Source organism: Dicentrarchus labrax, unplaced genomic scaffold (assembly GCF_905237075.1).
Source record: "Dicentrarchus labrax unplaced genomic scaffold, dlabrax2021, whole genome shotgun sequence".
Classification (NCBI taxonomy): Eukaryota; Metazoa; Chordata; class Actinopteri; family Moronidae; genus Dicentrarchus; species Dicentrarchus labrax.
Window position 1 is genome coordinate 3,599,337 of NW_026136706.1, and position 72,089 is coordinate 3,671,425.

Below are 72,089 nucleotides of genomic sequence, written 5' to 3' on the forward strand. Positions count from 1 at the left end.
ATAAACAAATTCTCCAATATCAACAATTTTAACATTTAAGAAAGGAGAAGAGTAATGATAATGCACGCTTAAACTGGAACTGGAAACGAAGGCCTTGCTTGTCTTCAAACATTTGTGAATGCTTAAGATCTCCGAGCAAGCTAGTGAGAAATCATAAATAATATGTTCTTAAACGTGGTTGAACTCACCCAGGCTAACGTGCTGTTATCAGGATAAAATAATCTTGTTAAATCTCGTCCAGCTAATTGGGCTCTTTGATCTCAAACTACATTTGGATTGGTTCTTCTTTAGTGTACAAACTTTTATTTTGTTGCATCATGTACAGGTAACTCTCCATAATGACAATGTAGGAAGAATTGGTATGATTGCATTGAAGGATCATAATGATTTTTCAATAACCTGCATGTTATTTTCTACAATCAAAATTGTACAAAGATTACTTCATTATACCTATAAGACGTGGACCCTCTGTGTGTGAGTCATTGATGAATCCTGTAACTCTGATAGCAAACTGTCAATGAGCTGCACGTTTGCTGGTTTGGGCTTTAGGACTTGCGGTCTTGTCAACAGTTCCAGATGGATTTTAAGCATCTTGAAATAACCAAAACCTCTAGACTCATGTCAAATCATAAACATTTTAATCTGGATTATTTGGTAATCCACATACGAAGAAACGAAAAATGATGAGACACTACGTACATTGGTTTAGCATATTAGCACATATTTCAGGCTATCTCATAATTACGACTCACTACTTCTCAGTTTTTTGCTATAAATAAAATAGTTTTGACTTAAGTTTTATCATTTCATTCCCCATTTTATTAATGTTGAGTCAAAATTGTGACTTCATTGTTTCAGAATTTCCTCTCATCATGAGTATATTTGACTATATATAAGTATTATTTTGTCACTCATAATATTTCATCTATTGTTTCTTTTCCTGGCAGACTTCCCACACTTATGTGATATTTTGTGAAACAGGATACAACAACAAATCAAGACAAAAACGTGGGTGACTACAGGCAGCAGACTTTTTCCTTTTGCAGCCCTAGTTTAGTTCATAGTTTATGTTTTTTACAAAAAAAATCCTGCTACAGCTTTAAGAAGAAAAATACGAACAGCCACCACATAAAGGAGATGTGTGCCAACACACGACAACAAAGAACTGCCATGAAACACTTCAGCAAAATCAGAAGTATGAAAGAGCTTCTTTTCCATCAGTTCTGATGTGTGCTCTAAGTGACATGGTGTCTTTGATGATGGAGACCCTCTTAAGGAGTCCAATCAGTCAATTAGCGTTCCTCTGATGTGGCGTCCTTTACAGGCTGAGCCTCTTCACTGAGACCTCCAAAATAACCAGCTGTGTAATCTCATCTAGCAGCACCTGGGCCACGGCAGGACCCAAATGAAGTCATTATCGGAGCCTGTTCACAGCCGTGGATGAATGCAAATGGAGATAAATCAACAACACCAGAAAAATTGAGTTTCAGGTAGAGCTGCCTCATTCATCCAGGTAACTGTATATGTATTTGTACAGTTGATGATAATTAAGTAATAATGTCCAATGTCATATATCAAGCATGTATTATGTATTTTTTATGTTTGTTGGGATAGGACACAGAGTAGAAGAATCAAATTTTAGTCTTTTTTTTTTTTTGAGCCAGAAACAGACAAACTACTGTTTGCAGATGTACTAAACTACTACTAACTGCAGCTGGGTGGACAATAAATAATATACAGTATATTTGTGATGCTACTGGATGAGTTAGTACAGACTTTCACTTAAACATCGACATATCCTCACAATAAAACTACAAAACATTCACAGCCCATGCAATTGAGAGGTAATCAACGGAGGACTTAGTTCCCCTTTGAATATTTCATGTGCCTTGTAGAGCATGAACAAAGCCTATGTTTCACTAACGTCATAAAAATCCTGCACATCGGCTGCCACAGTCAGCACCATACTGTACTGTTGTCTGCTGGGGCGAAATTAGTGCTTAGACTCCTGTCAGCGCTATTCATCCCGATGGCTCATCCGTCACTGGAAGCTAACGCTAACAGCCGGCAGGTCACTGTGCCGATCGTCCTCTAAAGAACAGAGAAGGCTGCACTCGGCCATTAAAGTGATAGATTTGCTCTCTCCACCTATTTCTGCTTTATTTCTCTTTTTTTTTACACCCTCATCTGTCAATCTGTTGCACTCACGCGCAGACTGACAGATTCCTTCTCCTCTTTTCTATTTCTATTTCCTCACTGTCTTCCACAGCCGGCCACCCCCCTTCCCCCCACCTTTGCTTTTTTTCCCCCTCCTTGCCTTCCTCTCACTCCATCACTGTTGGTCTCTTGTTTATGAGCTGGACTCGCAGACAGCCAGTGGCATCCCGTCCTAATTATCTATCAGCTGGATGAAGGCATTTATCATATGTATAATTAAAGCAAACAGAGGAACAGGTCTTATCTGCGTCCCCCTGGGAGCCAAAGGTGACATCATTAGCCCACGTTCAGAGGCCCGGGCCCGGGCAGAGAGGTAGAGGCGGAGGAGAGGGGCGGCGAGGGGTGTCTCTGAGTGGACAGAGTCATTAAACTGGGCCTTCATTCATTATGAATGAGCTGTAAGGCCGTCTGTTCGAGCCTGTAATTCCAGCCTCTCTTTGAAGTGAAAGAAAGGAGAGAGAGTGAGAACGGAGACAGAGAGACAACTGAGAAAAAGAGAAAGAGAGGAAGGAAATGAGGTATGAGCTAGAGAAAGAAACACTTTCTTCTCCTACACTCTCCGTATATACCGCCACTGTCTGTCTTCCTGAGTCTCCTTTGTTAAGCCTGTTGTTTTGGTCCCTTGTTCTTTCCATCTGCTTCTTTTTCTCCTTTGCATTTGTTAGCCAAGCTAGCACAGGACTCTGGATGGCAATGTAACAAAAAAAAGGATATTTTGGGGGATATTCTTGGTTGCCAAAGGATGAATCCTAATGATTTTATTGATTAATCCATTAACATCTGACTTTTGTCTTCAATGGAAAACAGTACAATATAAAATGAATTCCCAGGTCAAATTGATCTGCAGTAGTCAGGTACTTATCAGCATTGATGGAAACATGACAACTGTGTGTACATGCATGCATGATTATACACTGACGAAAACATAGTAATGCTTATTATATTCCATTTCTGCCAATAGATCCTCCTAAATGTTACACACTGGACCTTTCAGTCTGGACCAAAGAATAGCATTCTGACATTTAGCTCAAAGCAACCCTTATATTCAGCAAAGTACAGCCTCTAAAAGCCTTTTTTGCATGTCATTTAAAGCATATCTAACTACATATTTTTCCTGCGACAGGTTCAGACAGTCAAGAAACGTAACACATGGCAAAAGCAACATGGCAGCCTATAAGAACAACAATGGCCTGGTCTGTCCTGTAGCTATAAAAACACAATGAAGATAGCACTTGGACACAGTAAAATGAGTTCTTAAACATAGATCCTTGCAAAAGGTGCACATGTGATGGCACAGGTATACATGCAGTCCAGGAAGTGGTTCAGTATTTACATGAGTAAAGGGTTTGCCACAGCCTCGGCCTCTGTGGGTTTTATTGCAGTAGATTCATCCCAGAGGGCCATATTTGCCATAATAACACAACTCATATCAGAGGGCTTTTAAACGGGGCGTAACATCTCCAGTATGTATTCAAAGTGGTTTAACATCATCTGTTGTGGTGAGAAATGTATTATTAGTTTGTTGAAATAACTGGTGGACTGTTTAAAATCATGTCATGGTAAATGTACTCTGAACACCTTTGATGTGTCAACTTCGCTAGCACATTTTTCCACACTTTTGTGGCATTTGTTTATTCCGTTCTTTTATACTTCTCTCTTCTCTCCCACTGGCTTCTTTTCCTTCTCTTTCTCTCCCTCTTTGACTGTCCTCTGTTCCATCATCTCTCATCACGTGAGACGAAGGGAAGGCACTGTGAGAGAATATCCCAGGTCTTTGAAAGCAGCACTAGCTGTGAATTATGGGGACATTTACTCACTTTAGGACTGTTTAGTGGTGAGAATGAATAAGGCTGATGTACAGTAAATAAGACAAATGGAACAATCACAGGCATTGCACCAGCTTGGGGAGAAAATGCCTAAAAGTAAGTTTGCCTCTCATAAAACCTCCCACAGTGCTCGCTCGCAAAGCCTCGCAAGTGTCTTTGTGTTTCTGTTATTGTAGGTGTGCGTGTGTGTGTGTGTGTGTACTAGCTTCAGCAAGGGACATTATTTCTATCATTGTATTGTGTTCCAGTGCACACACTGACAGTTTATCCTCTTCAATTACTTTAGCTGTGGCGCGGAGACACAAGCTCTCGTAACAAACCGATTCTCTCCACCAACAGGGACATTACACACAAACAATAAAGCAGTGATAATCAATTGTTTGTGTTGCACATTTGTCATTTTAATGAGCAGCCGAGATGGTAGAAGTCGTCAAAGACAAGGGCGACATTACCCTTCATGGGTACACAACACACACATGCATAACACACACTCACACCAAAAATAAAGCGATGTACCTCATTAGGGAAATACCTTTTGACCTAATGTGCATTTCAGCCCTTTTCATCTTAATGAAACGTGTTGCCAGGAAACAGTAAAAATGAGGTTCATTGCATGAATCATATGAAATAAATAAAAAAAGGTTTTGCTTTTGCTCTAAGGCAGAAAATTAGTTAATAAAACCAGAAAATGTGATCACATTTTTACTGGGACTTTAAATTGGGGATGCAATTTAACCAATGCTAATGTTAACATCATAATCCGAGGATAAAAATAGATGAGGTTTATGTACCACGGCTCTTCTCAGCTCACTTAACATAACTAATGTTAACCCTCAAAAAACAGGCTCTTTCTTTCCTCCCTTCATGGTCTGGTTTCTGCTGAGGCAAGCAGAAAAAACCAACAGTCCACATGCCCGATGAGAGAAACCGAGTAAAAGAGGTAATCCCCATTAGAAGATGACAGCGTTTAAAGCCAAACAGACACCGGCGCACCCGAATCTATCTGCCTTAATGAACCAACGCAGCACTTTTGGCCTGAGCCTGCAATTTCTCTCACTTTCCTCGCACTTTCCTTATATTTGCCTTTACTTCGCATCACATACGGCGGTTTTCTCCCCATCTGCCTATTAGTTAGCGTAGCCTCCGACCTCGTCTTCCAGCACTGTGTTGACAAAACATGATTTATGCATTGTGGCGTGCAGTTCAGAATGTTTACAATCGGGAGGCCAATTATTGCAAATATAAAACGTGGTGTTACGGATGATGCTGGCAGGTGCTCATATCTGACACTCTGAATTGTTTAGCGAACCTTCGTTATAAAATTTCAGCCTCGCTGTGATAAACTGATCGAGGTTATCATAGCTTCCTTCGATTTTTGGCATGCCTTCCTGCCGCAGCGGGCTGTAGGTGGGTTGTCTTACCTTTCTTCCTTTGATGCGGGGTCTATTTTCACATTCAATGTAATGAAAACGCACACACAAGCTCACACGCTGACCTTGGGAATGACTCATACTTAAACCAAATGCAGAGTAAAAAAACACATTCCTTTTATAAATTGGCCCTGACTGACCTTACCTGCCCAGCTTCAGAGCGATGTTGCACATTTGGGATTAGCTTTCATTCTTACTGGACATAATATTACAGTATGTTCCTACACATATTTCATGGGCTGTATTTGGAGCATGGGATGTGTGTTTTCCTATCTTTGTAAGAACCAGATTGTGTTTGGTTACGTGTGAGGATGTTTTACTTCATACGGTGGTGGACCAGGGTTAGGAGTTGGGATTTTGTTATGGTTCATTAGGTTGTTTTTACATATTTTAGCCCATTTTTTCTAATAATCATCAAAATGTATGAACGCGTTGTGTGAAATGCAGCTACAAACAGGGACTGCTGTGCAGCTGTCTTTCGTGTTCAAGGATCTTGATATCAAAGATTTTGAAAGTTGAATGCTGAGCAACAACCTTGTAGAAAAAGGCTATTCTATACTTTTCTTACTGTCCACAAATCACATGAAAAGATCAGAACTAACCAGACTAAAAGTATTGTGTGTATCAAAGCCTGATTCCTCTGTGCCCCAGAGCTCCATTGTTGTCTAAAGAACTATTAAAAACACATCAAAGAGCCACACTGTTGCACTGGGTGACAAGTTCCTTCATTGCCATGAACACACATACTAGTTTATTTTAACTCAATCCCACATAAACCGTCCTGCTGCCCCAAATACTCACTAGAGCACCGAATGTGGATTAATCCCATTTGAGTAACATTTGCTAAAATCTACAGCTGTTTTAGGAGATTACTGAGCCATCTGTAAAAAATCTGCTCTGAACATCTTTAGTGGGAACCAAGAAGGTTAGAGCTGACTGCCCCAGACAAGGTAAGGACGTCAGAATGTATTAAGACACAGACACAAAAATTGTTGGTTTTGGAATTTTAATGGGATTCATGTAACGACAGCCTGATCCTTCAAAATGTGTGTATGTGACCACTGGAGTGTTTTTTTCAGTCCATGTTTATTAGCCCTAAACAGCTGAGGTACTGCCTGTACAGCTGTTGGCTGCCAGACAGCAAAGTACACAGTGACTTTGTCTTTGCTGTATTTTTGTTGAGCTCACATCTTGTGTACATAGGCTGCTTAGTAAAAGCAGTACATCAGCAGAAGCAGCAGCTTCAGTCTTCCATCAGTGTCTACGCAGGATGCGTGCAGGCAAAGTACTTTTTTAAACTTTTATATCTTAAGGGAAGGTTCACTGAGAGGAAGCCTCTCTTTTGCAGGAATGACCTGATCACATTCACACTTCCACTTCCACAATTGGAAGCTCACCAGTACAACCACAGTCTGACCTGCTGGCCACTAAGCAGCTCCACTGGACCAGTTGGGATTGAGGGCCTTGCTCAAGGGCACCTTAGGGGTAGTAATCACTTTCACTTTCCCCACCCGGATTAATTCTGCTGCTCCGGGGATTGAAGCAACAACCTCACACAATTCTTTATCCTTCGGGCCTCGACCAAAGATGCATTACAATGGGCAGTAATCCAGAGACTAGATACTTCATAGATTAGCGACGTTTTGGCATCACTCAGAGCCAAAAACACAATAAGTGTAGCTCAGCTCATAAAAAGGAGTAAAATAAACTTGTAGAGTGACACTCTGAGTCACGATTATGCGTGTAAAAGACTACGAACCAGTACCATTTCTGTCCATTCTCTGCTTTCTTCTCAGTTCAGTCTCTACTCATTTACCCTGGGATTACAATCACATTTTTCACAATCATTTCTGCTTCATTTTTTTGTTTGATAAGACCTTTATAAAGCAAAAAAGCAAACTAATCTAAAATTCAAGCAGCATTTAAGATTTGAACCACTGTCTATTACACAAATGTTTATGACAGTATGTGCGTATACAGTAGATGCAATCTGTTTGTCTGGGTGAAGTCATCTGTGTCTGTTTTTCTGTGTCTCTGTCCCTGCATGCGAACAATGTGTATGTTAGCGTGTTTGTCTGCAAAAGTACAGCAGTCAGGATGCTTTAGCCTTATGCTTCATCTGATGTTGTAAATGAATCCCACACACAACATCCGGCTAGCGGATCGAACCGTTCCCAAGGTATGGTTAACTCATTCGCATTGAAAGGGATAGTGTTTCCTGTGATCGTGCTCAGAGATCTCCAAACCCGTCTTTGAAAGGTTCCCCTCCGACAGATCTCTTTCCATCAGATTTACAGATTACCCGTATCCTGGTTCGGCCTCATCCTGGCACCATCAACAAGTGCCACTAAGGAACAGCTGTGCAGGACTAGATCAATGACATCTGCCTGTTTATCATGATAGTGTGGCTTTCATTTACTGCATGGTCTTCCATTGTTGCTTTCTTAAATATTGTTGGTCACGCATCCTTACTGACAAAATGCATTGTGAGAGTGTTCAGGGCCTCTTCTTTATGCTTAAAAGTGTCTCGTTTCAGAATGTTATAGTCAATATATGTCCAGTGTGTTACATTTTAAGAGACTATACTCAAATGAAAACATAGCTATGTATATTATGTTCTATTTCTGCCAATATAATCACCTGAATGTAGGAATCATTAGGTTTTTGTAAACCTTAGAATGACCTCTTATCTACAGATGCTGCAGGTCACCTTTCAAGGAGGCCGCCATGTTTCTACAGTAGCCCAGAATGGACAAACCAGAAGCTCTTTCCAGATAGGGGCATTTGCGTTTTTCACGCATTTTGCAGCCACTGTAGTGTCTCCTTTGAGATAGGAAGGGGAGAGTGAAGCGATCTGCAACTACACCGCTGGATGCCACTAAATCAGACACACTGGACCTTTAAATTAAATTATTATTATGATTAAAAACAACAAAAATCAAAATCGGCAGCATCTTTTGCATAAAATATGCCATATCATATTAGAAAGGCCCTCCACATGACATTACTCATAAACTTTTTTTTTTGTCCTGGGGAGTATAACTACAATGGCCTTGAGGGTCAAAACACAACAACATTTCAGAAAGCACAACAACATGAAAATATTTTATTTATTAGATTATAATTGTTATTATTTATGTATCTGGCTACGACTATGGCTATAGATGAGCTCAAGTCGGAGAAAATAACCCTGCAGGGCAGTAACATGCTGAGCTCATGACTCAAAGTTCCCCCATGCAGCGCACCCCCAATTACTGTACATTTTTAATTATTTCCAATCTTTATATTTTATTTATAAGTTCATCTGTTCAGTTACCTTTTTTTGGAGATCTAACCTCAGTACACATTAAATACCAACCAAAATGTATCCATAGCATCACAAAACGTATTGACATTGCCAGATTCATCAATTACAGGCTGACCTCAGACTTATTCAAAGATTTAAGGCTAAGCCCCGGATCTTCAGTGATCCCACAACCACCACTGGCATGTGGCATTATCTGCAGGGGAACACATATGCCTTTTCTCTCTCACACACGGACGATAGATTTATTCTTTCCGTCTCTGAAGTGAACGTGTAATTGGAAGGGCACAGAGGTGGTGATGCTCAATTAGTCTGGTTCGTGTGTGTGTCAGAGAGAATTGAGTGACGAGTCATGGTGACCAAATCTCACCAGCCGAGAGAGGAGTCATACAGCATCAGTGACAGCGAGGCCCGACCCCCCTCCCCTACCACCGCCACCTGTCTCCCCACCACATTACTGAGCTCTAATCAGACACGCATTCCCATGGGCTTCTGTCTGTGTGGGTTACACAAGAACAGACCAAATTTGAATTAAAGCTGCAGTTTAATCAAATTAGCAGAATAAAGGTCCAGTGTGTAACATTAAGGAGGATCTATTGGCAGAAATAGAATATAATATTCATAGGTATGTTTTCATTAGTGGATAATCATCTGCAAATAAGACTTGCTGCGTCTTCATTGTCGTAAAATTTGTATCTACAGAGGGAGCGGCTCCTCTTAGCCCAGAACAGACAAACTTAAGCTTTTTTCTGCAAGTTTTGCAGCCACCCGGCTTCCTACACACTTGGAAGGTGAGCAATATTATTTTGTTGTAATTTGCAACTTCATGGATAGATGCCACTACATCCTACACACTGGATGTTTAAACATGAACAGTTTGTGTTGGAGAGACTGTGCACGTGACTAAAGCCATCTATGCAACTGTTTTTTCAAAAAGATATACTGTATACTTGCTGTGTGAACATATGTAAATAACATATTTACATAGCACCTTTTCGAGGCAAAAGGGCTTAAAAAAAGTAGGAAATCAAAGGTAAAAAAAATAACATGATTGTTTTCTTTGGTCATCTTAGAATGAGACTAAGATGCTGCAGGTCACCTTCCATGGAGTCCGCCATGTTGAGTAGCCCAGAAGGGACAAACCAAACACTGGCTGTAGATATGACATTTCACGTTGTTTGTGAGTTTCATGGTCACCATAGTTTCTCCTACACACTTCACAGCCAATTCTCATTCGCAGGTCACCAACTACTCTGCAACTTCACCGCTAATGCCACTAATTCCCACACACTGATCCTTTCAATAAAAATTCAGGTATTTTTCAAAAGCCTCAACCTCTCGACAAGCCTACAGATGAGCCAGAGATGACTTGTTGAATTAAGTTGGGAGAAATAATAAGAAAAAATCAAATGGAGTTTGTATTCCACCAGAGTACAGTGGGTTGTCAAGAGTACAGTGGGTTGTCAAGAGTCAAGGTCTGGTCAAATATAACATTTAGGATTTCTAAGATTGTACTTAGCAGAAGATGAAACAGACCCGACACATTTCGCCTTCATCTGAAACATGTTGTCATGGGCACAACAAAGCACCTCAGTTAAATCTCCATAGAGCTGCAGGAAATTAGTGGCCAGCCAGTCCTTGATTAAACCTAAGTGATCATTATAAGCCCTTAATGAAAAGCATAATTGAATATTGTTCACATAGCAACAATCTGGTCAAGGGAAGTAAAATACAAGGCGAAAAGGAGGACCCAGAACAGAACCCTGAGGAACCCCACGTGACCGCTGCCGATGCCACAATGTAATGGCCAACAGTTATTTAAATGTGCTGTTCTGAGAGGTACATGGAAAACAAGAGATATCCAACCACAAGTCTCTCAATTCATATATTCACTTTAATTATTATTCATAAAATCAAAAGCTCCACTCAGATTCATTAGTACCAAGGAGTACTTCACTTGTAATGTAGGGGGAGCACCACCATGCATCACGATGTCATCTGAAACTCTGAGAATGGCTTTTTCTGAAGTAATTTCAGCAAAAAACAGACTCAAACTTTTTGAAGTTGTTGTTTGCATTTAAAACAGCTGCTTTATCATCACTTTCCCCAAAACCTTAGAGATAAAATACAGTTTAGAAAACAGGCCTGTAGTTTTTAAGCAGTACATTTATTAGACATTCACATTTAGTTTTTTTGCTTTTTTAAAACACGTTGGGATAAGGCCAGATCACAGTGAGCTATTAATGACAGAAGCCAAGCCAGGACTAGTAGACCCAAGGACATTTTTAAATATAGATGCCGGTAAAATGTCAAGGGGACTTGAGGACAGTTTTATACTCGCCAACAAATGTGAGCAGCATTGTGAAGTGCAACAAACTTTTAATACATCAATGAAAAGTAGCAGTAAAAAGGACCTTAAGATTAAGAAAAAAATATTAAAGACAGTGAACATCAGTACAGATATTTTGCCATTTCATTTTATTTTAGTGTGGCTGTGTAGAGTATTCGTGCTCTTCGCTTGCTCAAGGTAGTCTGACCTCCCATCAGTTCTTTGAAAACATGGAACTAGCACACAATGTGACATTTATTAGCCCCCTCTTCTTAATTACCAGCTACCTGTGTAGTGTAGATTGAACAGTCCTGTGTGTTCTGTAATGAGTCTGCACCATGTTGAGAATGGCTGCAAGTAAAGCCTGTAGTTAGTTGGTTAAAAACATGCTTATTGCCAATTAGCACCTACAGTGTCATGGGCTCAAACACACACACGTGCAATACTTGCAAAAGCACATATTAACAGGTTTTCCCTTTCATGAGCCATTTGAGGCCTTTAGAGTCCACCGATGGTCACATATTCCACACATGGCTTTCCCATAAGTTCCACCCTCCCTCTCCTTCTCTTCCTCCGATTTTCCAACACTGGGGGCCAAGGATGAAGCCCTCTACTGGCCCATCTGCTGGGTATGGCATGACTGGTAGATGGGGTGTTGACTGGTATCTGTCTCCAGGGATTCTGTTTCCGTTAAAATGTAGGAAGGGAGACGTGAAGGAGAAAGGAGAACTGGGAGGGTATCTAGGTAGCATCCACATGCCCCACCTACACCCCCTACATCTGGAATACTGTTGCTGCCACAGCCATCCACACATGGTCAGAGTTAGGTCTCAATATGTCTGGCGGCTGACTCTAAATGGATGGTGTACGAGACTGTGTCATAAAGGATTACAGTGAAGTAGAGGAGTGATGCGGCGAGGCTATGAGACTCCAGGTGAAATTGTACGGGCCAAAGGGGTTGAGGAGGTCGCTTTAAAAATGTAATTTGTCACAGACTACCTGGTTAAAACTCTGTAATCTGCAATATGATACAGTACAATGGGATGCGGCTTTACTTGTCCCCTCAGGTTCATTTATTTGAGGGAAAATTCACTGCAGCACACAATATTGCACGGTTATTGGTAAAGCACCATCTGTCTCAAGTTTCAAGAGTAAGAAACCCTCACTTTGGCGGCCATAGATGTAAATTATATGATGACTCGTGAATAATAAAATGAATGATGGCTGAGTTTGTTTTAACTGCTTCAGTTTCAGGGTCGAGGTATTCTTCATGCTGGCTCACTGTCACACTGTTGTGGCTTAATTGGACACTTGAATAGAACAGAGTCACCGATAATGTTATTAGTTACACCTGTGATTTCCCTACTATGAAAAGTAAAAATGTCTGCTGGAAAAAAGGACTATGAGCGGTGTGAGCTTAGGGATTGATAGCATTTATATTAAATCTAAATCCAGTACTGAATCTACTATGTGGATCTGAATCCTGTCCAACCCGTCAGGGAATCTGATTAGGTGTAGTTTGTAACATATGAGAGTAACAAAAGTTATAACTAACAATTAACTAATGACTTAAAGTCCTAAAATCAAATTTTCTTGGCTGGGAGGGCAGAAACACCAGTGCTGAGTGGCAGCCTAATTAACGTTCATCACTTTTAGCTTCAACCTGAAAATTAGATGAATTGCAGAAATTAAGACATATTGCTTAAACTTAAAAAAATATAGTCACTTTAAAACTGTGCAGGATTTAGTGGCATCTAACAGTGAAGTTGCAGATTGCAACCAACTGAAACCGCTTGACTCAATCAAGTGTGAATGAGAAACTACGGTAGCCGTAAAAAACATAAAAGGCCCTATCTAGAACAAGAGTTTGGTTTGTCAGTTCTGGGCTACTGTAGGAACTTGCTGGTACAACATACACAGATAAAAATAGCTCAAAGTAAGGTAATTAAAACATACCTGCCAATAGATTCTCCTCAATGTTACACAATGGAGCTTTAATTATATGTGTCACACTGAAATAACAGGTATAGCCTACTGACTTTATACCTTATTTCCATGAGCTATGCTTCCTCTAAATGCTGGAGGTCCTGCTTTAGAATTATTAACTAAAGATTCCTAAAATATTTATGTGATAGTCATTAAAGTTTTACTGGGAGATTCTCTAGAAATTTAGGTACAGTCTAACTCACTTTGTATGCTGCATGCCTCACAATTTTAGAAAAATGACTAAAGAGCCCCCTGATATTTTAGTGTGTTATGAAAAATGTCCATTTAGCCATTGGAAAGACTATTAAATGTGTTAAAGGTCCAGTGTGTAACATTTAAAAAGATCTATTGGGGGAAATTGAATAAAAATGTTATCGGTTTGTTTTAATTAGTGCATAATAATCTGTAAATAAAAATTGTTGTGTTTTCGTTAGAACCGTTTTAGAGCCGTCTTTATCTACAGAGGGAGCAGGTCCTCTATATGGAGGCCGCCATGTTGTACCGCCACATTTCTACAGTAGATCAGAACGGCAAACCGAACTCTGGCTCAAGTTTCACAGCCACCAGTTTCTCCTACATGCTTAGAAGGCGAGCAATATTCAGGTAGTTCCAATCTGCAAGTTCACCGCTAGATGCCACTAAATCCTAAACACCGGTCCTTTAAGAGGTACTCTTGATGAGTTTATGAAAGAACTGTTCCCCGATAACAATATACCTGAAATAGTAATGGTTAAGAGTAGTAAGTATGGGGTTACTAATATAAGAATAAGTACTGGCTGGGACTTTGTCTTGAATAATTATTAAAATAATAATTAAAAAAAACTTTTCTGAACACGTGTATTGACGGCTGTCCATTGGAGGTTCGCACCGTGGTACTACATCCTAAATTTTCTTTTGCCTCACAAACAATGATTGGTTGAGTACAGACACCAGCGTTCAGACACACAAGCACATTAACCAAACAACAGCCTTTAAAGTTGAATTTTAATCATTTTTAAGTCATTTTAATTAGCAACAGCTTATATGACCTGCTGCAGGTGCTGTGAGGCTCAGTGCCAGCTAAAAATGAGAAGTCTGTCTTTACTAATGAACAGAGTGGGAAGAGATAAAAGGTTCGATAGGAGCTTCGGAGGTTAACAAATCTGGATATTCTGCCAACTGGGAACCACATCCAAAATGGAGCCAGCTTTGCTTGTGACAAGAATGCCTAATAGGATGCTCCTTCACTTAAAGACGAGGACAGCCAAAGCAGGAAAAGCTTGGTAACAGGGCTGAATCACATGACAGTAATTCTCCATTTCTAATTGACTTGATTGAAGTTCAGGTGAGGATGTGGCCACCCAAATAAAAGAGTCTGACAGAGACAGGCTAATAGCTCTCTGATTAATATTCATTTCTTTCTCTTCTCTTATGTTCTTTCTCATGTTCTCACCCACAGTGACACAGAAACACACACACACACACACTTAATGCAAGAGCAGAAAGCATGCAGTTCCCCCCTTGTATATTTGCAGGTATTTTATGGTATCAACATGATTCAGACGTATTTCTACCATCGCACAACATTACATATGTATGAGGATGGGGTTTTCCAATCACTTTTCTGTCTTTTTAAATTACTTCTCTGTTATCACTGCAGATTACAACCCTGCCCCTTTTACTACAGTGTGGAATAAATTCAATTTTCCCATGCTCAAGACATTACCTGCCTATTGTAAGCTGATGTCAGTGTGCCTGGGGTTCTCTCTGATTTACTGTACGTGCATTGTCGCGCTTCAAGCACAGCATCTTGCTGAGCTGCTGAATAAGATGAAATGCAAATTTTGCAAGATAACTCAGGCACACATGTACACCTGTGGAGTGCTTTCATGTCATAGATGATATAAGCCTAGTTCCAGCAAGCACAAGCAGTGAAAGAACATTAACAGCATTAAGTCTATTTTTATACAATATTCACATGCCATATACTGTATAAAGTAAAATGTTAGTGTCAGGGGTCAGGGATCTAATAAACATTACAAGAGTGTTCTGAATAACTGTAAGTTATGTGTTAAAATCGCCTGAGCCAGTTTGTTCCTGTTGCTTTACGCTGTATGCAACTTATTTCGGCTTTCAGAGAAAAAAAAAAAACCCTGTAAATAGTTTGTCTAGGCAAGAGCAGTTATTATGTTCCAGTCTTAGAGAGAAAGATGCATTTCCCCCTTTTTTTAAACATCTGACTATAATGTATCTCAATCTGACTCTGTTGCTTTTTGGTTGCATTTTAAGGTATGTAACAGCTATTCTATTTGCCCTTGGCCATTTAGTAGTGATGTTTAAATGGGGTATTTACTGCTTTTTTTGCACTGTAGTTCTGTATTACATCGCTCCATCCAAGTGTATTTCAAGTGATGTCACTTGAGTCAGCATTGGTTTGGGCTTAAATTTTTAAATTTTAAAAATCTGGGGGTGGGCAATTACAAAGAAGTGAGCCAGACCTCTACTTGAGTTTAGTGGCTTAGGAAGACATTAGCTGCTTTGAGCATAACACACCTGAACCTCCAACCGAACTGCCAGTGCTCTAGTTGCACATGAGTTGGTAATGTAGGTTCTGTTGCATCTTCTTTAAAGAAAATCTATCCATCAATGTCCTACGATGTTGTGTGTGAAAGCGGTGGAGTACTCTTTTAACATAGACTTGAACAATTTCTGATATAGAACAGCCTGTTAATCCTGCTGTCCTGTATAAACAAAGGTTGAGAGCCAGCATTCATATTTTTAGATTCAGTATCTTTAAATTTGACCATTTTCCATTCCAATAATTACATTTTCTGCCCAGAATGTTTTTCTTGGCAGGGAGGAAAATCTTTTGATCATTAAATACTAATACTTTCCATTTTGACATGACCAATCTAAACATATGTGAATGCATATTGGCACAGGCACTTACTAGAATTAAGAATGCCTACCTCAATGTAATACTTATTAGAACTGCTTGTTTATACTATTCACCAAATCAACATGATCTACGAGAGAGCAGGATTATCCTTCAGAAAGTTTCCGAATGCAGTCTGGGCATTTGGCGCCATCTTCCTCAGTGCAGCACAGAGCAATGGTAAATTACTAATCACAGTTACTATAGAGAGCACTGATGATAAAACACTGATGATTTAAGTAGACAGGAAGAGCAAGCTGATGTAAGAGGTGTGTGTGTGCCCTTCTAGCTACATCATTACATGAATGTGTGTTTATCTCGGCCTGCACACATGGACATGGTTATCTGTGTGGCTGTGTCTTTGTGTGTGAGGGCATGTGTGTGCACAGATGCCCAATGCCATGTTGTGTGTGAGCCTGTGTGTGTGCAGGGCCATGTCTGTGGGTGTCTCCTCCCTCCCTGTGTTTAATCAGCCATTTAATCAAACTGCAAGGTCAAACAGCAAGAACAAGCAGGAGGAAGCTGAGTGGCTTCACTGGCTGAAGTTTAAGAGTCACTTTACCGAGTCTGTTACACAGCACTGGCATGTGGATAGAAAAGGGGATTGCACTCTGTTGTTTACCACTACAGTTGCAATGATTATCTCATAATAGCTGTTCTTAACAGCTTGTGTAATCAGCAGCCATATGTTACATGCATTGATTCATGTAAGCTCATGGATACATAATGTAATCAGCAATGAAATTCTGTCTCAGTATCACTTTTGAAATGGTCTTAACCACATTATGTGGAAGAAGTGTATAGCAAAAGGTAAAGTCTGAGATATGTATGGATGTAAGTAATATAGATGAGGTTTTGGTCAAGGTAAAGTACTGTTACTTTCACTGAAAATAAAAACTTGCTTCCATTCATCCATCCACTTCCTCCTCTTTGCCCAAGTCCAGTTCCCAGTGCTTTTCACTAGCTAATTCCTCCAGGTCCTTCTCTGCATCCTAATCCAATGCTTGACCCACCTCATACCAGTGGGCTGAACCCTATTAGCTTGTTTGGGCATTAGTTTATAGCTTCAATCCCACACCAAGTAATACCAGGACCCGAATCACCAATATCAGTCTCCATACTTTTATTATTAAAAGTGGCCAATGTACTTCTGAATATATATTCATCACCATCAAATGATTTGCCAACAGTAGTTGGTGTTCAGACCAGAAAGCAGGTACCAGTTATACAATTAAATAAGATCCAGCCAGTTTGAGTCATAGCTCTGTTAGTTTGAACACTAATCAGACACCAAAACACTGCACCGTGCTTTATAATATTACTAAGAGGAATTTTGCAAGTTAAGTTATGCCTGATTGATCCCGTTATTCTCTACGTTTGACCCATCATAGGAATTGTGTGCAGCCACTGTGCCCTGTTTGGAAACTTATCACAGCAGCAATCATTTTGCGCTTTGTTCATTCATTAATGTAATTCATTTCAATGTGGCGAGTGATAATGAAAACTCCCCCAAAAAAGAATAACCCCCAATGGAGGAACCAGTGACTTTTGCTGCAATGCCACACAACATCATCCAGCAAGACGCCGCAGTGGGCAGTCAAATACATGCAAGCGCTATACAGTTTTTTGGCATCTGATAACTGCATTAATATGTTACTTAAACTGGGCTTTCTGTCTCACCAGTATCCCAAACAACAAGTCCCTACCAATGAAACCCCATGCACTGTTTAAACACAGATTGCCCCAGTGTGCAGGTCACAGGTGAATAAAGTAAGGAGCTACAAGAGAAATCTTAATGTTCCAGGGTTGAGCCAGCCTTTCAAATATTATTACTGAAAATAATTAGATTTCATCCCCAATGTCACAGGTCGTGTTCATGATCCACCATATGAAACACCATGGAGGAGAGGCCCTTTCATAGCCGTGGCTGATGATGTCATTCACCCACTTCCAGGCGTGATAATCTCATTGGTGACAAACAGTCTCAACTGACAACAGCAGTAACTGAGATCCATGAAACATTTCCAATCACTTGGGTGTTTGAGCATTGCTTTTCACGGATAATCTTTGCAGGGCCACGTGTACCCAGCCAGAACAAAGCAGATAGTATGATTACATGCCAAAAGACTCCACTCCTTCTTCTATAAAGCCTATTTATGGGGGGAAATGGCATATGCATGGTTTTCGTGTGCATTTATACATCTGGCCTCTCATCTCTTAGGCTTTATCTAGATAATAGACAGGAAGATTGAATAAATGTTCATGTTCTAAAGGTTGCTGTCACGGCTCTCATGTTGGCCCTTTGCTCTTCAATGTCACTATGTACCATTTACATGATTGAAGTGAATCATGACGACACTGGCTGTTGCAGAGTGTAAACACATCTGTAATTTGCAAAGCAGGAAGTGTAGGACAATATGTTAATGCAACCTGACAAGCATGGATCAAAGCCTGCATTGCTTTTGATTGCATTTGTGCCTCAACCACAATATCGAATGCTACTGGTCAGCTGTTTCAGAGCGCATGAATTAAAAATAGAGGAGGCCGAACAAGGAAGGCTCAAACATCACAGTCACATTTAACATTACAAGCACCTAGCAGGGGTGAATGAATTGCTTAAACGACTATCTGTAATGTGCTGCCAGAAAAAAAAATGGTGATGTAACAGATGCAAATACTTCCTGCTGACTTCAAAAAGCATCAAAGATCCATGAAGTATTAGAAATAAACACTGTCAAAGGAACGCCAGAGAGAGAAGTAGGGAGAAACGTGGAGATGTGTTTAAAGAGGACATTTAACAGGAGGCAAAGCCAAGAAGCTGTCCTAAAGTTTATGAGTCAGAAGAATGAAGATAACCTGTACCGACACCTATCTGGAAGACAGAAGTGTAGGTGTTACACATGCATGCACTAAACAAAAATGCAAGCATGCACCATCATACATATTAAATCTGCAAGTCGTTTCATGTCCGCCCAAAATTTCTCAACCAGACCCATTATTCACTCAAACTTGCCTCCAAATCAGCAATGATGGCGGAAAAAAAAGGCGAGGTGCAAGTGGAGGTGAGTATTGAAGGGTTGGTATTGCACTGGGGTAAAGAAGCCAAACTGACAAAATACACACACACACATACACACACAGAGAAAGGATTTAGTTCATGAGCCAATAAATCACAATACTGTGTTGGTGATCAATACCAACTGTCCCCTAAAATACAATTGGCCTGCTAATAAAGCTGCACTGTGGCCTCGTCTGGCCGTTAGAGTCAAAGCTGGGGCTGTGTGGTAATCCAGAAATATTGCCAGGATCTCTTCAGGAAGTCAAAGCATCTTTAAAAATATGTTATGATTTGATTAACACATATAAATAACTGTAATTCCATACACACTTCAATAAAGGAATAAAAACAGAAAACCCATTTTATATAATGTCACACAAAATGTTGTCTACCTACAATGACAAATAAAGTGACTTATGTCTGATGTAACATGACAGAATACATAATATGGCCAATCATTGAATAAATAAAATGAGGGTACAGTATTGTGTTTATACTGAAATGTACGTAATACAATACAAATGGGCTGTCCCTATGCTTCTAAAGCAAGCAAGCAATTTTAATTAATTGATTGCGGTCAAAGGAGTTGTTGAAGGACATAAAAGAGACCAATAAGCAACAAATGGACACAAAAAAACTACAAATTCCAAAATTAAGTCCAATCGGGGAATTTGTCCTCCAATCCAGGTTGTGCACAGCACACAAGCAGACCTGGACACAAGTTAAATAACAAGTATAATTAAATAATTGAGCCATATATTAAATAAAAAAATACAGTCCATAAGCTACAGTGGTGAATAATGACACTACAATAGGCTACAAGATCTGTACAATTATATGGTATGTGGATATTTCTATTTCCTGCTACTTTAATCATTTCCCCCTGAAATGAAACATACAGTACATGTTATATGTTAAACTAAGCAAGTAAATTACAATAGCTTAAATTAAAATACTGCTTACACATCAATGTATCATTAATAGTATTTCAGTAATATGCACAGGCTGACATTATTCTGCTTAAAAACTACTTTTGATACTCATAATGCATTTTGCTCTTATTAATCCTGTACTTTTACTGTTTGCAGGTTTTCATCTGTTTATGTAGTATATTTATAAAAGACACATCAAGCATGATGCATCAGGTGATAGCACATCATACACATGATGCATATACATGCATACATCAACCCAGTCATCAATGGTTAAAATGATCATCTATTATATGGAAGACTCATTATCAGCTGGTTCATGAGCAAAGCAAGCAACCTTTTTTCGTATGGTCCCTTTTCCAAACCCCAGTCACAGTCCCAGTGCGGCAGTAAAAGAGAAAACAAAACAAAAGTTTTTTGTTTTATTCCCCTAGGCATTTCAAATTTGAATTTGAATATACTATTTTGTCTTCCTTGGGATTTTAAAGAGTGTTGTACCAAATTTAAGCAACAGCAAAAACAATATGAATTAATAAGAGTTTATACCCTACAAGATGCAGAGCTATTGCACAAACCCATCACATATTGTTTACACTACTATGATTAAATCTAGTCTTTAAAGAAAGTAATATTTTCAAGGACAAGATGAAATATGGAAGCAATTCATATAATAAATTACAATCACATTTAGCTGGTCCCTACCTTTACTCTTTCTGATTCATATCCCAGTAACCCCTTTTCACTTACCGTTCAGTGTCTGGCAGCATTTTAAGTCAAGACCTTGTCCAGCTTTACTGAATAGGCTGTCTCATAAGACGCAGCCCTGCCGTAACGCTCAGCTTTAGGATATTAAAACCACATAATGCAGAAGCCGCTTCAGGGGAGTAACCAGTCAGATACCCTTGTCTGGTTCTGTTTATGTCCGTTTGCTTTAGTGCTGTACATGTTCCCTGGTGTGTCTTTACCCCGCCAGTCTGCTCCCCATTAAAAAATTCATTTAGGTAATGCAGAACAGCTTTAATAGATTAAATGAATTTAATAATCGTCATGCCCTGCCAAAATCCCAGCACAACAGGTTCATCTTTCAAAGCAGAAGCCTTTGAAACCTGAGGAAAAAAGTTGGCCATTTTTCTTTGTATATTAATTTCATTGAATTTTGGAGACGCTCCTACCCAAACTCATCAATTAAACATGTAGTTTCTGAAGTTAAAGCATTTTGGTGTATAGCTTCATCTAAAAAAGGCCCTCTTTTAATACAGAGCAGGAAGCAATGTACTACTTAACTGATTTATCTAATACACTCTGTAGCACTTAATGAAATACAGCTACATACACAGGTGCTGCATACAACTATAATTTGGTATACAGTTTAAGATGACATTAATGTGATACTATGAGTGATATTGCATACAAAGCACCAGACCCAAGGAGCTGTGACATTAGGAAGTTTGTGTTGTCTCTCAATGATTAAAACATCTCTTATTTAAATCCTGTTTTGATAAATAATGGAGTGTTAAGCCTATCTTCTGTGACTCTCAGAGCCTCTTAGATCCAATTGCCAAAAGCTCTCTTGGATGAGGTAGTCATGGGTCTAGACGCTAAGCCTTAAAATCACACTTGGTCACAGGCTGTGAGAAAGTGTCACTGGTTCTCTACCCGGGCCTTCGCCCAACAAAGTCTTAGCAGCATGTGCATTAGCATGGCGACCGAGGTGAGAAAATGCCACCTCTGATAGTCTACTGAGTCACGCTGCATTGCATGAATACTGCATGGAAAACCAACACTTTTCGTCTTACTCAAACCAAGCAAACACCAAGTCCAGGTGAGAATGGGTTCATCCATTTGCCTTCTGAAGTGTAAAAATAAGCATATTAGTGAGTCTGAGATATAAGAGCAGGTATAGCATGGGTAACCATAGCTACCTAACATAAAACATAGTTCCATTTGAGACAGCACTCCACATTAGGCCGTATTCAGACCAAATCAGGCATTGTGGAGACTAACGGGTGACATAACAGCTGTGAAACCATCTGAAAATGTTTCTGAGTCACTGGTTTTCTCACTACCAGCGTCCTCTGTCCCTTTCATTCACTGTCTATGTAGCTCGACCACAGCTGTCTCTCTGTCTCTCTCTCGCTCAAACAAAAGACACCAAGGAAGCTTTTTATCACTATTTGCAGCAGAAGACTGCAAGCCAAACACAGAAGTCAAACTTCGGTTTGCAAAATAAGCACAACTGAAAAACCAAAAGTTGTTTCTCTTTTACTTCTCCACTACAGGTATCTTCCCCTCCAGCCCCGCCAGCTGCAGCCTAAACGCACTACCCCGCCGATTCACTAGAGGATGCCGTGTCAGTGTCACACTTTGCTTTGCCTAGATGTAAATATTACACGCATGTATGACGGCAAAATAAAATATGAAAAGCAACAATGTCCACACGGGTAGGATGTCTGGGTGGATGGATTGGTCAAACACAGACTTTCACCAAGAAGGCCGCTGTCCTGTGTGTGAAACGTTGAGTTGTCAGCTAACGTAACTCACAATTTTTTCCTAAACCTAACCAAACTGCAACCTCAGCGGGATTTATATAGAATGTATAACCAGATGTTGCATATTTATTATTAATAACATGACTGCAGAATGAACACGTGTTGAAAATGTGACCCTGCCATGCATATAGGCGGGACATTGCATTACACGCTTTGACGTGATACCGGGTTGTTCACATAGTGGCCCCTACGTACAAATACAACACATACTTTTTTACCTCATGTCCTGCCTGTAATGACAACATTTTTCCCAGATTAAAACAAACCAAATCCAAATCCTCCCAAACTTTGGCACTCCACTGCAGTCCATATGGTATCCACAATTAAAGTAAAATACCCACGAAATAAGAAGCATACAGGTCACTTAGGCAGAGCCGGATAGAGAAAATGCAGGCTGGCATAAATCTAAAAAATGAGGTGTTTCATCACTCTTGCTTTCTATAGGTACTTGAGCCGTTGAAGACCTGTCAAGCTGATGCTGTTTCTTTTCAAAACTTTTTTGTTGCCTTGCACCTATTTTACAAGGTAGAGGTTTTCAGTTTTATTCAAATAAGGAAGAGGAAACTGCCTGTAGTACAACAGGTTTTTCATCTATTCCTCTGTATGGGGGTTTGATATTCTGATTAATACAGAACAGATCCATGAAGATCCCTCCCTCATATGGTTAGGTTGAAGAAGGGCTGCTTGCATGGGCTATAGCCATTATGAATAAACAAATAAACTATAGGGCCATGGTTCATAGAACTGCAGAACTGCACATTGTAATGTAACAATAAGAATGCTATTTCCTTTCTTGATTTGGTTATCAGTATTTGGTATATTCTTTTATTTTTCTTTGATCTAGACTTCCATATCAATCCAAGGTCAAAACTTTTGGAGTTTATTCAGTGGGTGGGTAAATACTCAGGTGCATCGGCTTACATCCGTCTCTATCAGCATTGGAAATAGCCGCTGAACTACAGTCTGGGTGCATACAGTGAGATGAGGCATGTGTGTCTGTCCAAAGGCCTACATGCTGTTTGAGTTTGATGCTCAGTCCTCTGTTACTGCTACAAACCGACAAAATGGAGGCTAGTTCGCTTATTTTACCAACTAACTTCAAAGTAGGGACACAGACAGTTACCAGTTTACCAGCTTGCAAGAGTGAATCAATGTGGACAAGGCATTGCCAGGTCCGTCTTTCTCAAGTTTGTCCGTTAGCCAATGTGTATCGTATCACATGGCGGCCTGCTGTATATATGTTGTAATTTGCTGTATTCTCAAATGAATACATTGCAGTATTCAGCCCAGCATTGTGTGTGTATATGTATGTGTGTGTGCTCGCCTCAGCCACACTCCAGTGTCCCTGTGTCCCTCCAGCAGATGAAGTATCACCTTCGTTATCTGATGCCCTCAGTGGAGAGACTCACTTTCTCTAATGACCTAACATGTGGTGGATATCATACAGCATGTGGTGGAAGGGCAAGCCCATTACGTTGCAATTACTCAACAGTGATGGAACAGGAGACCTCATGGGTTGATATAATGTGTGTCGGTGTGACCATGAGTGTATGGCTTTTTATGTGTACCTGTGTGTGTAAAACATCGAGAGTGCTATATCGTCCGATATAGGGTTCAATCTATATGGATTTTTAAAGACTGTTTATAGACAAATAATACTACCTTTTATCGGGCCAATTATGTTAATTACTCCATGACACTCAAGAAAGATTTAACGCTCTTAATAATCAAAGATCACAAATCTCTAAAAAATATCAAAAAAAGCTCAAGAAGTGCCTTAGGCAACACATCATCATGACATATCGATTGCCTATTTGATATTTCATCTCATGTACTGCAGGTGAGCCCCCTTCAAGCTCTAACTGATACATTAGATGGACAGACATCTTTAAGATTGGCAAACTTGTGATCATTGAGATCATGATTATGAGCACTCATAACTTTTTCTACAGTGTGATTTTTAGGTCTTTTTTGGCCGGTTTTCCCAGTTTCTAACCTTTACTAATGTGTAACATCTCAATGAGTCAGAGTCAGGCTAGATGTTTCCAGTTTTTACGCCAAACTAAGCTAACTGACCTCCGACCGGTAGCTCAATACATGCATAAGTTGGTCAAGAGTGGTTGATCTCATCTAACTCTTGGTAAGGAAGCACATAAGTGTATTTTTTGAAAATGTATAACACTATTTCTTTATGTACCTGTTTGTTCAGTATGATCGGGTGGCACGTACCCAAACTATAGATTATTTTTAATTATTGCATTTTTTATGTAGTTTGGCATTTATATGGAAAAAATCTTGGAAGGCTTAGGTAGAACTTCCTTAATGTTAGGTATTGATGGGATGTCTAGCCAGTGTCATAATACAGATAGCAGTCCATTATATCAGTGACTGGTCATATGACTAATCCAGATTGTAACGCATTTCAAACTTTAATATTTTGTCACATATACATAACCTCATACATGCATGATTTGCATGTATCTATACACCTCAGTTGTTTCTCTACAAAGCAGATCCAAAGTTTGTGCTCGCTCTGTGAGTCTGAGGTAACTTTGATTATTTCTCATGATGCACACATCAGTGAACTGCAGTGCACGCGTGCCGATGTCATGTTCAGACCCTTTTAGCTAGCGTCTATGTGAATTAGCATCCTTGAAGGGGTGGAGAAACAGTATGGCTCCCTGCAGGGTGGCTGTCACCTCCCTCTCGGGGTGTCAAGGGACGACATAGACATAAATAAGTGATGGGGATATTTTTAACCCCCCTCGTGAAATCAGAGATAAATTGATTTTATTCCTGCAAGGCCCGTCAGCGATGCATATCCTCCTTTGATTCAGGCTGGCAGCCGGTGAAGGTGCTATGAATTTTTCATTGTCTCAAAAATGAAGCCCCCTCCCCAACCTGGTATGTTCCTGTCTCCTTCCTTTCTGTCTCGTTTCTTTTTCATCTCTTCACAAATCCTTTACGTCTGTTGTCTTACCTCTCTCACACACTCTGTGCCTCTCACGTCTTTGTTTCCTCCTACCTGTTTCTTTCACTTATCTTGATACTATCGCTGCTTCGCCACTATATTCTTCTGCATAATGGCTTCTCATTGACTTTGACTTCCCCAAGCATCTCAATGTCAGGGCTGATGTGTCTGAATGCCTCTTGAGTGCTGCTTATTTCTATACCACTGCAAACTCATTGTCACCATGGTTATCTTGTGGAGTTAAGTCAACACGACTGCCTGTTTCATGGAGAGGGGGAGTCTACTCTTTGTGACAGTGCTGCTGAAACACAATTAGTAAATGAGTCTTTGGCTTTAATGAAGAATGTATGACCGTTGCTATTAATGGAGAATGTATGATAACTGCTAATGTCTTCTGAAGGAGTGGAGTCTATTATTTTAAAATGGACTAAACTCAAGGAAGGGATACAACATTTATTTTAAACTTTCTTTAAAAACTTCTTCTTTTCTTTTAGAGACAAATATGGGCATTTTAGTGGGGCTCCAACATGAGAATGATCCTCAACAATTATTAAATTAAAGGCCCATCTTTGTCTGCAATTTAAGTTTTTATGTTATAAGCATCACAAGCAAATTGTATTGTTGGCTGAATACATAGTTTTATCATTTGGATCTAAAACAATCCTGGAGCCTCTTGGGGGCATTTTGCAATATTACAAAGTGGGAAGTTCCTCTGGTTTTTGTATTTGATACTGTACTGTAGTGTAGTATTTAGAGCCAAACTGACAGAAGTGATTTCTCAAAGATTAAACTGAAAAAATTCAAACTGGTGGGGATAAGAACTCTATATGATTGTTACATTATCCAGGAGACTGTTTCTATGTTAAGTAACACTGAGGATTTTAATAAAATAAAATGGCTACTTCCACTCTATTGTTGTAATAAAATAGAATTTGGAAGCACAAATCAGAAGTGTAGCAAATTCTAGACGTTCTTGCTGTCTGGAACTAAATGTCAGTTCTGGATAAACACAGGATGCGCTGGATACAAGAGAGTGAGAAAAGAAGTTGGCTAACCTAAACGTAACGTCACTTCACAACACCATCAAACTGCGTCTTTTGTTATTGTTTCGATGAGACAGAAAATTATATACAGTACGGTTAATGTGGCTTACATTATTGATGATCAATTACCCATAAAACGACTAAATATGTATTTATTTAGTTGATTTAATTCATGTAAGAAACTGGCTGTCTTAAGACCTAACTGATTACACAGAGAGATAAATGTAATACAAAATAGAGGACAGAAGTGGTCCTCCACAGACCTTTAGTGATACCATGGCATCCAAGTCTCATTATAAATCATCACATACTGTTCTTACACAGTTAAGATAGACTCCACTGGGAAGCTACAAAAGCAAAGAGAGGACATGGGCTGTCAAAAACTAAGAGAATCAAAGGGAATAAGGACGAAGGGATTTTCACCGTTGATCTAAAATTAACTAGGAATCAGTATATGTCTCATATTCCATTGTGATCCAGTACACTAGCTCTATGAAAAGAATGGTTATTGTGCTCTACACACTGTCTACCTTATTGCAAAGGGACAGAGGAACAGAATGTTCCCATCATGTTTCCTCTGAGTGTTGTACTGAAGACATCCAGGCAATTCAGTTTTTTCCATTATATGAATGAAATAAAGAGAGTCTAAACTATAAAGCCTGTTACCATTCCTCAGGACCAAAACATCCTGTGTGGAAAAGTGTGGAATTTTACAGCTTCTAGCCACACACATCATCTTTTCACTGTTGATTTTTGGACATGTCGGCTCAGAGGATTACACGTAGCATTATGCCTGTATCACATTGGCCTATTGACACCATTAAAGCCTATGGTCAACTGACAGCTGCTTTGAGTTTCTGAGCTAAAGAAAATGTTGCTTTTCGGAATGTTCTTCAGTGACCTTTTGCTGACCCCCTTCAATGAACTAAAATGACAATAGCATTTATTTTTCGTATTGTCAACAAATCCCATAAAAGTCCAAAATCAAGAACAAATTGAACCTACTAACAAATTTGTCTATCTTAAGTCAGAACACTCAATACTAAATGTGGGTTCATCCACAACATAAAGTAGTTCACAACAGAAGGCTTTCTCCTGTTCGAGCAATGTTTGCTAAAGTTAGCAGCCATATTATTATATTTCTTTATAGTATATAAAGTCTTTTTTTAAACAGAAACTATATATTTTTGACCTGTTTATGAATATTTACATCTTCAGCAGGAACCAATGGGCCTAAGGAACAAGGTAGGGACAAATTTCCCCTCTGGGACAACAAGACCTCATTTATTTCTTCCATGTACAAAATCAACATTTTTATTTCAACATATATCTTTATTATTCATTTGCAGACCAACTGTAATTGATGTTCAATCAGAGACAGTGTAAGATGTCTTAAACATTATAATGGATATTCCTATTCCAGATGTTTGTCTTAACAGTGACATTTTTACCACACTAGCAGTAATCGACAATGATGGTCAGACGCTCCCTGAATTTGGTCCAGACTGAAATATATGAACGGCTATCAGATGGATGAATTCCTCTAGCACTACCAGCAGGTCAAATGTTTAACTTCATCATAACCAAAAATGTGCAGATCTAAAGACATTACCTCAAGTGCTAAATAGGAAATGTTAGCATGTTTACTCTACAATACTTATACAATACTAAAATACAGGTGGATTTTTCCCAACAATACATATACATTTATCTAGCATGTGTCTACTTGGGGGGTCTGCAGAGGTTCAGATATTTAAAACACTTAAGGAAAAATGTCACAGTCTGACTTCTTCTCTTGGACCTCTAAAAACTCACCGACTCTTTAGTGTTAAATCAGACTTGGGTCCTTCGTTCTCTTTCCTTTTCCTTGTATCTGTTGTTCTCCATTAAACACAGCAACAGTCCCAAAACAGTATAAAACTGATTTGTGGGAAGACTATTTGTAGTTAGTGTTCATAAAAACTACAGGCCCAATAATCTGCTCAACCCTGCATCGCTACAATAAAAAAACACCTCTCATTAGCATCGTAATAGGCAGGTTTAATAGACAGGGACTCCTGAGATGATGCTTCATCATGTTCTCCTCATTACGTTTTATTATATCTGTGGTTCCTTCAAATGCTGCCATCTCGCTCTCCACATTCAATGGCAGGTGAGAGTCTCGGGCCATAAAAAAACACCCCTTGAGTCTTATTAGTTGGCAATGGCAATGTAATGAGACTCTCAGTTGCTAGGTACTTAAACCATGGGTAAATATGATGGAGGTTGGAGAAGCAGCAAGGGTGTTACTAGGAAAGGCCCAAGGTCGCCAGCCAGTTGCTATTTTCCAATAGCCACACATGTTTATGAGTAGGGGTTCTAGATTATAAGAGTATGCAATTGTAGTGAAAAAACATTGTCCTTGTTTCTATTTACCTAATTCCACAATTGTATAATTTTTATTACATTTCTGAAGTAGAGGGTTACAGGGATGAGAGTGAGGGATAGAGAGGAAAGGTAATGGAGCAGAGAGGAGGGCAGGCAACAGGTTGGGTGAGCAGATGACATGATGAGAGGTGACACAAGGCGAAAAGAAAAAAGAGGGGATGAAAGACGAGAGACAAAAGGGGCATGTGCTGCGGGAGTGAACATGCTTTGAGGACAAGGTGAGCGTATCCCTGACTGTTCAGAGGGAGCATCCATGACTCTGGCCTAGTGAGCTCTCCTGAGAGGAGCTGACAGATGGAGAGCTGGAGAGGATAGAGATAGGGAGAAGGGGGAGAGACCAAAGGACAGGGAGGGATAAAGACAGAGACCAAAAGGTGATTATCAAATCCTTTTTCTTGCTTTCTTGAGAAGGTAGAGGCAGAGATGGTCTGTGTGCCTGAGGTTGGTGGAGTGATCAATGAAAACCGATCTGTGTACATTTGCCACTGTTAGGACTTGATGTGTCATTTGCAATGGATTGTGGGCTTTACATTTACATCATCTGTTGTATATTTTATTGTACTGTTGATCTTTTAGCTGCTCCTTTTTCAGGGCTCTTGCTGCAAGTTTTGAAAAAAAATTCCCTGAGAGGAGAGCACAGCTATTGGTTGGGAAGTTCAGGGTTGCTGTCAGTAAGGAGACTGGAAATACTTACGAACATTTATCAAGCTACGGCTGAAAATAGTTCCTAACAATTGCATTCCGAACTCTATTTTGAGTAACATTTGCTGAAGTGGCCTGCAGTTTTAAGAAATGACTGAGCCCTTTTGGCCAGACAGGGTAGGGCAATCCAAAAAGCACATTGTTGGTTTTTGTTTTTGAAAGGGATGTGTTGACAGAAAGAATTATCTAGGAATAGCCTTATCCTTTAAGATGAAAAGATAAAAAAATTGGCTTCAGTGAAAAGAAATCAATGAAGCCGGCAGATGAGGAGACAAAGACTAACACAAAAAGAGCCAGACAGGGTTGGTCTTGTTTGTGGTTAAGCATTTCCTTTGTTTATTATAAAACTGCATTCCAAAAAGTGGTTAGGGAGATTGAAATTGAATCGAGCATAATCAGCTTTTAAGAGGATTGACAAAACCTTGACATCTTTGGCTTTACTGGAAGAGATCAATGACAGGGGCCCGGCCAATTTACGCAATGTGAGAGGGAACTTCTAACACGTCCTCAGGGGCCATTTCAAAACCTGGGTACTTCCTTATTTTTTCCCAATACTTTATGTTCAGTGTCTGCAGTAAATTAAACGTTTTATCATAGCGGACAAGTCTCCCCAAGTGAACAAAGATAAAGAGAAGGTAGAGGTGGGAATTTGAGGCGAACAGGGAACAGAGGAATGAATGGATGGGAGTGATGCAGTGTTGACCTCTCCAGTTAGTGTGATGTTAACCTGTCCAGCTCCCACTGGAACCATCCCACTTCCCCCTTCGCCCCTTTATAAATAAACCAGTCCTTTGCCACGCAAGGAGAAGAGATATGCTCCCCGCCCGACCGCCCACCCGCCCACCCACCTCTTCCTGTCTACACCCGCCCAGGAGAGAGCGAGCCGATGATGTCAGCATAGGCTGAGAGGTGATTAATCTAATCAGGTAATTAAACGCTTGCTTGGGTCATATTTGGGTAGGCTGTTTTGGATGGAGGAAATGGAGGCACGACACAACCCAGCGTTAATTCTAAGTCTGAACAAGTGAACACTGAAAACAATTACAGCTGGGACAATTCAATGGGAAATTTTAAAAAGCCATTAAGGATTAGTGAAAAGGAATGCAGCTCTAACAGAATACATGATGATAAAAAAGAATCAATAGAAGGGTAGAATGAATATATATTTCAGTCAGAGCTGCAAATTTTTAAATGAACTACTTAAAATTCAGGGCAAAGTTGTGGGCGAGCATTTCTATCAATGCTGGACATAGACAGACTGACCTCTGCCTTCCAAATGTGTCTTTATGTTCACTCTCTGTTGAATTAACCTGTTAGGAGACGAGTGGTCGTGGGTATAAAGGAGATCAACATTTATAATGCCCTTATTAGTGGAGGTGGAAACCACAAATTGCTTTGTTTATTGGGATCACGTTGTTCAGTTCAGTTCAAATATTTTGTTTTCACTGACTTTTTTCCAAAGCTAAGCAGTCGCATCATCGTTTAAAGGCACTTCAGTACATACAACAGAAAGTGAATGCATCACCGTCTTCAATAGTAGCTACGTTCAGTTGCTCATCACTGTTTTGAGCTGTTGCGTTAAATTCACTAGAAAATAGTCAGTACAGGCGCTGTACATAAGGTTAATAGCTCAGCAGCTTATTTTTGATTGTTTATTTTGCAGTTTTTTTTAATAAGATTTTATTAATGTACTGTGAATTGCAGCTAAGCTAAAAGTGCTCTTAGTTGCCGCTGCTAAAAGCTGCACGTTCAGTAAGGAACAGCAGCGATTTAGTAGTCACTCAGTAACACCTTTGCTCATTAGCAAAGAGCAACCATAGAAAACAATGCAAGGTGCTGCATTCAGGAGGGCGTGTTACAGGTGACATAATGAAATACAATGAAGTCCAGCTTGAGAGATAGATTCAAGGTTTTGAAGGCGTATCAGACGTGTAAATGTTTGTAAATGCTTGTACAACCTCAGGAACCAACAGAGAAGCCGCAGGAATCGCCTGACTTTATTCTGAGTAAGTTCAGGAGTTAAAGTTGGATGGAAGGATCCGGGACAATAAGTTAATAAATCTTTTTGCCAGTATCATACATAATGTCCAGTTCACTTTGGGTGTGCTACAGGCTGATGTCACCCTACGGCCCGCCCCCACACTCAACACACATTCCTTTTCCTTTCTCATGCACAATTCAACTACTATTATATCTGTCATTAGGTTGATTGAGAAAGGGAGGAGAGCAGGAGAGCTGAGGAGTCCTTCGATCAACAATATACTGACACTCAACATTCTCCTGAACCGCTTCATATCCACTCTGCTCAGCTGTGTATTGGTCTTTTACCCACAACCCATTATTTGTAGGCCGCTTGAAGGTTTTTTGTTTGTTCGGTTATTCCTATTTATGAACTGAACTGGATTTAACTTGTTTTGTAAATTAGCTTGGGATTTATTAGGTGAGCCATTTTATCCCCATTGCACCACTACACTCGGGGCCCCACCTGACAAATCCCATTTTACATACACTGTAGTGCTGTAGTGTAGTCACTGAAGCTGAGCTAGCTGAGGGTCAGAAAAACTATCCTGCTGGTTAGTGTCTCGTTGGAAACTTGCTGTTGATAAGCACCTTTGTCAGAGCTAGGTTAACAGAGTGATGTAGTGTGTTTCTCTCTTTAAGTTTGTGGGCTACAGTTACCTCATTTATGTTACAAAGTATTGATCAGCAATGTGCACTGTTTCAGAAAAAGTAGAGCTATGTTCAGAAGCTGTGAGTGCTAATGTCAGTCTGTTCTCTGGCAAATGAAATTAGTTGGAAACATACAAAACACACACATGTGTAGATCAAATAAATCAGATAGCTTGTACTCATAATTGGTTGTAGTGACGCCAATGTCAGCCCTGAATCTTGACTGTCAGCTGGATTCTTAAAAGGAAAAGTGACATTAGAGGAGAAAAAAAGTCCTGTAATCCTTTTTTAAGAATTAATTGGACACACTGTGGGTCATTATGTGGAGCTATATTTTCATTTCAGCACATTCAGTAGATTGGAATGGGATCGTCAGGCTCACAAAGCACAGAGGTAGGACCGGGAAGATAAAAGTAAGTGAGCAGGACCTAGCCATTGTTATTTAGTCCAAATGCCAACTTCAACCTTCATGTCTATTTTTAGAATGCGCACCTCAGGCCCCCCCTACTTTATCAAATTGCAGCAGGTCTTTGAGATGTGAGAGAAAAACACAGTCATTTTGTTAAAAGCGGTGCAGGTAAAACTAAATGGAAGTGTAATTTCACTCTATTGCCGGCTTCCTACTTCTTAGATGTTTAAGTTTTTCCTGCGGTGGCTCACATCCTTCTCTGGAGGCCATCAATAATGTTAGAGGAAGACGGAGAAGGGGCTCTGAATTCTTTTAATTTGGTTGCACTTGTTTTAAAGACAAATCCACTAATTGGTCTGTTGTCACGGTTAAGTGTTTTCATCCCTTGATTTTTGGCTATTCAATTTATTAGTGACATTCTTTGAAGAGATACTCAACAAACACTTTAATTAAATCTGTAAAGGTAGCTGTAAAAGATTTACACTTGACATTGCACAGAAAGTTTCAAACAGTGACTAAGAGATACCAAGGACTTTTCGGTGAATGGCACTGAGTTTGCCGCCAGCACGCCCAAACTTTACACGAATATATAAAGTTGAACAATAAAAAGTTAGAGTGGGAAACAACTAAGACAACAATGCCGCATGTCCTCCTGTGTGTTAATGTGCAAGCAGCTCCGGGGTTAAGTTATTTGATTTTGCCTGCCTCTGTGGGCCTTTCAGTCTGCAGAGCACCTCTCTCTTTCCTAGCCAGCAGCGCTTAGCAGATGTTTCGGAGAGGCAATAGTCAAGGCTCCGGCTGTTGCTATGAGACTGGTAATAACCGTTTAACAGCACAGCATGCTTTAGCTAAAGTTGAAATGTTTTTGGCCCCAAGCCTTGCTGAGCTCAATAACATTCATACTGCAGTGTTTCCTTCCTATTAAAAAAGGACGGGTCAGTTGATTGATCGAACTGACTTCATCAAAGCTAAAAATGAAACGGAGCTGTAGTGCACAGTGACCTTTTACACATTAAGCAAAAAAAAAACAGCCACAAATGTAGCTCAGTGCACACTTGGATTAACTGTTTAGCTCCACGGGAGGAAGTAAAGGTTAAAATGTTGACAGTTTCCTCGCTGGTTTTATTAACCCCACTACGTCACAGAAATAGGTGCGAGAATCAATTAAAAGTAGTACACAAAGGTACAGAACAAAGCTATACTGAAGACTGTCAGCAAAAGCTCTAAATGCACATCACACGCAAGACATCAGCCGCTCTACTGAAGCGTCTGTTGAATCTACGTCGACTGTTCTGTCAGCAGCTGGATAAAATGACTTTATCATGCTGAGCAACATCATATGCTTACTGGAAGAACAATCATTTTCAAGTGGGCTCCATGAGGATTATACCGGAAAAGCTACATGTTTTTTTTTTACTTAATTAATTAAATTTTCTCTGCTCAAAGTGAAACTCAATGGATCACAATATAATTAGGTGGAAGTTAACAATATATAGTGGTTCATTAATGTAGTATAAACAGTTGCTTGTGGAGATTATGTTGTGCTGAGGGGGACTGTAGATGTGTGCACTGGTTACGGAATCAGTGTGTATTGTTACCTTGGTTGACTGACAGACATCAGAAACACTCCAGAAACACTTCAGAAAACAATACCGGTGTGGATTGCCCCTGAGACCTCGGGAAGACTGAACAAATAGACATGTTAAGTCCAACAGGTGTCTGGAGTGTGCAGGGTTGCTAGGTAGAACACAACACACACACATGAGAGGATGGGATCAGCCGTGAGCCCCCACCCCACCCCTCCGTCTCCTCCGCTTCTCCTCTTTCACGAGGAGAGCTTTCCTTCGACGGAGTCATGCTTGCCTGCCTCCCTCCTTTGCTCTCGGCTTCCTCTGCCGTCCCCAAGAGCGCACCCCCACCCTGTGTTATTGGTCTGCAATGGAGCATGGCGGCAGATGAGGTCCTTTGACATACAAAGACAGAAATACAAGAAGATCGGGCACAAATAAAAAACTGAGTGCATTCCTTTCTCTGGGCCCCTTCGCTGACGCTATCTCGCGGCGTGGTTCACGGTGTTGCACTCACAGTCGAGCGCATGCTGCTTTCTTTCCGTCTGTCTCCATGGTGTTTGACCTGATATTTTTTCCAGGCCGCAGACTGTAGTGTCAGTGCTCTGGGTAATGCGATCTTAGCTCTTCTCTTTGTGGTGCTAATGTATTTGGAGTCCCCCACCCTTGGGGCAGCAATTATTTTTTATCAGCCTGTGAAAGTTAGTTAAGTGCTACAGAGTGAGGGTGAACAGGGCAGTGCAGGAGGGGGGTTTCTGTTGCGTTGACTAAATCCTGCCCTCAGTGCCCCTCTGTGCATGAGACGACAAGTAACCCACCCCCTGTGCACGGCGGCACTACACACCAAACATCAAGCAAGCGAGCGCTGTTATTGCTTGAATATTTTCCCAGAGTTAGAGAGTGACTGGGGGGGGGGGGTGCTGGAAGCAAATTAAGTCATAACGGAAAAAGGGACAGGCGGGGAGGAGGGACAGGAAAGGGAAGAGGGGGTAATTGGGAGAGACACAATGATAAGATAACAGGCATACTAGCTTCTTTATTTAATTAGCTCTCTTCTGAACTAGTACACCTAGTACACCCCCCCACCCCACCACCCCCTGCTGTTTGAGTCGTCTGTGAGGTTGCTCCGAGCACATATGGCTGCGCGACAGTCAACGCTTGATCAGTCGTCCCAATTCGCATATTTTAGCAAGCTAATTGGTTTAATGTATGCAGTTGTAAAGCACATTAAACTAATTAATGTACACTGGATGGTTGAGATGTCATAATATAGTGACCTCTGCTCCTTCCTGGCTTTTGTTTTGTTTTCTAGCAACAGGTCAGACACATTAAAACTATAACCTGTGACAGTTTATTATAAATAAATGTTATTTACCTCAGCAGGTGTCTTAGGTGTTTCTGTACACGGTGCTCCACTAACATACAGGTTGGTCATGTACAGAAACTCAGTGTCGCTGTGGCTTTAAATGTATCGTCAATATTTTTTCTTTTTCATAATCATTTTTTTCCTAAGGACAGCGCAGGGGGATTAGGCAGATATGTATAATGTAGCAGGAAATAAACATGCAATTAAATATCAGTTTGCCTTTAACAATCAATGAGCACCTCAGAATTTAACATTCAACAGAGTAAAAGAAGAGCAGCTCAGCGAGGCTGCACTTAGGCGTATTTATGTTAATGAACGTATGCTAACATGCTGACAATGAGGATGTTAACATGCTGATGTTAGCAGGTAATGGGTTTCCATGGTCACCATCTCAGCTATGCATGTTAGCATGTCGACATTTGGAAATTAGCACTGAACACAAATCACAGTTGAGATTGATGGAATCTCAGTAGTTTTACTGGTAATTTGTTTTTAAATCAAAATAAATTTGGACCTGATGTTTGGAGCTAGATTAAATCACAGGAACAATAACGCTATTACAGTTTAACCTGTGGAGAACAATGTTTATCTGGTGAGATTTTTCAGGGTTCGACCAATCGAAAAACATTAAAGAGACTGCTGTTATTGTTCAAATTATTTCCCAGGGGGAGAACTGGAAACAAATTGAATCATAATGGAAAAAGGGACAGGCAGAGAGGAGGGACAGGAAAGGGAAATAAAGTGTAATTGGGAGAGACGCGAAGATAAGATAGTAGGCATACTAGCGTCTTTATATAATTAGCTCTCTTATGAACTAATGCACCTTGCCACCTGCGTGTCTGGTGAGGTTTAATAGTACCATGGTCACCACTTTAGTGTGTTAGCACACTAACATTTTGCTCATTAACGCTGAACACGGAGCCGAGGCTGATGGGAGTGACATTACTTTGGTATTTGGTTATTAACTGAAAGAAACCAAAGAAATGTTGACCAGAATGAAAATGGATCCCAAAAATGTAAGTTGCAGTAGGTCATTTTTTTTCAAATAATTGGATACAGTGAAAGCTTCAGCAAATATGACAAAAGGTTGTTTTTAGAAAAGCAACCTACAGCAATTTTAATGAAACATATTTGCGTATGAAACAGGAATATCTCTACCATATTTCATGTCAGTTCATTAGGATTCATTATCTTTTTCATTGCAACCTAGTTTTTTTATTGCATTAGTTCATTCAGGACCAAAGTTATGGAGCAACTGCCTTTCAAGAGAATGTGAAATCGTTTTCTATATGTAAGTTATTACCATAACATGTTTTTCTTCCTATTTAAAGAAGACCTTTTAATCAGTACTTGTATGTTGGTAATTATTTTAGTCAGGAACCAACCAAGGACAGTGAGACATTCGACAGATTTATGCACCAAACGGTTTGTTTCGTTCTGATCGACAGTCTTTGCAAATGTTTCGTTGGCCATGTGCATTAGTATTATCATCACTGAAAGAATCTGACAGTGAACATTTGAAATGTGACCCCCACCCAAATGCACACCTGTAGAGTGAAGGCCCACTGTGTGTGTCAGAAAGAGAGGGAAGGAGAGAGACTAAGCAAAAGGGCAGGTGATAAGAATGCCACTGGAGATGGTGAGAGGGTTGTAACCGAGAGGCACTAAAAGCTCTGAGGTCCTTTGTGTACGTGCGTGTGTGTGTGTGAGAGAAAGAGAAAGACAGTGTGTGCAGGTTTGGAGCTCCATTATCGCACTGTCAGGGTGCACAGGCCTGGCGTCATGGGTCTAGAGGATCACACAAAGACACCACTGTGGGGACAGGTGAACCAAACGCAAACAGTCATCTTCGTTATTCTGCTCATGAAGACATTCCGTTCAATCAACCAACTCATACTGTGAATGGAGAAGGTTGGGAATGACATAAATATGTCCTTGTGTTGTTGCTATTTTATACTCTTTACGCCTACTGATATTTCTCTTTCACAGCAGATATTTCTACTTGTCATAGTAGGAAAAGAACAGGTAAACCGCAGTGCAGTGGCTTGTTCTTTACACTGGATGTGAGTCATACAGCCTATAGTCTTTAATAATAAAAAATATAAAATATATTTTCCTTTAAAGAATGAATCAACCCATGATGGGTGGCTACATCGCAACTGGATTGTACAGTTCTTTATTTTTCAAATAAAATGTTACACATTTCCAAAATTGCAATTCCTCAGATGGCCACTTGAGGCTGGCTCCAAAAGTGAGTCAACCTCCATAAGCCCCCATATTAAAATGTTTACAGCATGGTACAAAAAACTGTTTTAGTCCCTTTGGCTAATTTACCTGTTCATGACAGCTGTTTAAATAACGTTAAGGCTTAAAGTTATGCTTAATTAATGGAATGGCCACTGAGTGACAGGTGGGTGCTGTCACAGTCATTTGGCCCGCCTCAGCTCCACCCATGCTCCACGTCTTTGCCCAATTTTGGATAAGCAGAGTCAGAACTGCCAAGATGGCAACGGCCAGAGCCGACAACACTGAGTTTTACAACGGCTCCTCAGAGACCTATGGGTGACGCCACAGAGACTACGTGCGTTTTTATTTATACAGTCTACGGTCCATCAGTTTCTGTACCTTTAGGTAAATGATGGTATTTTTAACAGTGTTACAGAAGGAGGGGACTTGCAACAAGAGTGCCTGCCTGGACTCTAAACAGTAATGTTGTGGTGACATACACCCATCAGCCTTTATTACTCTTTTCCCCCAATATACCAACTTTTCCACCTTTCTGCCAAACATAAAAATTCCCCGTGCTTTTACTGCTTTTGTATTTTTGTAGTGTTTTCCACACTGGCCTTTTTATGTGCAAACCGACAATGCACATAAAAACAGGTGGATGGAAACCGTGACCTTCAAGGTAGCGGTAACTCTTTGTCACAAGTGATCTGTCGAAAGGATCAGCGGATATATTCTGTCCTTGGGTTTTCTTTGTCTCTGTCTCCTTTCCCACTTGCATTCTCTCCTTCCCTGTCTCACACCTTCTTTTCTATTCTCACTAACATCATATCTCTTTCCATCTTTCTCACATGTTCTTTGTCCTTCTCGCTCGCTGTGTCTTCCTTTGTGCCACCATCCTCTCGTCTTAATCCTGCAACGGCTGAATCCCACTTTATCCCTCTTCCAGTCTATCTGCCAAGTCTGTCTGTCTCCATCTTTCCTTGGCTCATTGTCTTCTTTCTCTTTCTTCCCCTCTCATCCACCCCATACGTCTCTCCTTTTTCCTCCCTGCAAATCCCACTTATTCCCCTCTCTACTGTAACCCTTATGTTTCCCTCTCCCCTTTCTTTGTGTACCTGACTCTGAGCCTGTTGAAACCAAGGGCCACGGCGGCTTAACTTTAATTGACGCATCGGATAGAGGAGAGGAAGAGGAGGGGAGAGGGGGGTGGCTCTGGGCTGACAAGGTTAATTCTGTTTTTCCTAGCTCCTCGTCACCTGGCGGCAATTAAACCCATGACATCGCTCCCGAGGGAGAGAGACACTGAAGGAAAGTGAGAGAAAGGGAGAAAAGTGAGAGAGATTGATTCCGTGAAACATGTTCAAAGGCAATCTCAGACAAAAGTATGGCACGAAAAAGGGGGAAGAAGACTGTGTGAAGCAAATGAGATAAATCAGTGTGGTCTGGATGCTGTGCAATAATGAAGTATTGAAATTCAAGGGGATTATGCTTGTATTGATATTGACGGTTTCTTCAAGGGATGCCCGCATCAAAAGCTCTCCTAGCATATTGTAATTGGGGATGAAGGTTGACAATGGAGAGATATGAGCAGTTCTGCACTGAATTAATGAAGTTCTTATTACCGAGGCCTGCTGGTGATGAAAAAATACCAGAAGAGAACTGATAATCCAAAATGAAATTGCATTTATTCTATGTGCATTCAGGTTCTCTGTTAATTTAGCTGTGAAATATATTGTGCGTCTTTCTGTAGAATGAGTATTATTAATGGAGCAGAGTGTAAGATTCAGAGCCATTGTGGTGAGACTGCAACCGACTGGAACCCTTTGAATCAACAATGCGTGAAGGAGAAATGGGGGCCACAAAACTAGCGCAAAATGAGAAAGGCCTTATCCAGAACTAGTGTTTGGTTTGTCCGTTCTGAGCTACTGTAGAAACATGGTGGTTCAACATGGTGGTTCATTCAAAGATAACACAACAATCCGTTTTTTTAGGTGTTTATACACTAATAAAAACATACCTGTAAATACTATATTGCATTTGAGCTGGGGATAAGACTCAACAATGCTAGCCTAGCTTAGCATATAGATGGAAACCAGGGGGGACATCTATCCTGCCTCTGTCCAGTGTTGAAAAATAGCCCAAACCAACACCTCTGAAGTTGTTGTGAAACGGGAGGAAATCCTCAATTTTCCTCAGCATATAAACACAGAAGCCTCCTGGGTAATATACTTGAGGATTATGTTGTGGCCATTTACTTTAATTATATCAGAACAATCATGTTTTTCCCATCAGTTTGGCATGGTGTAGGGTTTTAAATCCTGCAATACACATGAGCCTCTGCTGCTGTTGCTATAAAGAAAAATCCAGAGCAATGAAACAGAGCTGCAGGAAATTTCTCATTGCGGTTGGGACCGAAACACGGCACAATAGCTGCCACAATTCACCTAGAATTAACCCAGAATCTGAATGTGAATATGCATTTAAGATGCATATTATACAGTGTTGGTTGGGTAAAAAAAAGGTATTTTTTGGATTGTAAGAGCAGCAAAATCACTGATAACATTAACAATTCGTCTCCATTCGATTAAAGTGTGTTAAAGTGAGCCATGACTGTAAAACAGCATGTACAATCCCAGGAAACTGAAGCAGATAATGGAATTCAGCCATAATTTATTGTATTATTTACCTGTTCTTTTTGACTCTGTTCTGTGAAAAAGGACTATTGGATGTTTTTTTACCTAAATGCACCATTTGTAGTTTACTTCTCTGTGTTTTTATGTACACATTTACACAAGGGCACATGATAAAATAAATTGTGAAATGTGTGATGTTAAGACCACAACTAAGCATACAAACAACATCAAACTCACATATTATGATTTTGGCGAATGCTAGTTCCTCACACAGACCCAGCCAATCAGGAGCCAGCTTCTGTATTTACCCAGCATTCATCACTCCCTGGCTTTTTGGCATTTCTCTGTTTCCAGACACAACACACAATGGCACAGCAAACTGTGTTGTTCTGTGCCCCGAAACAAAACAGAGCACCACCCATGAACAACATTCAGATGGAGGGGGGGTGGGAGTAGAGGGTGGGTTGAGATGGATGTGAGAGAGCGAGAGAGACAGGAATAGAGAGGGAGGCAAGAGAGAGAGAGAGAGAGAGAGGCTGAAATGTGGTATTGTCGGCGGAGATAAGGAATGATTAAAGAGCTAGCCGGAGAACCAGACATGCTGAGTTGATCCAGCTAACTGTTCACTCATCAGTCTCTTAATGGTCTGGAGGGTGGGGGTGGGGGTGTGGGCAGGAGTGCAGTGTTTCAACATGGGTTCCCAGATGTTACAATATGGTCTGTCTCCCTTTATGATTCTATCTGTCCTTCTTCTTGCTTTCCATCTTTCCCCATCCCTTCATTTCACTGAAGAGAAAACAAACCCTAAAAGTTATTACTCACAGCAGGGGATGTGTGCCTTTATCTATCTTGGCCAGGTCTCCCTCAAAAAGTAGATTTTAATCGCAAAGGACATCCTGCTAAAGAACCAGTGTGTAGGATTTAGTGGCATCTAGCGGTGAAGAGAAACTACAGTGGCTGCAAAACACACGAAAAACACGTGTTTGAATTGTTCCTTCTAGCCTGCTGTAGAAACATGACGGCCACCATGGAAGGCGACCCAGTCCCATTGAGAATAAACAGCTAATTCTAAGGTAACAAAAAACAACAGTTCTTACTTTCAAGAGAATATACACTAATGAGAACATCCCTATGAATATAATATTCAATTTCCAATATCTGGACCTTTAAATAAAGCTTAACTAAATTAAAAAAAAATAACTGAGAATCACAGAGTAAGCTAGGACTGTCACAATCAAGTTCGAACAAAATCGAACGGACACATTATTTGTTCTAATTTATTTAGGTGCAACCCAAAATACATTGCAACTGTGGTGACATGAGATTTCGCTACTTGTTCAGACACATTTTCAGCCGGTCTTGAACTGGCCCTCTCTTGATCCCTTTGCTTTCATTCTGTTGAACTCTAGGGTTCACTTGACTGAAGCGAGTATCCGGATAATTAACTTCTAAAACTGCAGTTCTTGTTGGGTGGTCCCGGTCTGCAGTGGTCAGTACCTATCAAAAGTGGTCCAAGGAAGCAAAAGCGGTGAACCGGCGACAGGGTCATGGGCGGCCAAGGCTCATTGGCACACGTTGGGAGCGAAGGCTGGCCCGTGTGGTCCGATCCAACAGACAAGCTATTGTAGCTCAAACTGCTGAAACAGTTAATGCTGGTGCTGATAGAAAGGTGTCAGAACACACAGTGCATCCCAGTCTGTTGGTCTGGGAATGCATAACATTATGACCACCAGGCCCAGGTGGTCATAATGTTATGGCAGATCAGTGTACATGGTTTCTACATTTACATTTACTGTAGCCTCAATTGACCAGAAAGCAATACAACAAGATAGGGCAGCGCAGTAGAGAGATTAAGGCAGTAATCAGCAAGGCCCAGCTCAAATTAGATTAATGGAAACTGAAAATATAATATGATTCATATATTATATATTTACTGTACTTTTTCAAATGGGATAAAGATGGAGAACAGAGAAAAGGAAGGGGAGAGAAAACCAGATGGTATACTTCAAGTAGTGGGCAGAGAGACGGAACATGAGAAAGAAAATAGAATAGAGAGTAAAGGAAGTGGGAACTGGAGATAAATGGGGTCAGATTGTTGAGTACACGGAAACCAAAAGAGAGAACATGAGAGAAGCAAACACATTACCTTCAAACACAGCTGCAACCCCGGCAAAACCTTCAACTGTTGTTCCTCCTCGCCAGAACTGAATTACCATATGTTGCAAATTGCTGATGATTGAATAGGTATGGCTTACAAACAAGCCAGCTCTTTTTGAGGGACTTCCGATCAGTTTCCCCTCTGCTGGTTTGAACTTGAACCCCATTCCCAGCCCATTAGATATTTAGATGTTTAAGTGACTTAAAATGAGTGCAGGTAAGAGGTTCAGTTTCTAAAGATGTGATCACATTCTAATGGTTGGACTGATTATAGCTCTGATTCAGGCATCATGAATAATGAGACCAAGTGGAGCGTTTATCAGGAACTACTGGGGCAGAATTTAGTCCATTTCTGTATGGGCCAGATGCAGTCTGGATATTAAATCATACAGTGTGTACGGTTTAAAGAGCAGATTAAGCTTCATGGAGGGTTGCAAGGCCTACTTAATTTTAACTTGTGTAAGAAAACTTAATTTTTAAGTTTAGATCATTATTTAAGGTATAAACTTGACCTGAACACAAGCTATAGTCACAGAGCCTTCACTCTCTGCTAAACAGCCTCACCCTGAATCAGAAAAGTAGTTAAAACAACCAAAGAGTGTCACGGAGAAGAAAACACAAACAATTAAGCATATTATATGATTATTAAAAAACACAATACAGACAAAATTATATTAAAAGATCCTAAAAATATCAGAAGAACTCTTCTCTGATGCAATATTCACAGGAAATAATCTGCTTGAACGTTCAAATCGCAAACTTCCCACAGTTATTGTGTGTACTATTTGGGTTTATTGTACAGTTTATCAGTTGTTCTGCACTCGTATTGTATAATATGAAATATTCATTAAATATGTGACATAGTCTGGTAGAAGGTTTACTCAATGATAGAAAAGGGTTTCCTTAAGGATAGGTTTGGGAACTATTGCCACAGAGTACATTTGTTCCACTAGTTTAACCACAGGAGGTCAGCACTTTTGGCATGAGCATGAGATTCCAATCATTTTCCTTATGATCAATTAACTACAAGTAATCTTTATTAAGAATATTTTTTACTTAAAAACCCTGAAAAGTTAAGGTCCACTGTGTAACATTGAAGAGGATCTATTGACAGAAATGGATTATAATATTCATAGGTATGTTTTCATTAGTGTATAGTCACCTGAGAAAAAGAACTGTTGTGTTTTTACTGGGAGAGCGGGAGACCACCACAGTTGCCCAGAACAGACAAACCAAACAAGGCAGATAGTGAGACCGCTGACTGACTAGTTAACATGTGGTTGGTACTGAATAAACAACCAGCAGTGTGTAAAACATCAGATGTCATAAAAACCTTTGAAAATGCAAGTCAAATATTCAAAAGCACTGGGTTTAAGACTGGGACACAAAAGTTAATTTAGCTGGCAAACTGAAAATGCATTTAAACTTTAAATGAATGAATGGAACAAATGAGAGTTTGTGTTCTTAAAGGATTTACCTGTTCAGTGATACTCACTCAGATGTTCCTTCCTGGCTGTCTAGACTACAGATCTGTGGTGGAAGCTGTCAGTATGTGTGGGCTGTCTAATTCTTGTACATTTTAATAATCATACAGTCTGTTGTCAGCATAAGGACATTTAAACATGACAACTACTAGATAATCGTGTGGTCTGTTCCTAGCATAAGGACACTTCAGTATGACAACAACTGGATACAAAGATCAAACCAGAGATTCTTCGGTTAAGGGCTGAACATACTAGGCCACCAGTACGTGGCCTTCACTTTTGGGATTTGTCCAAAATGCCATGATTAAAACCTCATTATCCCTTTCCTCCTTGGCCAAGCCATCCATTTTGGGTTTAGGTCCCCAATCAAGACGGCTATTGTTCTGTTCCCACCTGACTGCTAGAGATAGAGCACTGGGAAGGGAAACCAACTTGAGACACTTAAAGCACTCCCTAATAGAGACTTTGAGTGAGTTTTCTCCATTGTTGCTAGCTTGTCGGATTAAATGAAGCTAAATGATTAGGACTCGTGCATATTGCTCTGTAATTGTGGCGCGTATTGTTAAAGCTGTAATTGCCCAATCAAAATCAGCTGCCATATGATTTCAAAGATGAATAACCAAGCGAAACAAGAGAGGCTGTCTGTAAAGTGGAGTTAAGTCTTGGTTTGTCCTTAAATTGTCATTTTAAGACGTTTTTTCTTGCCATGTGGACTTGATATGCCACCAAGATTGTGGTTACTCAGTAAGTCGGCATTGATGTGAATAAATATCCTTATCCTCCTGCTTTGTAGCTAAAAGAGAAATGTCCTTTGTCCATTTACAGAGACGGAAAGGAAAATAAAATACCAAGAATGGACATCCTGCATATTCCAGGCAACCTGGCAACAAACCATTAAAAACATTCCAAGATGCCTTAAATGACAAATCCATCTCAAGGTTGTGTGAACTTAAAGTGCTGACAAATGTATTCCTCGGTACAAAGCTATGATTGACATCTCATATAATTCTATCCTCAGCCCTATTAAAATACCATAGGTGTTTTCTTTGAGCGTATATAGATGAGGTGAACAGCGAGAGGAAGAGCAGGGCGAACATGTCATCTGAGACGGTTGACTCTGGGACTTGAAAAGGTACTGTGCAGCACAGATAACGTCTTCCAACTATCTAATAATGGAGGAATCAACCTCCTTTGTGGAAGAAGAGATGGGGAATGGTGCCTTATCCGAGCATTCAGCTAGGCGTCACACCTTTTGCAAAGTTTCCACCATCTTTCCACTTTCTCCTCATACCTGAACAGTCTGGTTTAAATTAAAGCAGTAGGTGAGAGAACAGAATTGTATATGCTCTGTGCGTAGACATGCTGGATTTCCAGACAAGGAGAGGCAAAGAGAGAGAGGGTGGGTGGGGTGAGATGTGTCATTTCCAGGAAAATGTCCAGCTATACAGTAAGGTTGAATGGGAGGTGTGTGGTTTAAAATCCTGGCACAGATTTGCCTCTAAATCCCAGCTGAGGGTAACTGTGTAATTGAACATGATAAATGTCCTGGATGTATGCTCGTGAATGTATTGGTTGTCATTGGAGGATGTGTGTATTTGTCTGTGATTTTATGCTTTCTGAGTGTGTAAGTGTGGGTGTTATTGCAAGAATGTCTACGAGGATATAAACCACAGAGGAATTTTCCCTTTCCTTGCATGTTTTTTTTCTGATGTAGAGTCACAGCACACAACTATCTAACGTGTTTCCTTCAAAAATTGCCTTTGGCAGAGGTAAACCAGTGACTGTTTTCAACATTAGCTCTTTATGGTTGACTGAGTGGCTGGTTGTGTCTAACAGTGTGTTGTCTTGTCAGCCAGTGTTTCAGCTCTTTACAGGGGTTGCTCTGCAAAAGACTTTCTCTGTTGTATATGCTCCATCAGACTTGGGGGCTTGAGAACCTTTTGGCAAGAGATGTCAAAAAGAAGGGCCAGGCATAAGGGTTTTTGTTTTTTGCTTTAGTTTTTTGCATTTTGAGAATGAAGTAGAATAAAATTGACATTTTAAGATTAAAGTTGAACTTTTGACAGTAAATCAAACTACCATTGTAAGCGCATATGGTTGCTTCTACAAAATCTCTTGTGTAGATTTTCGACTTCATTCTTTTTGACTGTGGTCCAAACTGTATAATCATAACCACCTATTACTGTGTGATCAGAGTCACCTATCAGTACATAAAACTCCATGATTTCAACTTTGGTTTTGGTTGCAATGCAGTAGTGTCAACACAAAATATAATAGAAGTAAAAGCATGCAATGTAATTTTTTCTTCTCCTTTGGTCATGTCAACAGTAGTGGTCTACAGTATATTCCCTTACAGCTGCTCCCAGCCAACATGTTACTCATAAACCTTCCTTAAATAATGGTAAATGACATTTGATTTTCCATTTGGATTATTGTACAGAAATTGAAATCGACAGAAGACACTTGGTAGCAATACAATGCAAAGACTGTCAATGCTGGCAATACAGCAGTGAAATTCAGTTAAATTGATCCTAAGAACAATGATGAAGTGAAAAGTAAGACAGTGGGCTGCGGCACCATGACAACCGCCTCAGTGTCATACATGGATGTATGGAGTTATTGAATGTGAGAGACAGCCAGACACAAACAATCCTGTTTGTCATCTGACACAGTCGCCTGATTCTTATTAGTCTGGGGCACCAGGCTGAACATACACAACCCCACAGACACACACACACACACACACACACACACACACACACACACACACACTGCCTGAATCCCTCGCTACAAAATTCAAATAGACACTTCCCCTCTATTACACACAAATATTATTGTCTGTACTTTGGCCTCACACACACACACACACACACACACACACACACACACACACACACACAAAGACTTTTACACACAAGGTTAAAAAAAAGATACCATACAAACTTATGTGTTAAAATGTTTCAGTATATACAGACTGGAATCAAATTCTCTGTATCCGTCTGCTTTAACTACGCTGCAAATTTGACTTAAATTGGTCCTGACACGTACAAGTCAGTTACAGAATGCAAGATTAACACATAAGTGCAGAAAGAAAAACTATAAAAGAAGACAAGAGAACGCTTAGCACAACATATGAATCCAAAGCTGAAAGAGGCACTCCAGTGATTTAGTATTGCGCTTCAGATTTTAGACAGATTTTAAAAAGTCCCTACAATCTGACAATCCAAGACAGCTGGATTCACTGGATCACGAAATAATGTAAGAATCCATCTTTCCAGGCTTCAAGGTCTGCACTTGTGTCCAGCCACAGTGGTATCGGACCAATCAGCATCCTATGAGGAACTACTGGCAGCTACGACTTGAGTTACAGGCGTAGTTTAACGCTAGGTGTGTGTGGCGATATATGGGAGAAGTATTTATTCATTAAAAGAAGAGCAAAGAACAGCACTGAAGGCTTTTCTCGATGATAAAATATAGGTTCACTGAATTCACTGTGACATCACAAGTACTATCATTTAATAATATTATTTTCTTGAACTCGACGAAGCTCTTCCAGAACCGCAGAAGACATTACGCAACAGTTTTTAGATGCTAATTTCTACTCCTCATGATGAGTAAATTGACTTTGACACGTACAGTCTTTAAGAGTTGTTTCGGCGCAGTAGCACTGCCATCTTACTGTATTAACACGTTAAGTAAATATCATAGTCAGTAATCCCAGTGGAAACATTCATCACCCTGTGAAAAACACCTTCCTCTCCCCAGTTCATTCTAATGAGAGTCCACCCCTAGACATAGAGTAATTAGGGAATTATGAGAGGCCGAGGTGACACTGACCTCATTACGGTGAGGAAGATCAAACTAACGACCCATGACTGATGAAGGCCTCCATGTCTCCCTGCCAAAGGGATTCAGGGCTGAACACCCAGACACAGAAAGAGAGGCAGAGAAGGAGAAATCACAGCCAGCTGCCTACAGATGACATTATCCATGCTTTATAAATAAACACTGCCCATTTAAGGTTTGAGCATAGACCTTGTCACGTCCTGAGAGCACATCAGCCAGAAAAGATGTATTCATGTGTGCACTTTGCCAGTTTTTGATGCACCCTAAAAACAAACTCAAAAGCAGAAAATGAAGCGCTTAGCCTCGAAATACACAGCTGGGAGCTGAAATACTTCATTCATATGGTTAGGTATTCTTTTCATAGTGAAACCCTGGAATGAGAGAAACCACTGCTTTTACTACAGGGATTGAAATGACATAAAAAGTCTCTCACTGTTGGTACATTATACCCGAAAGAAAAACTGAACACCTACTGTGGATGTTGTGTTAAAATAATGGGATGGTTTACCATTTTCTGTCTCATGTCTGCAGTATATTAATTACAGAGCTGGAGCTTAGCCCAAATACTGGAGGCAAGGGGAAACAAAGTTAGCTGTCCAAAGTTAAAAGGAAACACTGACCAACACCTTCCAAGCTCTTTACTGTCTTTACTGTGAACAGAATTCTGGAACCTTCTTGTCACAGTGCTGTTTCCGGGTTTGGTACTTTCATGCCTACAGAACAAGCCCCTAGGAACAGCTACATTGGATTTGTGGCCATATTTAATTTTTTTTTTTTTTTTTTGGAGCATCACAAATACCTAAATTTGACTAATTAGGTCCAACAATATTGCAAAGTCTCAAAGTTCCATTTGAGTAAACTATTCATGAAGTCAGCCAATTTCAAACCCATCTGCTGGCTGACAAAACTGTAGCCTCTGGGGGCAACGGCCAATGATTTGTGGCTTCCGGTGCAGCCAGTGGATATCCAGAAAACAGATGGATATCCCGGCCAAGACTTTCTCTGCAGTGCAATTATCAACTTGATACATGAGAATGGTGATAAGGACACATTGCGGGTAATCTTTAGAAACAGATATCTGCATATTTGCAGATCATTTTTAGAAAAGGTAATAAAAAACTAAATGATCTTTAGACCACTTGCCGATGGGTGCCAAGACGCGTCCCATCTCCTTTGTTCTCCACACAGACAGGTAACTTGGATGCAACCAATACCCACTCAAACTGACTGGTAAATACTACTCGAATTCTTGGTCCCTTGCCTGCAGATTCTGTTTTCAGAAGTCAGTCTAACAAGCATGATCTCAGAGAACGAGAAGTGAAATAGTTCCTACACACATCTCTCCCTTACATTAAACATTATAATTTTTACATGGGAACATTTGTGAACAGATCAAACAAATGAGATGTATGCTAATTTGTCACTTTTAATGGTTTTAGTAGGAGTATGTTTTAATTATGGACACAGCCAGGCTAGTTGTTTGCCTCCAATCATTATGCTAAGTAAAGATAAATACATCCTGACAAGCTTTGTTAGACAAAAAAAAAAAAACCTTTTCTGTTAACATCCTATAATATTTATAAACAGTTGTCGTGCATGGTGCTGGCACCAAAGCCATGCATCAGTTAAAATAGGATAAAAACTCAGTGACAAGGGAGAGAGACGAGGAAACGACTGCAAGAAGAGAGAGGGACACAGAAAGCAAGGAGTGGGGTAACAGCAAAAGTAACAAAAATGAAAGGAGAAACTTTCCAGCAGTCTGCAAAACGCAAATGTCACTGTACGAAACAAGCAGAAACAACACACCTCATCAAATTCAAAGGCAGAGAGCGGAATGGAGATGGAAAGCGTTCCAGGTGGGAAATATTCCACAACACGGAATTCAGAACACAAAGACTCACTCGTGCTGAAAACAGAGATGGAGAACAGGCGATCTGTCAAAGTAAGCAAAAAGAGTGGAGGGCCTACAATCCGAACAAGAGAAATGAAACTAAAGAAACCTGAGAAACACAGTCTTAAGTACGAGTGATTTCTGGGACTCCAGAGATGATTATGTGAAACACACGCACACCCAGAGTCTATGTGCCAAAAACAGCAGACTGGATTGGAAAAGTATTGAAGGCAAAGTGTTCCTGCACTTACTCTTAATAAGGCAATATCCACTTCTCTAAAGTATGGCTGCTAGATCAAGAGAGATGTGTGTGCGCAGATTTTTTTTCTTTTGATAGTTTTGTATTTCCTCCTTGATGGCTGTGGAATTTTAGCAATGTGTTCCTACAAATATGATAGCACTGATTCTTTAATTCATCGGTCAACTGGGAATAAAGGGGCCCTATGTAAAATCTGCACCTGCAATGAAACTGATGTGAAAGATATAAAGAGGGTTTTGGGGGGGTTTGACCAGCTGGGTTTAAGTATTTCAGGTCTTTGGAGGAACAGTAGAGACATTTTAAACTAACTCTGGTTAATTCCAAATTCTATCTTATCAGATTTGGCAATAATTTCTGTTGGTTATGATAAAACTGTAATTGTAATGGGTAGCTCAAATGATATGTGTTCTGAATCAAGGGGTACTCATGTACTGGCATTCCTTTATGGCCTGAGCATGGGAACATAATGTAATTTAATTTGGAATATACTTTACCCTGCAGATCAAACTTTAGGGCCTTGTTTGCCTTGCACATGCCCTAGCTGAACTTTTGGGCCCAGAGATTGGACGATGTGTTCCTGAAATCTCTGGATGAGCCCTATCACATATGTCAGAATCAGAATCATATGGCCGAGATAACAAAAGTGTAAAGTGTACCGCTGGCTGATGGACTTTTCAGTGCTGTGCCCCTTTCCTGTAAGATTAGTCATGGAATTTATTTCTGTACTCTTCTGTACTCGTCTTTCTGAGCTGCATTGTATTGGTAAGATTGAGAATGATCAAACAGGAGGGAAATTCAATTTTATTACATGTGCAATAACTGAATGTGTACACCAACACCAATCCAACTTTCAGCCATATTTATCCAGATTTTATGAATACTGAAATCTCCCTTCGATTGCTGAAGACTGTGATGTGTGGGCTATAGAGATACCTTTGTGCAGCAGATAGGACATGAACACACACAGTCCAGTGAGACCGCAGTCCAAAGTATAACCCATTGAGCCGTAACTTTTGAAGCGACAGCGGTGAGGTAAGTTAAACCCCACTCCCATGTGAAAGACAGCGTGTGGCAGACCAAAGTATGATGATGGATGTCTGGCCCACATGAATAGAACAACCCAAGCGGGTTTACTTCGTAGGTGTTTAATTAGCTGGTTGCATTGTTTTCCAGAGTGACCAAAATTGTAGCCTGGAGGGCTTGACGACACCACCGCCACGAATAAAGCTCCCTCGTCTCGTGTTTTCGCCTTATCTCCAAATGCATAATCTTTCTCCTCACTGGTAATTTCTTTCTCTTCTTTCTTTACTCTGTTTTGCTAGCTTTTTCTCACAATCTCACTCTCTTACTGAAGCAAGTGCTACAGAAAAGAACAGATCTGTCCTGGGGGCTCCCATTGCCTGGTGTAATGAGAAAACTGAAAATGAAACGGAGCCTCATCAAAAATAAATGATAAATATAACCAGCACTTGTTCTCCAACTGTAAACACAATTATGCCATCAGAATAATACATTTATCTTCATCCTTATTGGAATGGGAGAGGACAGAAGGCTAAAGCAATTTTAATAAAGGATAGGGCTTAGTTTTGTTTATGTTGAAAAGAGATGGCTTACAATTAAACAACAAATTAATTACAAATCATGATTATGAGAAATAAATAACTAAAATCTATTTTCTTTCTCTCTGTGTGTGTTGGGGCTGTCACTTTTTTGAAAAACCTAACATGTAATTTGTTCTAATTAGGCTTGAATGCAACCCACATAGCCAAATACTTAACAACACTGACATAAGTTGATGTTGTTCTGTTCATTCCAGGTGCCCACGCTGCTTCACTTGAGTGACAAGCTTTAATGGGTGGCATCAAATTTAGTAAGTTTACTGTAATGTAGTTGCATTTTAAAAGTCAGCTTTATCCTTGATTTTTCAATCTATGGTTTTGAATCCAAATTGCTTCCACAGATTACTTCTCAGGTGCTTTGGGGTTGTGATTATTAGTTCAGCGTGGGTCCCTAGGTTAATTCTTTTGGTTTTGTGACCCACAACTTAATTGTTTCGGTTTAATCTTACAGCTCTCATCAACCCTGTTTCCATCCACAGCAGACAGCAACAGCTGTTTTCAGCAAAACGCTCTGATAACAACTTTATGCTACGTGCCTAAGTGTGCTTAATGGCACACTGACAAGTTAACATGTAGGTTAAACACCCTGGTAGATTTCCCAGGAGCTGCTGAAATACAAAAGGCCTCATTATGATGTTCAGCTTGTTGTGGAGTTCTGTCTGTCTAATAACTGAAAAACTGATAAATACTGCTTTTATGCTGCATTCATGCAATGTTGGCAAAATGGGAAGATCAGGAAAGACAATTTTTTTCTGATTTGGGAGTGCTCACACATTATTCCAAGGCAAGGTTGTTTATCACCTTATCACCTTGCTTCTAAAAAATGAGCTGATTCGATTGACTGTTGGACTGTATCTTGATGTAACTGATGGCAGTGGTGCATTTACAGCCATTCAGTGTCAAGTTTGCAGTTCATTTTCTTTTTTCGGTGTCAGAAATTCCCAATATCTATATTCCTAGTTAACTGGAAAAATGATCACCCTCCTACTGGAGTACAAGGCACTGCTTTGGAATTTTGAGAAAAAAGAAAGAAATAAGATCGATATTACATTTTCCATTTGTTTTCTGTTTTTTGTGCCTTTTTTGCACACATTGCAGATGTACATGTGCTAATCTGTGTGTATGTTCACCTGTGCGCAAACCCCCATCTAGTCACATACGCATTAATGATCACCTTCCTCTAGCACCATCAGATACACGCACCCTATGGTCTTTATACACTTGCAGTGTATTCTGTATTCTAATGCGGTTGAGCCAGGCGCTCCACTGAACTCAGACTGAAACACTGGGAGGTAAAGTCCTAACAGATGTCGACAGAGGGAGTTATTATTGATGAATGGGGAGTTCAGTAAATGCAGGTTGACGTCTACAAGAGAATAATAAAGAAGACTAGAAAGAAGTGAACGTCAGTGTGTGATTGTGTGTTTAAGAGGTAAAGAATGTGTGACGGTGTCTGTAGAGAGAGAACAGATTAATGTAGCACAAGGCTCCACTCTCATTGGTTAATCACACCTAGTAACTCCCGCAGCCACCAGAGTAAATGGTTGACTGCAAAGGGGGATTCTATATGGTGGAGGAAGCTGGAAGAAATTATGGGATAGCACTGACATGAGACTGAATTTAGAAGACACATCAGAGAACAACCACAGCCGGATGTGGCCCACTTGCATATGCATCCCTTCACAGTGTTAGCTCACAGGCTCTGTCTTAATATTAATTATTTCAGTGCAATGGGAACTGAGGGATGTGACAGTAATAGAAAAGGCAGTTACAGATGTCAAAATGAGAACAGCTGGCTGGCCATTCTGTGCCAACACACACACACACACACACACACACACACAGTGAGATTTCTACTCCATGAAGTTGATGACATAAAGTTTAAACAATTCAGAACAACCAAGAGCTGTGTCTGCCAAGCGTGATATTTGACTTGTTAATATCAATGTTGCATTTATGATTTACTCTGTGGGTGGATTTAATATAACTGTGTCATCTAAAAAGACGTGTTAACCAAACCCAACAGTGGTTGTGCAATTTTCCTATTTCAGGTCAATTACAATGTCTGGACTACAGAAGGTATATTTAATTCAATTCACTTTTATTTACAAAACCATCTCATAGTGGAAGTTATCTCAGAACACTTTTTCATATAGAGCAGATCTACGCCATGGTCTTTATAATATTGTGTTTGTATTGTATTGTATGTGTTTAAGCAATACGATGGTCAATACGAGGCAATGGGCTTCATGCAGCAAATCAACTACAGATACACCAAATGATTTATTTTCATCTCGCTGTAATGTGATAAGTTGTATGTAAAATGGACTACATTAAAAATTTTAACTAACACAAATTCAATGTTGTAAGTTTAAAAAGATTCTTGATTAAGCAGCTTTATCTTATAATTTTGAGTGACACTAACTTAGTTCCTGATTGTGGACTTAAAAACTGATTTTCTTGTGTTTTGTTACTTGTATTGTAAAGCCATTTACTGAGTAACCCTGCCCATATATCTGAGCAATGATGTGTAAAATGTTATCATAACAGATGTGAAAATTAAAAAAAAACTATGAAAATATGATTCAGGTTGTAAAACAAATTGAACTTTACTTCAGGGACAATCTGTCCAAACACTTGGCCAACTATACGACTTGACAAACGATAACTCACGATTATCTACATATTTAGATGACATTGTTATGAAGGAATATGACTCAGTAGCCAAACTAAACACTCGACATACACCGCTGCAGCACTTCAAATCAAATCAAGCACATTAAAATATGAATGTTAAAGTAAACTAATGAAATCTCAATGATACCATGAACTAAAGATGGATTACAGACAATCCCTAATTTGTATCCCTCTGGCTCACACCATCAATATTTCATAGTACATGACAAGAGGTTGGCTGTTGCATCTCTGAAGGTGGGGGTGGGAGGGGGCTACGATGATCCAAGGGATAAGAGGCAGTGATCCCCACTCAATCCCAGGCAGATAATAATGGGTCGTTGGGGTCTAAGAAAGCAGTTTCAGGGGTTCAACACAAAACCTGGAGCTGAATTTTAATTTGCTGGACAGCCTGAAGGTCATTCTTGCCGGCTGGATACTGCCCCAGACAGACAGGGGTTGGCCCCACTGGGAGAGAGGGCATTTGAAAAGAAATAGTAATGAAGAAGAATAGAATACGTGATTCAGGTCACAAGGAAAGAGCAATTGGTGAGATCAGGGTGGGATGGGATGAGTAGATAGAGTTCCGATGTGGAATGTGTTATGTTGAACCATAACAATCAGGCAGTGTCTTGGTGTTGTTGGTAAAGCTATACACTGTGAAATCTTTGATAGGAGCTGTAACATAGTTGGACCATGAACAACATGAGCAAGCCTTTATCAGTCCTCTTGCTTTTTACATCTAAAAACACATCCCTACCACTAGAATCTTATGTTTTAATAGTTTTTTCTTACTCTGCAATCAGACCCAGAGGATTTGGAATCAAGTCTCCATCTATGTTCATTTCAAAGTTATGCCTAAAACAAAACAGCAATTATAATTTAATAATGTAAATCCCTGATCCGGATCACTTCCAAATTCCAAAACAATAGTTCCATAGCCCAAGGCTTTTCTGCCCTCCGAATTTAATAAAGAATTACTGTAAGTCTTTGAGATATCTTTAGACAGTCAATCCGACTAATGAATTTCCTTTGTAAATTTAATAATTTCCAGATACAGCAGTATAAGTATGGTCTGTTGTGAAAAGGAGGCAGGGTTTTCAAGGGTTACCAAAAAAACGTCCACCACTACTGATGTTGCTTTGACAGCTGTAAAGTTTGCATTTAAATCCAGAGATTCCACTTCCACAGCTACCCCATGGACACTGACACTTAAATCCCCCCTCAGAGGTCTGACAGAACATTACTCCAGCATCGCTCAATGTATCTTACCCCGTTGTGAGTCTTAGTTTGAACCAACAATGTCTATACCGGCAACTCCCGTAAATTCCCCTGTCTTCTAGAAATGACTAGAAAGTAGTCACTACAAGTGTATCATAATGCAAGATTGCCTATATTAGTGAAAAACATGAAATACATTGTCAATATGAGAACATTTAACTGATTTGTTCGGAATCAACAGTGAACGCTACAGACTGGAACCAGAATCAATTCATAGTATAATAAAGTGACTGGACATATAATTTACTATCTCAAAAAAAGTCTCCTCATTGCTTTCCTCTTGCTGCTTGTCACAGTCGTTGTTCATCCCAGCCGTGTAAACTTGAAGCTGTGCAATATCTGAGTGCTGGCTCAGTTGGATGAACAGCATCGATCATCTGACACTAAATGAGACGTAACATAGTTTGAGATGGTTCCGTAATAGTGTTCCTGCCAAACATGATGGCACACGGTACATGTGTGTTTAGGTTGGCACCACGTTAGCAAACCACCCAACCCCCGACAGCAAATGGCGTTTATAGAGATGAGAACTGATGATAACGCAGTGGGAATCTCTTTAAAGACAAAAACCAACCCATATCATTTATTCATAGCCAGTATTCATCGGTGTGCATTGCTACTTTAACATCTCAGCATCTCCAACTACATGACCAACAACACTCCACTCCCTTACCCCTGCCAGCTGATCCCTGCTGGCTCAATTATTTCCCTACAACACTGTGTTTGATGCATAACTCTCCAGTCTGCCAGAGGGTAGTGTTTTTGATAGTGCTGGAAATAGCACCAGAGAACTCCCACAATGAATGCATAAGTAAGATCACAGGGACTGCTGTTTGTTTTATAAAGACAGCAACTCTTACTGCCTTAACTCTACAGCTTTCAAGCTTCAGAATCATTTTGGGGCAAAGATGACTGCTGAGTTCTTAAGATGACTTACGTGTCATCTCTGAAAGTGTATCCGTGCGTTGTACTCAAAATCTGTCCTTTTAAAACTCACACCCAAAGAGGAATAGTGCGTAATCAATATTAACAGGTTCTTCTTAAAGGGTCAGAGATTTAAAATGGCCATCTATTTACAGACAAATGATAGGTTTCTTGAGGACAGTGTCAGGTGTGTCCTAACCCATTTGCTACTGACTTTTTTTCTCTGCTATTAGTGACCATTTTCCCAGACAGTGTTTTGGATTTATGAACCTGGCAGACACTGGTTTTCATTAATTTACATACAATATGAAACCTGCTAAGTAATCCATCACTAGTAGGGTTCTTTATTAGTCACTTTTCCATTCTTTTTAATAGGATGGATTTATGGGATTGTTTGTTTTAATAAATGGTTGCTAAAATTCATCCTAGCTCTGCCTCTCGTTTTTGGCTTTGGTATCCTGAAGCAGCACATAAAGGCCTGGTTGGTAAACAGGGTGAATCCACATGAGGTTCTTCCTGACATTTAAAAGTTAAAAGTCTTCCTGGCTTCTGGGACTGCCAGGGTGTGAAGTTGTCAAATGTAGTTTTAAGATTTTACGGCGCTGTCAGCTGCTATGAAGTTGAGCTAGAGTAAGTGTAAGTTAACATTAATGCACCGATCTGATCCAGTCAGAAGTTCTTATTCCTGCTCCACCCAGTCTTGTCCCTAAGGTAATTGAAGCTCTTGGATCCCGTACCTCTTCTGTTAAATCCTCCCTATGAAATTCAGGTGTCTCTATGGACCAAACTCTGACTCAGAACCAATGTGTCAAAGTTTTTGATGTGTTCCTGTTTTTTTTTCCAGCTCACAAATACTGCAAAACCCAGGCCCATGTGGTCTAAAGCTGAGATGGAAATCATAATTGACATTTTTATCTTGTCCCATATTAGCTATTGTAGTTCCTTCTTCACCTGCAACAGCAGAGCCTGGATCATTGACAAGCTTTAGACCAGATCCTCCAAAAGGTCTCATGATACTGATTTCTCTTTACTGGCTCCCATCAAACTAAATCTTTGAATCCAATTCAAGGTTCTTGTGATCATTTATAGATCTCTTCATGCCCACATTACAGATCTACTGCAGCCCTATATTACCAGCATGTCTCTGAGGTTTCTTTGATCAGGGTATGTTTGTTGTTCCTCAATCTAGGCTTAAAAAGAGAATCTAAAGGCTTTTGAGGTTGTTGCTATTTAACTTTGTAACTCTCTTCTTTTGGTGTAAGATCTGTGGACTCTGTGGATACCCTTAAAGATCCACTTTTACTACTTTAATTTATTTCTGTGTTATGGTGTTTTATTCTTCCTAAGTTTATGTCAGTTGCCCTTTTTCATTTGTGAAGCACTCTGACATTTCTGCTCTTGAAAGTTGATGAAGTAGCAGCCTCACCAGGACAGCACATGTGCAGGAAGATCCGCTTGCCTCGTGAGGTAGGGCTGGGAGCATCGACAGAGCACGATCTGGGCACATTAACACTCTTAAGTACCGCACTCTCTGCTTCTCTGCTCACAGTGATCACCTCGTTAATTCATAAAATTGACGCAGTGAACAATTTTATTCAAAACTTTTCAAAATTGTCTCATATTTTAAAATTTGTGTGATCAGCACATTATAAAAGAAATGTGACTGTGACAATGTATTCAACAGTAGGTTGGTAATGATGCATTTATCTCATAAATCATGACGCATTATATTACCAATTACCAGTGTTTGTATCAATGTAGGTGATTTTAGTCCTAGTACTTATTATTCCATTGAAACCAATGGAAACCAGTGGTATTGCCTACCCATGTTATGAGCAATTATGAAGCAAGAAGAATGAGCAATTATGAAGCAAGAAGAATGAAAAGAATTAGTGTTGTAAGCTTCAATACAACAAACATAAGGTTTTGCTACAAGTTACTGAAATGGATTTATCTCCAAAATGGCCCAGACATTCATACAAGCAAAGTTGATAAATTCAGTTGAATTTGTTATATAATATTTCATAGTGGATATATACAGCTCTGAAATGGACAATATATGTTCTCTGTCATTAAGATGAGTTTTTGGAGCACAGCGCCACTTTAGTGATGCAAAATCGAACATATCTATTGTGCATCACAAAAGTGGCGCTGTGCTCCTAAAACTCATCTTATAACAGAGTTTAGGTCAGTAAAAGGTTAGAGCTGTATTGCAAAATTGTTGTCGTGAATTGCATATTTATTCACTTGAATGTAAAGGCCATTTTAAGTAAAGTGCCTATAAACGGCTTTAGTTTAGTAGACATTAAAGAGAAAATAAATCTGTATCGGATTAGTATCATCTACTCTTTGTTATGGTATTGGTAATGAGAATGAACAATTGATACCAAAAGCAACTCATTCGTCCGCTGTGCTTCTATAGATGAGCACAGAAAGAACATCTGAACCTCATTATGTGTGGACATTTCTCAGCGGATCTGGTTGCTGTTTGCACTGTATGAAATCAAAGCAACGGAATGAGTCAAACTTTTGGAAAAATCCTATTGCCTCCAATGTATTAAAATGATATGCTTCCCACAAAGCTGCATGTTTGTAGCATACAAGGGTCAAGGGATGCGGTGAGAACAGCTTGTCTGTGAGGTAGCTGTATGCTGTCTCAGGTGATTCTCATATGATGTGTCCATGTAGTTTTATATAGAAGTTTATCTGTGCATATGTGTGCACATACCATACAGGATGTGTACTATGTCTATAAATATCTGTGTGCATGCTATGTGACTGTTCCCTTGGGTATATGACCATATGTAAGTACACTTGTGTTGTTCACATAGTTTGATTGTGTGTCTATATGTGTGTGTGCACACTCATACACAGTCTCTGGAGTCTCCAAGGCTAACAAATCTGTTATCATACTTTTAATCTCTCCTTGGTCTTTTTTTATTAGATTACATAACATTCTGGTTGCAGGACTCTAATTAAGCTAATTAATGTTAATTATGTTTTTACTAAATGAAACTTTAGCTCTTGTCTGTTTTTTGTGCTCATACTCGTCCCAAGAGGCAAAAGAAACATCACGCTGTAAAACCACTCTACGGATTTGGACTTAATGTGTTTTTTAGTAGTTCAACAGACCAACATTGGTGACTATACTCTAAAGACTAATGAAATAATAAAGTAATCACATCATATTGCACATCCTTCACACACTCGTACACTGGCCTTTCCATGTACAGATGACATGTTAGCTATACCCCACATGTTATAACAGAAGAAAAACAATATTTATAGGGCTGTGAGTAGTTGACACACCCACATTATACTAATGTATAATGGCAGCAAACACAGTGTATAAGTGTATAACCCCTTTTTGTGATAATAAATCCAACCATGTCGCCATTACTCAAAGGACAGGTTGTTCAGAATAAAAGGGAAAACAATAAACAGACAGGCGGTAACAGTTTGTGCATAATCTGTGGGTTAGTACTAAATGTGGCTCTCTGTATGTGCACACACACCTGCATATGTGCACCGTGGGCATAGTGCTGCCTTTGTGTACCAACTCTGGCTACATTTTAAACCACTCCGAATCAAACAGTAGATATGATTGATCCCATGCCACCACATGTCCCAAACATTTCCAAAACCTTCGACTAATCTGTTCCTAAAATGATTCCTCCACATCAACCGTCTCTACCCTCATGGTTGGTACATTCCCGTGTAATCCCTCTACATTTGGCCCTCTGACTACAACAACAGCTCCAATCAGGCTCTGGTTTATCCAACGAAGGACTCATTAGCTTTAGTCTTGTTTGAGTGGGCTTCAAACCAAGTGCCCTTACTCTGCTTCCAACAGTTTCCAGCCACAAGGGAGGTGCCCGGTGTTTGCCGACTTTGCTCTGGTTTGCATGCTCATGGTCTGTCAGCGGTTCCTGGGTTCTGTTTAGAGTGTGAAATTATCTGAGGCGCCTTCTGGCAAACGCCTCTGGCGCTTTAGCGCTGCTACTCTGTTTGTACGCAAGTATTTGTGTGTGTCTGTGCAAGCAACTTTGTGTGTTGGCTGTTTCCTGTCCTCGCCAAGAGACTGCCTGTCCAGAAGTCATTATGTGAATATTTTCACGAAACGGACTTTGAGCAATGGCACTCCCCTTCATATGATTAGCACTTTAGAAGCAGACACACAGACACACAGACACACACACTTGCACAAACCTTGTATTCAGCATTGCACACGTCTGAATAACAGACAGACCAGACACTTGACCTTTTTCACCAGACAGTCCTGACCTCAAAGGCTCCATCTTTGCTGATGTTCCCCTGTGTGCACGGGTTTGTTTGTGTGTGTGTGTGTGTGTGTGTGTGTGTGTGTGCGCGTCTTTGTGTTACTGGGAGTGTGTTCACATGCCAAATGTGCCCATGTGAGAATGTGAGAAGATGAGGTGAAAGAAGGAGAGAAGAAAAACAAATACTCCCCTCTTCACCCTTGCTTGGCCTCGTCATTAAAACAGCACTGAAGAAGATAAATGTCCTATTTGTATGTAGCCCTGACACAGTACCAGCTTTCTGCCACTCTAGATGCTATTATCATTTATAGGATCAAAACTATCAACCCATCAACGGAAACTGCTTTCTTTCCCTGCCTTAAGTGTCAGTAGCCTGCAAGCTAACTCTTCCCTAGAGCTCTTTGTTCTCCTTCTTTTATAAGACATCTACATTCACAGGGTAAGTAAAACACTGAATTGAACCGTGTGAGGAAAGCGGCAGCCCCATCTTCTTTAACCACCAGACCCCTGAAAGCTATCGCACTTATACAAAGGAGGGAAGCTGTAATTGCCAGAGCTGGGCTAAACCATGCAATTAGCTTCAAATGACAAGACGGTCGGCAAGCTGAAATTTCCAGTTTCCAGAGAGTCTCCTAGAGTGAGCGAGAGAGTGTGGCGTGTCTCCCAACCTTTCACAGATGAGGAAGGAAAAGAGGCTGAAAGAGACAGGAAAAGGGAAAAGATAAAGGAGAGGCCCCTGCTTAAATGCTCTACATAAAGTGTAATTAAAAAAGGGTGACATATCCAGCGGAATAATGACAGTGGAAGTGAAAATGAAGCAGATGAAACAAAGGAGCACACATCAAACCCTATATTTTCCCCGCGCATTTGGGTCATTTTGTATTTCAGTTCTCGTCTGCTTTTTGTTTCACACACCGGATCCAAAATATTTTTTTTATTTGGATACTTCTTACTTATTATTCAAATGTCCTTAGTAACATCTATATTTATTATACTAGTTTTTCTGTGTGGTATTGATGTGAATTTGCTTGATGTGCTGTTGGCCCATCACTGCTGCACATACACTAATTCAAACACAAAGACCAGATGCCCATTTATTGCTTGATTTCTTTCAGCCAACTGTCAACCTGCGCTTCAGCTGGCCTGCAATTAAAATTAAATGTGCAGTTCAGCTGCTCCCCAACTACAGTACCGTTAACCCACCATTTAAAAATGAAAGTGCAGGAAAATAGCAGTTTGCTGTCTTTAAAGAGCAGAAAATGCCACGTTTGTGACTGAAAAAGACAAATATCAAAGGCTGGAGCAGCCATTTATGGCAGTAAGAGTAATTCTCTTAACTTTTGTGTCATTAATTTACCCTAATGTGAGCAATCAGGTTCCTCTATTCTGTTTCTATTTTTTCTCTCTCTACTTTTTTTTTTCAAGTCTACAGTTATATAGTACTCATAATGCATGTTGAAAAGTCCTTGCTGTCACTGTTTGTGTTGTTTTCTGCATTCTAAAATGTTTTAGGTTGACTTTTAATGGCCAGCAAGGGGCAGCTCAGATGGCTGCAAAAAAGTCAGATAGTATGGAGTCCCATAGAAAAATCACCCTACTTCTGACTTGATTTTTTATCTCAGTAAACAGTTATTAATGTATGGTCTAAGTTCCTGGTTTCAAGTCTTCTTCCATACAGTATGATGTTCATTTAGTAAAATATGATGATAATGAGTCCATCCAGCGCACTGCACAAAACTAAGATAGAACTAGGTCAAACTAGTTAGTGCATTGCCTACTTCTCACGTAAATTGTCATTTTACTCTCCCTCCTTTAGCGCTGAAACACTGTTGTGGGAGGCGTCTTTGCGTAATACACTAGATCAACAACTCTTGTGCCGGCTTGATGGAATAGAATCAAATAGAAATGTTGAATGTGCGGTGGCCAGTGTCCAACCTACTGTTACAGGGCACGGGTTAGCACTGTGATCAGACCCAGTTGATTTGGCCACTTCAAACTGCTGAAGCTTCATATTAGCATTGACTGAATTTTGGTATTTTATGCACAAAACGGTGACTGTGCATTTTTTCCTCTATCTCTGACAGTGGAGGGCTGGGAAGGGACTTTACAGCCTCTTCATAGCCTACTTAAATTTACATTTGAGCATTAATATAATGATAACGTTGAAAAAATCTGTTCTTACGAGCCTTGATGTTATTCTTATTTTTTTCTTTGTACAACAGGTCGTGACAGGTAGGTTTGCTCTTTGCTGTTTGACACAGACTAATGTTTTTGTGTAATTTTGATGGCTGTTAGAGTCAGATGGAGAGGTTCGTCTGTGTCTTATTGAGCATTCACACACAGAATAAACAACCGCATTCTTACAAAAAGCCCCTCATAATTACATCCAGAAGAACCAAATGTCAAACAAAACAATTACCAGGATTCCACCTCAGGCATGCTCATAAGAGCGTAACCTTCTCGTTTTTAAATAATACCCTCTCCTCCCCAATTCCATTTTATTTCTCATTCCTCATGTCTTACAGTGTGTTGAGCCGAGGTGCCTGAAAAATGTACAATTGCCTGTACAGTGTCTGCTATGGCCTTGAGATCTGTTGGCTTGGCTCACTTGAATAAGCCCAGTGAGGTGGTCATTACACATCCCCTCTCTGCAGCTATTATTGCATTAGCTAAACTGACCATTAAATGAGCACCCAGCTCTCCCCATCTGGACACATGCTTCCAAGGAGCTGACACTAAACTAGAATTATGATTCTCAGCGCATATGCTCAGAGAATTTGGTTCTGCCTTACCAATCTGACGCTGTGATATGTCTCCCACTTTCGGCTCAGCTGCCTAAACAAAATGTATGATTTTAAGTGGGCGTAAACCAGAGTTGTACGAAAAGATACCTAATTGGTGTTTTTCTGCCTTATTAATGGAAATCTAACAATCATTTTCAAACATTTGTTCCACAGCCTGTAAAATAAATATTGTACATATGCACCTCTTTGCTTCAGCAAATAGATTTTTTATCTTATTCCAACTGAATGGCAGTTGAGAGAAGTATTGTTAACATTAATGGCCAGAGTTTCCTTTTTCAGTGGAAGCTCATTATGTTCTTATTATTATTGACTAGCCTGCTCACCTTGGTGCTCAGGTCTGAATGATTCTGATTAGCAATGCAAAACCAGTGCAACAGCGTGACCTTAGGTTCTAGTTTTGAATGCAGCCCTTGTATGGAGAAGGGAATGATTCTCTTTTATTTTTAGCATCATCATGCGTTCAGCAGGGCCGTGAAGGGAGAGACTGTGGAGGTTTGAAGGCTTTGACACACACAAACGCACTATGGGATGGACCTTAAAGCTTTGTCGTCAGTGTTATAGTACATAACAGACGACAGTGTGACAGAGAGAAATGGGATGGGGTTTTTTTTTATTGAGATCGGGGCAAGGGAGTAGAGAGACAATAAAGGCAGAGAGTTTTGTTGAAGTTATCCGGCTGCTGCTGTTCCACCTGCCAGCAGATATTTTTAGAACTCGTCAGAACCGATGGTGATTTTACACTCATAATTAGCGTGCCATTAGATATGAGCAATTATCTATGCTTCCCCCCCATCTCTAATGATGAAGATGAGGGTGTAAATGAGCGGCTACCATTGGACCAATTTACCACAGATTTCTAGCTGTCATTATATCTCATGGATGTCCAGGGATGAGACAAATGGGATTCAATTAGGTGTGTATGTCTGTGTGTATGTGTGTGTCGAGTCCATTGTCTACCTACTTATCCTTCTCCCCAGGGACAGAGACTGCACTGATTGAATCCATATCTGGCGCCTCTCAGCAGGGGATGAGATGGCGGTAATCCCCACTGCCAGGCCTTCATGCTGGGAGGGACTCTCAACTTGAGTCCCCCGCTTGAGGCCTGTGTGCCTGGGCTAAGACCACTTGAGCTCTGAATTACTGTTCTCTCGCAGCAAACACCTGAGCAACAGAGGCAAACTCACACTACTCAGTAAACAAAAAGAACATTCAGTGTGTCAGTCTTTGTGTTTCCACTTCTTAACAGGTCATTGTGTGCCCTTCACCAAATAAAATGCTTCGTGTTGCACATTTACAGTAATAATATATATATATATATATATATATATGTGTGTATTTTTACCTTTTATACAAAGTGTCAAAGTAAAAACAGACATGAAATGGTATGGCATGCAAATATTTCCATAATCACATAGAGAATTTTGCAGTTGTATGCGTCTTAACCGACACAGTTCCCTCCGCTTGTTGTTTTCATATCAGCCATGCTAGCATGATGGCTTTAGCAGTGACTGTACATAAGAAGGACGACACATCTCCATTTCCTCCCACTGAAAAAAAAATGATGCCAATATATCTTGCGCCATCTTGTGCTGGTGATGTCATTTGGAGCCAGTCTGCGCAGTAGTGATGGTGGTTGGAGCTGCGATATAGACGTCGATCCTGTCCATACTCCCAGCCAGCTCAATCATGATCAGGGCTTAGCTGTCAATCATGAAGTGAAACCCATGTTTACAGCATCAAATAACTAATTAAAACCACAATCATCACTTGAACATACATCAGCGTGATAAGAACTACCTAAAATGACTGAAACTATCTTCGGGAAAATTGTATTTGACTTGATTTTTTAGTCTAGCCAATGTCTAATCTGCTAACATTAGGGGGCGGGATTTATAACCTATATTGCAAGCTGCCACCAGAGGGCGATCAATATGTTTTGGGGTCACTTTTAAACAATACACCATGAATCTGAATTCAACACCAATGTGTCTGTATGTTTGTCTGTCAGTACGTCGCTGACATGGCCGTTACTAGCGTATGAGTCATATAGGCTATGACGTTTGTGACCTGTCAGTTTGCTAACGATTACCTTTTCTAAAGAGCTCTAGGAGGCATACTCCTTTGTAAAGTACCCGGCAATGAAAATGCTGCATTCCTGGCGTCCACAATATTAAAAGGTACACTCAGTAGGCATGCTGGGCACTGACAAAATTGTCCCTGATCCTGAAGAAAACGCCTATAGGGCATGGATAAGTGCATACATATGCACATGCATGAACATGCAGTAATATGGTCACCTTACCCATACTCTAAATGCTATTATTACTGCAATATTTGTCATGCCAAATAGGTATACCGCATATGTCTGCAAAGCTGAGGCACTTCATGCTGTAAAATACATACATAATAATACCTTTAAACAGTGGATCTGATCGCCACAGGCCAGTGCATTATATGGCTTTAATACAAGCCAGAAGGAAGAATGGCCAACTTCATATGATTACAGGATCAGTGCTATGTACTGTATGCACCATTTCACAGGGGACATGCATAACACACTTTCATAAGTGTGCTAAAACCCCACAGCATATGCCTCTTTGAAAGCGCCAGAGCCAAAATATGATTAACACTGCTGTTTTCACACCAGCTGCATTGATCAGTTGTAATCTAATGAAACATCACGGTTTTGCAGGAACAAAGCCAGCTTGGTTTAGAACAAAGGGGTCTTTTGACCTCACTCACAGTGGTTGTTAGTGTTACACACACCATTTGGTGAATGCCTATCCACATTTCCATGCAGTAGAAGAGAAGCAATATATTCTTCATCCTGGGTTGCTCCTGGTGAGATTGTGCCATGTTTAACCAACTACATTATGTGTAGCACACAGGGTTATGACAAACACCATGCTTAGTCATCCTGAGCTGAAATAATCATGTAATAATGTTATAGCTATTATCAAGCTCAATTTGCTGCTTGGTAGGGATTTAGCTGGGTGGATGCCAATGGCAAAAATAGTCATCTGTGGGTAAATTAAACTTAAAAACTTCTCACAGCCACAGAAATGTGTTAGTTTACAGCTGCACAAAGTAGAGCCAGAAAAATCAATAAACTATGACCAATCAAGGAATAAACGAACCAAGTAGCGTCTTGAAGAAGTTATTCTAATTTTGTGTTGCCACATCAAATTTGTATGACTTCCCGTTCTACATTTGAGTCAGTGGCTGGAGGATGTGACCTTCAGCAGAGTCCAGAGGGATGTATTGGCTTGGTTTGTCCATTAGCATGACCGTGACCACTATCAAAATGTTTCCACTATCTGTCTGTTCAGCCGTCTGTCTCTCGGACAGAGACACCTGTCTGTAATCAGAGGCAGCACATCTCCTCTGGCAGACCGACACACAATCTGGTCACCGCCCAACAGTATATGTGACAGATTGGTTCGGACGCTTTGCCAGTACCGGCATGGCCTCGTCCCGGTCCACTACCATTCTGGCCAACTGTTATCCCTGCAAAACAGACGAGACAAAGACAACACCGGTTAAAGCTTTGCCTTACCACCTATGTTTTTATCAGCCTTAGGGCAAACATGTGTCCATGCACAGATTCACTCCATAAGAAGTCGACAAGGTAGACAAGGTCAACGACTACCAACATTAAGACTTTGTCCTCAATTATTGCGAGACTGGTTGGATATTGAAACAGCCTGAGGCTAGTTATGCTGGGGAGGTTTGATATAGATTGGGTCACATAGCCATATTCAAAATCTATAAAGAAGACTGCTTTGTCAGCATATTCACATTTCATGGTGTTTGATTAAAGATCCTCCCCAGACATGTATTAAGACAGAAAAACAATCTGTTTGTGTCTACAATATATCTTTAAAAATGCATCTATTCCTTCTATCTCATTAAAAAATTCCCCAAAATGTCGAGATACAAATTTAGTTAATTTCTAAAGTTTCCACTACTTCAGTCCATTCTCAGATGGATTGACCATTTAAACAAAGCATTAGTGACTCTAACCTTAGGGTTCTATATAGACCCTTGACAGTTTTTACAGAACCTTAATGCACTCTTTTTTCTGACACTGCATGTTATTGTTAATATAAAACAGGTAGGGTCAGGACAAAAAAAAAGTCTTGTACAGCTTTACTATAGAGGGGGATTACTATGGGATCTCTTTGGAGACTGCTAAAGTACACAGAGTAGGATACAAGCATGTTTTTATAATACTGCTTCCTAAAACAGTTCACAACCCTGCTCACTTTGTCAACTTTTGTCAGGTTGTTTGGTCCACACCAGAGTTTGCTGTCACACCAGCCTAAAGGAACCAAACTAAATAGGCAAACAGACTGTGGTTTGTTTCAGGCAAACCAAACAGGTAAGGTGTGAACGCACCCTGACTCTTACCTCATAACCCATTCATTGATTGACAGAATTAAAAAGTAAAATGCTTTCAATGGTATCCCACGGTATTTACCCGCAAAAGCAGTTTGCTAATTTGTCATGGAAAATGTAGACACCAAAATCTTCTATGGACTTTTTCTGTCAGACATCTCATCCTGATGGCTTAAAAGTTTAGCTTTGCAGTCAACTCATAGTCCACCTACCTGCTTGTTCTTTGGTGCTTTTGACCATATAACACTGTGTCCATCAGCATAATCTCAGATACTGAGATACAGTCAGATTGTGGGTGTTACTATCAAAAAAGCCTAGAAAATACCATACTTTTGTACTAAACAAAGGGCAGACTCTCCTGTTAATCGAGAGTCTGTCGGAGAAGGTGCCACTTTACTCTCTGTGAAAAGCAAGCCTGAAAAGAAATACAGTGATGAAAAGAGAAAAAAACAGCCTCTTGTTGTTTTTTAATACTTTACTGTACATTTAGAACGACACGTAATTTGGTGATATGTGATAGAATAGCTTTAAGAGTGTGCCTACTGTTTTAACTGTCAGCTGTAATGAAAACCTTGAATGAGGGTCTTGTTCATTCATGGTGTGACAGAGCGAATGTTCATTAAAATGGACAACTCCTATTAAGTCTTGTCACCCCCAGGTGTCTGCCTACAGAAGCAGCAGTCATGAGCTCTCAGCTTGCCCACACCATCAAAGAAAACCCTAAAGCTAACCCTCTAATCAAACTGTTTGATGCAGGTCAGAGCTGGATAACCATAGAAGGAAGGCTAATAGGCTGTCAGCTGCTGCAGTTGTATGAGTGCAAAGCTGACCTGTAAAGGTAAATAAATTGCTTTTGTCCTTGCAGTGACTCGCTGCGTCAGCCATTTTTGTGTGATTTTGAGGGAAAATCAGTGCAGCAAGGTCAACACCATGCTTCAGTCAAAGGTCCCATGTTCAACATTCAGTGTTGGAAAGCATCTGCCCTGCTGTAGAGTCCTTCAGTGTCTTAAGAAAGGGTCCTTCATTAAGACATCACATCCTGACCAGTGTGAAGTGCTGTTCTGTGTCCGAGCCTGACCTGTAAATTCAGTAAGAGCAATTGAGATTAATGAATCACCTTCTCTTCCATTTAGAATTTTAACAGAGCAGAATGTGTTTCTTGAGTTGTATTTAATTTTGCTCAGGGAGTGTAAAGTTAGAGAAAAGGCAGGCTTTCATGGAGGAGAAAGGTGTATGAGCAACAGTGAGGGATCAGGGGAAAGTTAAGTGCATGGCTTACTGTTTCAAACTAAAACACTTTGAAAGAGAGATATAAATATAATGTGTGTGTATTTAACAGCATGGCATAGACCCACACTGAGATTAAGCTCAATTTATTTTTCTGTAAAGTGAATTATAAAATCAGATTTTATGCTCATGTTTGAACATGACCTGAATTAGTCATCCTCACAGTGAGTGATGGAAGAAGAAGGAGCTATAACGTGCCCTGAATGGTAACTTTGATAAGATACGTTGTGCATCAGTAGGAGAAATCGAAAGAGCACACTTTTGCCTTATGTATTTTTTTCTCCTCTGAGGAGACCAATGTATCTAAATAAGTGAATACACCTACCCATGTATTGACAGCATTGGTCGAAGTCATGAGTTTTAGAGCAAAGGTTGGTACTAACAGCTGACAGACTTTCTAAATATACATAACTTTGTGGATGTATTGCAGTATTTTGGGCAATGCTAGCTGCATGACTCTTGAGATGTCCTTCGGTCAGTTTGTCCACCGCTTTGGATTGAAATATCTCAAAAGCTTTTGGAAGGATTTGCCATGAAATTGGGTACACGCATTCACCAGGTCAGTGTTTTCACTTATCTTTTGAAATGTTTCAACAGATGGATTGGCACAAAACGTTCAGAGACTCTTAGGCGGTGAATCCCAGTGAGATTCATCACCTCGCACCACTATGAGGATGACAAACATTCATGTGCCCCTAACCCTAGGTAACCAAGGATGTATCTACGTTGCTGATCTTCTGACCTTCCATCCAACACCATCATCAGAAAATTTGAATTTGTACATTACTTTGGTTTATCCTCCAAACTTAATGAAGTCCCCATCAGCCTCAGCTGCACTTTGTGTTTAGTGTTTATTAGAAAATGTTAGCATGCTAACATGCTAAACTAAAATGGTGAACATAAACATAAATATTACATCTGCTACACAGTCACACATACTCACTAGCATGACTATAGACCCTTAGGTCTTGTTGACTTCTGACTGATCACCACTGCACTACTCTGCGTTGTTCTTCGATCATTTATTAGCTACCTCACACCACATCGTAACTGTCTTCTTCAAAGCACATTAATGCACACACCAGCACACACAGAGGATAGCATATAAAGTGGGTCATCAATAACCACTGTCTCCCTCAAGTATCCTTCTTTCTGTCTTATCTGCCACACAGCTGTTTATATTACTGTAAGGAATGGAGACGTGCAGCCAATTCTATAATGATCATTGATGATACAAGCTGAGGCTGCTAGTGGACACAGCTGCAACACTTCTTTAAAGCACGAAAGGTAGCACAGGAATGTGCTCTTCAGGGTGAGTGTCACTGAAAACCTTGCCATACTGTTTTGCTGCTCAGCATCCTTCTCCATCACTCCTTCAGCCTGACATGGCAAACAGAATTCAGACTTTGCTGCCACGTCTATTTGTGATTCCACCTTGAAATACTTTAACACCTCTATACACCCTTTCCTCTTTACCTTTTTTCTTCATCTCTCTTTCCTCTCCACTGCCCCTCCCCTCCCCTCCCTCCTCCCTGGTTCCCTCTCTTATCTGAAAGGGGAGATGGCGGCTGGTGCTGTTAGCCAAACAAACTTCGATGGAGTGTGCAGTGAGCACCCCCACCCATGACTCCAACATTCCACTTGAGTAGGTGTCTTTAAGATCCCTCCGCAGACAAAGAGGTCTGCTTTACATTTCCACTAATTTATTTATGATCGGCAGAGAGAGGAGGGGAGGTCTTCCCTATGAGTGGAGTCGGTTCTGGGTTTCTAAGAGCTGACGTGGCATACACATAAATATAGTATAGGTTGTCAGTGGTAGGTGGTGTGATACAAGTGGTGTGTTAGTGACAAGGCGTCACCTTGGTTCACCCCTTTATGAGGGCCTTTTCATGTACAACACATCAACTGCAAACAGGTGGCCATATGACAGAGATAACTGTGTACACTGCTTTTCTTATCACTGATTCCAAGGTCGTAATCCAACCCCCCCTTTGAGGCTCCTTTTTTTCAAACAAAAATCTCTCTGAACATTGTTCTCTGACTGTCCAGCTGCCAAAATCCAGATGTGAGAAGATCTGAGACAATAAAAATGTTGAATGACTTTAGTTATTACCATGCGCTCAGAGCAATGAGCTTTACAAGCAGTGGTGATTTTTTTTTTTGCCTTGCGTTTTGCCTCTGAAGCTACAGACAGACTTCCCTGTCTCATTGGTAAAGGCCTGAAACCTGAAAGCTACACCTGCAGAGTCTAGGGCTGAATAGAAGGATATGCCAACTTTGTTTGTCAACTAATATTTTATACAGTTAATATCCACCTAAAACGACAATATTAAACATCAGTGAAAGACAAGGCAGTAAATCTTATGGAAAGCTCAATAACCAACATCAAATAATTTGTCATTTGCTAGATTGACTGTTATGTTAATAAATACAGTTATGTATAATATAAAAAAAACAAACAAAGAATGATCAATATTTTAAGGCAATCTTCCGTCGAGGTATTTGAAGCAAATCAAATTCGGAGTTAAGGGTTAGAGCTCAACTTATTAAAGTTTATAATGAACCTACGGAAGGTTGTGCCAGCTGAGAGTCAGCTAATTATCTTTGTTGGGAAAACTTCTCT